The 72,089-nt window shown below is 32.3% G+C and overlaps 4 protein-coding genes and 1 pseudogene across 7 annotated transcripts; 2 read left to right on the plus strand and 3 right to left on the minus strand.

The window, feature by feature from the left end:
* Positions 1-11,370: 11,370 nt before the first annotated feature.
* BDCG_16461 (uncharacterized protein) lies at positions 11,371-11,764 on the minus strand (the record flags this gene model as incomplete). Its single annotated transcript, XM_045425691.1, has 2 exons — positions 11,371-11,519; positions 11,707-11,764. 2 exons carry the CDS (start codon positions 11,762-11,764, stop codon positions 11,371-11,373), a joined length of 207 nt encoding a protein of 68 aa, XP_045279813.1.
* Positions 11,765-27,440: 15,676 nt separating this feature from the next.
* On the plus strand, positions 27,441-36,454 carry BDCG_01885 (cAMP-dependent protein kinase pathway protein). Of its 3 annotated transcripts, XM_045417430.1 has the most exons (7): positions 27,492-28,001; positions 28,065-29,034; positions 29,166-30,344; positions 30,414-30,547; positions 30,621-31,926; positions 32,010-32,255; positions 32,334-36,454. In XM_045417430.1, exons 3-7 carry the CDS (start codon positions 29,841-29,843, stop codon positions 32,538-32,540), a joined length of 2,397 nt encoding a protein of 798 aa, XP_045279814.1. In that variant the 5' UTR covers positions 27,492-28,001; positions 28,065-29,034; positions 29,166-29,840; the 3' UTR covers positions 32,541-36,454. The 3 variants fall into 3 exon arrangements, with proteins under 3 accessions (XP_045279816.1, XP_045279814.1, XP_045279815.1); XM_045417432.1 differs by having other exon boundaries at positions 27,441-29,034; positions 32,334-33,993; XM_045417431.1 differs by having other exon boundaries at positions 27,492-28,713; positions 32,334-35,293.
* Positions 33,870-35,714, minus strand: BDCG_16462 (uncharacterized protein; the record flags this gene model as incomplete). The annotated part of the gene is made up of 6 exons (XM_045425692.1): positions 33,870-33,906; positions 34,115-34,315; positions 34,343-34,601; positions 34,746-35,043; positions 35,212-35,409; positions 35,556-35,714. The coding sequence occupies 6 exons, from the start codon at positions 35,712-35,714 to the stop codon at positions 33,870-33,872; spliced, it is 1,152 nt and encodes a 383-aa protein (XP_045279817.1).
* BDCG_16463 (uncharacterized protein) lies at positions 35,749-39,695 on the minus strand (the record flags this gene model as incomplete). Its single annotated transcript, XM_045425693.1, has 9 exons — positions 35,749-36,448; positions 36,523-36,681; positions 37,437-37,523; positions 37,610-38,705; positions 38,765-38,968; positions 39,040-39,051; positions 39,124-39,167; positions 39,240-39,495; positions 39,599-39,695. The coding sequence occupies 9 exons, from the start codon at positions 39,693-39,695 to the stop codon at positions 35,749-35,751; spliced, it is 2,655 nt and encodes an 884-aa protein (XP_045279818.1).
* A 13,612-nt stretch (positions 39,696-53,307) lies between these two features.
* BDCG_16464 lies at positions 53,308-53,396 on the plus strand (annotated as a pseudogene). The gene has a single exon. The product of its transcript is annotated as a tRNA-OTHER (tRNA).
* Positions 53,397-72,089: the final 18,693 nt, after the last annotated feature.

Below are 72,089 nucleotides of genomic sequence, written 5' to 3' on the forward strand. Positions count from 1 at the left end.
TGTACAATACAACTGTTCAAATGATGAGAGATGAATCTCATAGACATATTACTGTAAATATCAAATGAAAATCAATGAATAATCACTGTTATTGATTATGCTACTGACTAGCCAGTCATGAAAGCAGTTTCAGTGATGACAGAGAAGATGATAATGAAGTTTCTACATGATAAGATCTATATTAACTATGAAATACTGTGTGAGATTCTAACTGATAACAGTGTGAATCTTGTAGAAGAAGTAGTGAGACATTTCATGAGCTAGTTACAGACAAGATATCATAGAACAATATCATATTATTGACAGATGAACAGGAAGATGAAATACTTGAATAAAATCTTAATCAACATACTGATGAAATATTTAGTAAGCAAGTCTATAAGACTATGAGATGAATATCTTGAGCAGATGCTATTAATCATACAGATTCAACAGCATGCAGTCACCTGTATAACTGAATTCAATAGAGTTCAGACAAAGCAGAAGAAATGCCTCTGTTCTAATATATACAAACATACTTGAACAGTCAAAGATCTCTGAAGTAAGAGTAGCAGATTTGAAAATGAGAGTTTATGAATACAAAGACTCAAGAATGAATCTCAAAGCTAAAACACAGTGTTCAAACTGTCAAAGATATGAACACTTTGCAATCTCCTGTTTCAGGGACTCAAAATGTGCATTCTGTGCCAGAGATCACAAAACTAGTGAGCATAAATGTGAAATATGCTTAAAAAGAGGTGAAATATGTCAACACACTCTGCTTAAATGCTCTAATTGCAAAGAAAAACATGCATTTAGCTCAAAAGAATGTATGTTTGCTTCAAGAACTCAAAAGAACTGAAGAAAAGATGAAGCTCAAAGCAAATCTAGAACTAAAGAGAAGAGTTAAGTCAGTAAACTTACAACTGTAAACTTAAAAAGACAAAACTCTTAACTATCTAAATCTTCAAACTTCAATTCTTCAGCTAAATGTAAATAGAATTTGAATTCTCAAACTTCTGTTAAGATTAGAGAATTAAGAAATGACTCTGATGATAAACTAGATATAATATAAGCAGTTGAGATTCCTACTTTTCAAAATAGTTATAATCTACTATCTGAGAATAGTGATTAAATTCTACTCTATTTCTACTCTCTTTTAGTATGAATATACAACAAAAATAAGAAAAAAAGTTTCAAAACTCTTCAAAAATTACATTTATTCAAAATAATGTGAATAGAAACTCAAATTGTATTTATTCTTGTCTTCAAATTGTATTTGAATAAAAAGTTGATTTTATACTGCTTCAGAAACTGGATTTTGATGCTGATTAAAAACATATTATTTCTTATTCAAGCTACTACTGTTTTCTATCTTAAAAGTCTGAGATAAAGTCAAGAGTAGTGATCTATGAAAGAAAGAGATTCAGATATCAATTTAATCTAAGATTTAATATCATGTCTGACTCTGATATTCTGATGAATGATATTATAGATAAAGAGAATAAGTTTGATACTATACAGCTCATAAATACCTATAATGAAAAGTCATTGAAGAAAAATAACAATATCTGAACAATTAACAGAGAATTTCTAAACATAACTTCATTAAGAAACTCTATAATTGCAGAAGATTTCAATGCATATCATCTCTAGTGAAATTCAGAATGCAAGAGAGCAGTAAGAGCTGATAATCTAATTGAATAAATCTTTGAGCATTTAATAGATTTAGTTAATAAGTCTGATTAATAAACATTCTTTAGAAAAGGCATGAAACAGAAATCTATTATAGATCTAATCTTCATGTCATAAAATCTAGTGAAAAAAAGACTTGTAAACTGATTTATTAATTCAAATGAGACATTGAAATCAGATCATCAGATTATTCAATTTAATATTGAACTGAGTGAAAAATAAATGAGTGAAAATTCTCTTCTCTCTAATCAGTTTAACTTTGAAAAAGCTGATTGAAAAGTAGTTAAAGAAAGTATAAAACTGTTAAAATCTGAAAGACAGAGTAAGCTATATTGAAATTCTGATCAAGATATCTCAAATGAAATGCTTGAGAATAGAGTGAAGCTTATTACATCTATTATTCTAACAAGTGTTAGAGATAATATTTCAAAGAGAAAATCTTCTAAGTATTCAAAATCTTGATGAAATGAGAATATCTCATCTAAAAGAAAAGAATTAGTTATTACTAGAATAGATTGAAAGAATAATGTAATATCTGATAAAGAGTTCAAAACTGTCAGAAATGAATATTTTTCAGATGTTAAAAGAGTTAAAATAGACTGCTGAAATAAATTTCTTAAAGCAGTAAAAGAAAAGAAAGTTTTTAAAGCTTTTAACTATACTAAAATAAGAAGTGTGATAAGACTATCAGTCTTAGAATATGAGTTTCAGAATGAATTATATACAGCAAACTCTTTTAAGAAAAGATGTCAAACTTTTATAAGAATTCTCTTTCAAAACTCATCAGATTCAAATTCAGAGAAAGAGAATATATCAGTTCTTAACTATATTAATGAAAATAACTGAGAATAATCTAATCTTACATAAGATAAATTAGAGTCAGCTATCTTCTCAAGTTGTGTTAAAACTGCTGCAGAGCCTGATTCAATTAATCACTTAATTATTTAAAATACATATTCTTACTTAAAGAATGAATATTTTGAGCTCTTTTTTAATCTCTTGAAAAATGAATATCATTCTGAATGCTGAAAAGAAGCTACTGAAGTGATTCTTATAAAATTTAATAGAAAGATTTAATTTCTAAGTTATGTAGAGTAATATCTCTATTAAACTGTCTAGAAAAGGTTTTGAAAAAGATAATAGCTACTTAACTATCTTTTATAAGCTCTATTAATAACTCTCTTTTATTCAGTGAATAAATAAAAGATAGAAAACAGTGTTCTGCAATTGACACTGTTCTCTCAGTTATTCATAATATTCAAATAGCAAAGTATGAAGCTCTGGTCTCAACTGCAGTTTTTATTGATATAAAAGAAGCATTTAATCATGTTTCAAAGTCAAAGTTAATTCAGACTTTGAAGATATTAAAACTGTCACTTTCTCTAATAAAATAAGTTAACTGTTTTATATCTAAAAAAAACATACAACTTTTCTTTGATGAAATACAATAGACAAGACTGAGATAAAAATAAAAGTACTGTAAAAATGTTTAATCTCACTCATTTTATTTGTAATATACACTGTGTGTGGCGGGCTGCGCCCGATCAATCATATAGACTATTCCATTACACTCCACAGATTCCAACCACTTCATTCTCAAACGCGTACACTCCGATTCTCGGCCATTCTCGATCGCCGATCCTCGGCCGCCACAAATGCATATAGATTCTTCCGCCCCGAAGCTCCACCGCGTATATCATCACATACACATATAAATATTCATCTCAATCATCAATTCTTGCACTTTCTCTTTCTTTTCTTCTCTAATGTTTTTCTCTTTGTCATATAAGATCTATTAATATAATACTGATCTATTCAGTGTAGGTCTCTTATATTAGAAAAACATTCATTATCTTCTTATTAGAAAATAATTATTCATGCATTATCTTCTCATTAGAAACAATTTTTCACTGAGATATTTGAACATATAAATAATGTGTAAGAAATAGAGAAACAGTCAAACAGTTAAGCAGACACTGAGTTCTCAGATAGAAGCTTACTCATCAGTCACTCTGACTCTGTAATAAGATCTTATAAAGAGAATATCAGTAAAAGATCTGAGAGTTCTGACACTTAGATATATGAGATATTCATACAATTATACTTCTTCAGATTTCACAGATATCACACATTTAATAAACAATATAACTATGTCTAATAATAATATGAGAGAATCTCTGAATACAAGTATAGACACAGTATCACAGTGACTCTGAGTAACATTGAAACTACAATAATAATAAATAGCTGATATGCATGCAACTTAACAATGTCAATATGAAGAGATTCAATGATTATTACAATAAGAAACTCATGCAATTTCAACATCTACAGAATTAAATATAAAAGTATTAAAGAAACACTTAAATGCTCTTACATATTTTAATACTTCTGATCTCACTCTCTACTCATCATGAAGAATGAAAATGCTTATAAAACTGAGTGTAGATGAAGATATCATCAGTTCATCAATCAATCAAGATTGATATATCAATGAACAATTGAAGAATCACATGAAACAGAAGTTTCATTCATGAATAAAAGCATGTAAATCAGTATTACAAATGCCTGATAATATCATGAAATATCTTGATACTCTGTTCTAAGACACTGCTATGCAATAGAAAGTATTAGATTGATTACAGAGTATCTGACAGAGAAACACTGCTCTTACAACATTCATCTCTGATTTCAACATTAAAATTCTACAAGCAGATAGTCAATCTTGAGAGAATTGAATGAAGATTAGTATGCTTAAGAAGACATTAACTTTCAAACTCTTTCAGACTCTTATAAGTGTAGATAAAGATCAGACTTATGAAGACTTCTGCACACAGCTTCAGACATTGAATAATTATCTTATCAAGCTCAAGAGTATATAGAACAGTAGCAGAAGATATTACATCTCAGTAACTCATACACTTATACTGAAGAATAACAATGATGCAGATGTCATGAATTGAGTAGACTTGAATATCTATACATAAGCAAGAGTCTTCACTGTCTGAACAGACTTTCAAGTTTCTGAGATTACTTCTGAAGAAGTCATCAATCAACATCAATGAGAAGTATGCATCAACTGTAACTGATCAGAGTACATTGCTTTCAACTGCTGATTGATCTATATATCTTCTCAATCAAGAGAAAGATCAGTATCTTCTCATTTGAAAGATAGATTAGTATCTGTTCATATCAATCACATTGCAGTGAAGACAGATTCAGAAGATAACTATAAAAATATCTCAGTGAAACAGGGAAAAGATTAGCTTCTGTTTAAATTTGTAAACAGAAGCTTGAAGAGATCAGATGATAATAATTTGAAGAGAAAATAACAATGAATACAATTCTTGTATCTACTGTCATTAATAATATGTATAATATGAAAGTCATGATAGACAGCAGTCTATGTTACTATACAATGATTAAATCTTCAGTTGTAAGATATCATAACCTTCAGTAAATTCTCTTATTAAAATCTCAACTTCTTGTAGAATTCAATGATTCAAAAGATGTTTGCATCTGTTATATAATAAAACTAAATATAGATATCAGATAATATCAGTGTGAAGATGTCTACACATATGAAGTTAATAATCTTGATTATAATCTTATATTAGAACTTATCTAACTATCTGAACAAGGCATTTTATTGAATGCTTGAAACAGGAGTTTAATATTTCTTAACAATAACAGAGTTCATGAGAATAACATTCATAAGACTATGAATCTGACACAGATCTCTGTCAACATCTATGAAATACTTAGAAAAAGAAGTCACTGAAAGAATTGCTGATAGCAGAATTATATATCAATCTATTTCATCAGTCTGACTGATATCAAAAAGACTTTAGAAAAGTTATCTCACATTACAATAACAGATTCTCATACAAAACTCTCTTAATAATATTATGAATATTTATATGTCTTTCAACAAGATAATACTATGAATATACCTCTCTTACAAGACTCAGAAGTAGATCACAGTATCAAGTTAGAAAAGAAGAATGATAAGAACTCTGAGTCATCATGAGACTCTCTTTATAACATGTCTCAAGATGAACTTCTTCTTCTTCAGAAGACACTTAATGATCTGTTGAATAAGAAATTTATATATATTAGCAACTCTTTCACTGCAGCTTCTATTCTATTTGCAAAGAAATCAGGTGAAGAACTTCAATTCTGTGTGAACTATTGAGAATTGAACAGATTAATCAAGAATAACTACTATTCTTTATCTCTTATCAATGAAACTCTAGCTCACATTGAATAAGCTCAATGATTTATAAAACTAGATGTCATCACTGCATTTCATAAAATCTGTATCACTGAAGAAGATGAATAGCTTACAGCATTCTGAACACATTATAATCTCTTTGAATGAATAGTTACACTCTTTGAACTGATCAATGTCTTCAGTACATTTTAGAAGTATATCAATTAAGTACTTCAGAATTTTCTTGATGAATTTATATCTGTATATCTTGATAACATTCTCATCTTCACTGATGAGTTCAGAAAAGAATATCAAGAACATGTACAAAGAGTATTACAATAATTATAAGAAGCAGAACTATTAATAGATATTGACAAGTGTAACTTCAAAGTCAAGAGTATTAAATATCTAGGTTTTATCATAGAAGCTGATAAGAGAACTCAAATGAATTCTGAGAAAGTCTTCATCATTCTTGCATGAGAAGCTTCATGTACTGTGAAAGATATACAAAGCTTCATCAGATTTGCTAACTTCTATCAGTAATTTATACAAAACTTCTCAGATATCACAAGATCACTTACAGAACTTATCAAGAAGAACTCAGTATTTCAGTGATCAGCAGACACTGAAGCTGCATTTATATAGATAAAGAAGATGTTCATTAATATCTCTCTGCTAATAATATTTAACTCTGATTATGAAACAGTTATTGAAGCTGACTTCTCTAACTATGTTACAGAAGAAGCTATATTGTAATATAATAATAAAGATGTCTTACAATCATGTGTCTTCATGTTTAAGAAATTAAGTCCTGCTGAATGTAACTATGAGATCTATGATAAAAAACTTCTTACAATTGTATACTGTCTAGAAGAATAAGACTCTGAACTCTGAAGTGTCTCTGAATTTAAGATAATCACAGATTATAAGAATTTCAAGCACTTTCTCACTATCTATATACTCACTGAATAACAGATGTTATGATCTGAGTTCTTAAGCTGCTTTTATTTTACAATAGACTATCATTTCAGCAGTCAGAACTTGATAATAGATACTCTCTTATAAGTTATAATAAGAGCAAGATATATCTTCTGATGTAACAGACATCTGTTGAATGAACTGAGAACATCAGCTTCTAGATCTGAAGATATTAGTTAATCAAGATGAAATAACTCATGACACTATACATACTTCTTTGATTAGAACACACTCTCTTCAGACTGATACTGATACTGATACTGATACTGATATCTTAACTTCTTCTGAATCTACATTGAATGAATTATAGCATGTAATAGTTCAAACTGATGAACTTCTTCAAGTACTCACTATAGCAGTATATCAAGAAGCACTCTGATTTCTCTCAAAACTATGTATAAGAACTGACATCTCAGAATACTTAATTAATGACAATAACAGTCTACAGTTTTATAAGTGACATTGAGTCCTCTACTCTGAACTCTTACATACTCAGATAATGCAAGAGATACATGATTTATATATAACTGACTATTTAGGTTGTAAATAACTGTATTGAATAATCTCTCAGAAGTTCTACTGATCTGAGATATTAAACAGTATCAGATGTTTTATTCAAAACTGTAATCATTGTTTCTCTATTATCTTATGAAAGAACTGTAGAAAAGATCTGCTGAAACTGCTTGATATCTCTGATGAAATCTGATGAGATGTGATAATTAACTTCACTATTAATCTTTCTGAGAGTAAGAACTGTAAGAACATTCTGATCATTATAAACCAATTGAGTAAGAGTGTTATATTGAAACTCTGTAACAAGATGAATACTGAACAAGTCACTGAAGCTTTTCTAAGAAGCTCATTCTATCAGATACACAGATTATCAAGATCTATAGTATCAGATTAAGACTGTCAATTTATAAGCAATCTCTGAACAAGAATCTATCAAGTTCTTAAGATTATATACTATTTGTCAACTATCTATCACTCTGAGACTGATAATGCATCAGAACAGACAATTCAGACTGTAAAGAATTATCTTTATAAGTTCTGCAATCACTTATAAGATAATTGACATGATCTTCTTCTACATGCAGAGATTACTATCAATGATTAAGTCACTGTTTCAACAGATATAAGTCTGTTCTTTCTTATACATAGATATTATATGAAAGTGTTGAATCTTCTAGAGATTACACAGTTCACACTGAATTCTCACAGTCTGATTCAGATCACTGATAATATAGTAACAAAGCTCTGAGATGCCTGCAATTGAGCAGAGGTCTTCATGACAGCTGTAAAACAAGATTAAGAGAATTATATCAATGTTTATCAAGATCTCACTGAACAATATAAGATAGAAGATCTGATATGATTGAATCTTAAGAATATATGAATCACACATTCATCTTGTACACTAGATTACCATCATATCAGATATAAAGTGATAGAAGTTCTAGATAGTCACAACTACTATCTTAACACATCATCAGAAATTCATGATGTATTTCACACAAGCTTACTCTATCATACTATCACTGATTCATTCTCTTCTTAGCTAATCTCTGACTGACAGTTATCAGACATTATAGAAGAAGATAATGAGCTTGAGTAAGAGATTGAGAATATTCTTGATAAGAGACTCTGCAGCTGCAGCTAATAATATCTCATGAAATGAATTAACTATGATTAACTGACCTGAACTCTGAGTTCTGTATTATCTGAAATAGCAGCTCTTGATCAATGAGAACTACTTCTGAAAAGAAGGAACTAATGTGACAGGCTGTGCCTGATCAATTATATAGACTATTCTGTTACACTTCACAGATTTCAACTACTTCATTCTCAAACATGTACACTTCAATTCTCAGTCATTCTCAATCACTGATTCTCAGCTGTCATAAACACATATAGATTCTTCCACTCCGAAGCTTCACTGTATACACCATCACATACATGTGTAAATATTCATCTTGATTGCTGATTCTCGCACTTTCTCATTCTTTCCTTCTCTAATGTTTTTCTCTTTGTCATATAAGACCTATCAATATAATATCAATCTATTCAGTGTAGGCCTCATACACTGTGTATCTATTCAAAGATAGTAATATGAAAATAGTACAATCTTTAAGTTATATAAATGATATTAATGTAGTCTACAGCTTAAAAACTATTAAAGAGAATTTGAAAGTGATTGAAAAAGCTGTCAAAAAAATCTTTGTCAGAGCAGATATTAATTAAATTCAATTTAATATGAATAAAGCGGAGTTAATTCATTTCTTTTCTAGATTCAATGAGAAAGAACTATCTCTAACACTTTTAAATAGAGAGATTAAACCCAGTTTAAATGTCAAATGATTAGAAGTATGATTAAACTCTAAGTTCAATTTTAAATATTATATTCAACAAAGAACTGTTAAGGTAGAAAGACTATTAAATAATATTATCAGACTATTAAATACTGAAAGAGATCTATTCTTTCATACTATGAGACAGTTATATATAGTCTGTATTATCTCAGTAGCTGATTATGAAGTTCAAGTTTGATGAAATAATCAAGAAAATTTCACTGAACTCTTTCAAAGTCTGTAAAACAGAGCTTTGAGAAGAATTCTAAAAGCATTTAAATCATCTTCTATTTAAACAATAAAAATTGAAGCTTCAATTCTCTCTTCTACTCTTAGATTTAAAAAGACCTGTATGAACTATACTCTGAGAGTTATAAAGATAACCTTAAATTATATAATCAGAGAAAGAGTCTTGTCTTCATTTTTATTAATTAACTCTGAAAATAAACTGGATTGAAATAGATTTCTTGATTGAAATGAAAATAATTCTTTAAAGAAAATGCCTTCTCAACTGTACAGACTACACTCACTGATTAAAAATTAATTTTCTTCTTTAAATATTGAAAAAGTTGATCATGAGAAGTTATCTCTCTGAAGAGAAAAGCTTGAATCTCTTATAGACTTATAAATAAGTAAACTATCTAAAGAGAAAGAATATGAACAGTATTTGAAGAGAATTTCTATAATTAATATAAAAGACTCTATTCTGATTTATTCAGATGACTTAAAAAACAAGAATTTAAATAGATTAGACACAGACATTGCTTATACTGAAGATAACATTAATTTTATCTCAGATTTCTGAAATTTAGACTGTGAATCTGAAGTCTTTGACACTGAACTATTTATAATAGTGAAAGCTTTCAAACTTATTAAAATAAAATCTTATAAAAGTGAAAATAGTTTGAAAGAGATATAAATATTCTCTGATAGTTAAACTGCTTTAAAAAGACTTAGAAATAGTCAGATTTATAATGATTAAATGAATCTTGAACTAATCTTAAACTCTGTTTTAAAAATTCAAAAGAGAAGAATATCAAAGCTGATAATTCATCTACACTAAGTTCCTGCTTATATGAATATTCATGACAATGAATTAACTGATTCAGCTGTAAAAAAGAGTTCAGAATTAAGCAGATTTATTCAAAAAATTATGTTCTGATCTTTTATAAAGAGAAAAATAAAAGAATCTTGTTTAGATAAGTGAAATGAAAGCTGATAGAAATAAAAAAACAGTATACAATATTCAAGATTTGAAATAAAACTCAAGTGAAAATATTGTGAAATTAATTATAAAAAGAAAATATTCTCCTCTATAATTAGACTGACCGTGTGACCGTGTCTGAGATCAGAATCAGAATATTTAATGATTTCATTATCAATTTAACTGATCTCATTACACTGTTTTAACATTAAATAGTAGTCTCATACTGTCTCAGTAAGACTTACTGTCTACTCTTATCACATTTTTCAAATGAGATTATGATTTTCACTTCTCAATTTAAATTATTTTTATTGTTTTAAATGACCTTAAATCTCATTTAAGTGTTATCAAAAATCATTACTTTTTAAAAAATTAAAAATAGTCTAAAAGAAACCTTAAAATGTCTAAAAATAGTAACTTTATGTCAAGAATGAGACTAAATGAAATTAAATGAGACTACTTTCTTATTTTTTTCAAGTCATGATCTCATTTTAAAATCTGATATATAACTGTGTCATACTTACTCACTCTCTGTAGTGAGTGCGCCACAGCGTTTGAAAAACCACACTGTAAAGAAAATATTTTGAATATAGTAATCTTCAAAAATTAATTAATAATCATCATCACATCTATCTATAATATAAAGATTATCTATATACTCATTAGAAGGTGTAGAATTCACTGTAAGTTGAGATTCTATAGAATTATCTTATTGTGATTAAATGACTGTAGATTTTATAGATTTGATTTCAATTGATTGAAGAGTCTTATTGAACATCTTTTTCATCTCATCTGCTCTACAGATTGTGATCTTGTGATTGACATTCTTAATAGTGAGAACTTCACCTACTTACATCTGCCTGCGGGAGGATTTGATGACCTGATATCTATTTACTTGATAATGATCTGCAAGTTCACTCTCACAGTGCACATTCAATTCCGCCTGAACCATGCTACTTCTGAAGATCTTGTTCAACCTGAATCATGCTACTCTTGAAGATCTTGTTCAACCGCCTTGTCAAACCAGGTGTAAGGGTATTCTTCACATCTTCTAAGACCTCGACTGCTGTATTGATTTGATGATGTAGTTTTGCAACTATCTCTGAGAAGGTTAATTGTGAGAAGGCAGTTGACAGTCAATCTGCAGGTGGTGGAGTAAAGTGATTGTATATATCATCATCATCATTGTATATGTTGAGATTCAGAGCATCATTTTAAATTCATGAGTTTTTGCTTGACTCATTTGTACTCTGACAGGCATTTGATGAATTAATATATTCATATCTTACTTACTGTGAGAGGTGCAGTCTCTGAATCTGTATAATACTGTCTTAACATGCGGTTCATGACAGCTTCAATATACTCAATGATGAATGAGTAAAAATTAATGTTTAACTGATGAATTCATATCTTAATTATCTCTTTCTGACTGTCATTCAATGCTTGATTCAGTGAAGCTCTCATAGTTCTTAATTTCTTCTCATTGATTCTCTCATACAAGATGATATATGAGACTTTGAATTCTCATGACAGAGATGTGATTTTTAATTTTGAATTGTTTTTGTACATGTCAACAGCTCTTTGCAACTGCTTCTCAGTGTAATTAGAAGATTTAGACATGATTATAATTAATAATGATTATTTGAAGATGAAGAATAAAGATATTGAAAATATTTTCTTTACAGTGTGATTTTCTGTACACTGTGATGCACTCACTACAGAGAGTGAGTAAGCATGGCACGGTTAGTCACTTTGCATGTTTTTTTAATGATTAGTCTTAGTGAGATTCACATCAAGAAATATATGAGATCAGATTAAATGAGATCAAATATGAAATTTATAATCCCGGCGGCCAGTAGACTGGCCGCTGAAACCATGAATTTCACATTTGATCTCATTTGATCTGGTTCTATACATTTCTTGGCGTGAATTCCGCTGGGACTAATCATTAAATAAACATGCAAAGTGACTATATATCAGATCTCAAAATGAAATCATAACTTGAAAAAAATGAGAAAGTGGTTTCATTTGATTTCATTTAGTCTCATTCTTGGCATAAAGTTACTATTTTTAGACATTTTAAGGTTTTTTTTAGACTATTTTTAATTTTTTAAAAAGTAACACTTTTTGATAATGCTCAAATGAGATTTAAAGTCATTTAAAGCAATAAAAATAATTTAAATTGAGAAGTGAAAATCATGATCTCATTTGAAAAATGTGACAAGAGTAGACAGTAAGTCTCACTGAGACAGTATGAAACTACTATCTAATGTTAGAACTGTGTAATAGAATCTGTTGAATTGATAATAGAACTATCAAAAATTCTGATCCTAGTCTCAGACACAGTTACACAGTCAGTCTAGCAGCCAGTCTATCTATAATACAGCTGAAACTAGACCATGACTATTTCAAATCTTATATACAAAGATTTGATAATAGATTTGATTCAAAGAATACTTATTCTATAATACAAATGAGAATTCTGAGTCTATTCTAATACACTGTACATTATACAATAGTCTCAGAGTCAGATTGAAAGAGAAGTATAATCTAAATTAATTAAATATAAGATTCTTATTCTCAACTAAGATAGAAATTTAAATACTTAATAAACTTTCTATCAGAAACTCAAGCAGCTATACGAAAATGACTGAATTCAGAAATATCTGAATATGAAGAGAAGAAAATTGATCAGATATAGTCTATTAAAACAGCTATATACTATCTTTTAATAATTTGTTTTTTTACAGTCTCTCTTTATTTTACTTTACTTTTTTCTTTCTATTCTTTTCTATCTATCTATTTAATATGTCTATCTTTAAGACTGTGTTCTCTTTTCTTTTATCATGATTAGACTGGCCGCTGGGATCATGAATTTCACATTTAATCTCATTTGATCTGATTTCATACATTTCTTGACATGAATCTCACTGAGACTAATGATTAAATAAACATGCAAAGTGACTATATATCAGATCTCAAAATGAAATCATGACTTGAAAAAAATGAGAAAGTGATCTCATTTGATCACATTTAGTCTCATTCTTGATATAAAGTTACTATTTTTAGACATTTTAAGTTTTTTTTTAGACAATTTTTAATTTTTTAAAAAGTAATACTTTTTGATAACACTTAAATGAGATTTAAAGTCATTTAAAGCAATAAAAATAATTTAAATTGAGAAGTAGAAATCATAATCTCATTTGAAAAATGTGATAAGAGTAGACAGTAAGTCTCACTGAGACAGTATAAGACTACTATCTAATGTTAGAACTGTGTAATGAGATCTGTTGAATTGGCAATGAAACTATCAAAAATTCTGATCCTGGTCTCACACACGGTCACACGTTCAGTCTAGTCATGATATTATCAAATGATTTCAAAGTATCAGAAGATGTTAAAATACTGTAATTTGTAAACAGTTTTTGTATTCTAAGCTGAAATTTTCTGATTTTACATATCTGAAATTGATGAATATATAATAGTTAACTGTATAGATATAGAAAAAACCCTGAGAACCTTTATTTCTCAGATAGATATCATAGTCTCTGACTGTATACATCTATAATTGAAGAATAATAATAATAATAAAGGTCTCATAACCTGTGAAAGATGTAAAGCTTGTGTGATTGAAAGATTACTAGCTTGTGAAAAGTTATATAATGGAAGGATTAGTAAGCCATATCACGTGACCTGACATGATCTTGAAGATTAATGTTGTTGTGTTATATTATAATCTAACTACGCGAGTTACACTAAATAAATAGATTGAGATGATATGTAACTAGAGTAGATGTAGTAATCATCAACACTCTCTCTTGCTACACTGTGACCTATAATAAGCTGCCACTCAGAGCCTTCTTCATCCTCAAATCTTTCAAAAATGCAATAATAATTAATTACATGAATCAGACTCTGATTTTCTCATTAGAAAAGACATCTGTACAGCAATAACTGTAAAAATCAAGAAATATATGTAAAATTCATTGATTCACTGTATCATCATTATCATTCAATCATTCCTTCTTCTCAATTTCCTGAATGTCAATTCTCTTGATAAATTCTTCAAATGCAGGCTTTATCAGTGACTTGATGAGCTCATCAGCTATGTTCACTGTAGAATCAACATATTTCATCATGATTTTCCCTTTTTCAATCAAATTACAGAGAATATGATATCTAATCTCAATGTGACACAACCTTCATGTTAAGGATTCCTCTTTTGCTAGATCAATTGCTCTCTTATTATCAACTCATAGATGTGAGCATATTTTCACTTTTTCATCATTCATCAACTCAGTATTATATAACATATCATTCAATCAGATTATCTTACAAGCTGTCTCACTAGCTGTAATATATTCAGCTTCTGTGATTGATTTGATGATAGATGTCTGTCTCTGTAATCATCATGAGATCAGTGACTCATTAATCAATATAATGTAGTCAGTAGTTGATTTGTATTGAGAATTCACTCTCACTCAGTCTGAATTGCAGTATATTACAGAACTCAGACTTACATCATCAATCTTCTTTCTGTATAGTATATCATGGTTTTTTGTCTTCTTGACATAATATAGAACATGCTTCAATACTGCTCAACATGCTTTGTATGAACATGAGTTAAAATGTGAGAGATAATTGACCGCGAATGCCAGGTCTGACCAGCTGCTTAAGATCAAATATTGCAATAATTTCAATTCTTGATAATATCTTATAGCTGTAAAGTCATCATTTAATCCTCTTCTCTCATCAGGTGAGAATTTCAGTTGTATATCAGTCATCATCAGAGTGCCAGCTGAATTTATCTTATTCATGCTGAAATCTTCAAGAATCTCCTCAATATAACAGCTCTGTGTAACTGCTAGATCATCATTTCTCTGATGTTTGATCTCTATTCTAAGATATAGCTTGATCTCTTCAACATTCTTTATCTCAAATCTCTTTATAATCTCTCTTAATACTCAGTCTAATTGCTGTTCTTGAGATTCTGTCACCTGATAATTATTAACATGCAATGTCAGATAGATCTTATGAACAGAGTGATATAGAAATGCATCATTATAAGATGATATCTTGAATCTCAATGTAGTCAGATACTCTGTTGTAAGGAAATATCATACTCTTGCAGCTTGCTTCATTTCATATAAACTCTGACAGAGTAATCTTATCAAGCTCTCTCTATCATGCTTAACATCTGTGAGCAGTTGCATATAGATCATCTCATTCTGTGATAGTATGTCATTCAAAAACGCGGATACATAGTCAATCAATTTAATCTTTCATTCTTTAGCAGTCAATATAGTGAATAGACTGTGTGATATAGACTCTGATACCACTGTAGTATATAATCTTGTATAATGAATACCCTGCTGTTGCAAGAACTCTCTAATCACTCAGCAAGCTCTAAAACAGATGATTTTCTCCTTATTATTGAATTTTTAATCATATACTTATTTATCTGTAAGAATATTCATTTCCAGAGTCTTCTCAATAATAATATATATCTTCTTCTATTCAAATATCTTAATCTTCTTTTTCATTGCCTTATGTCAATAGTCTCAGTCTGAGCTTCTCTTGACTTCTGTCAGCATAGTTGATCAGTCTATCAGAACACTTAGAACAGAATCATTCTCATTAACAGAGTCTTCAGACTCTTCATTCATGATAAGCTGTGTCTCATTATCTAGAAGATAGATTGAATTAATTACACTCTTTAAGTTCTTATTTACAATCATCTTCAAAACATCTGACTTTTTCTTCACTAGGTGTTATAGTAAGCAGTGCTGCTATCTCTCTCAGACATTCAGAATGTTCAATTTATTAGACAATTCATTGAATTCTCTCACTGTATTTACAGGTGTATTTACATCCATGTCAAGAGCTTTATCAAATATAACATCTCATGCAATCTCAAGACAATATGCAACAGAATCTCACACACAATATTGATATAATTCTTGATATTCAATCAGCTGTCATTCCCTGCTGTCAGTTCTATCTGCAAGCTTATTTGACACTTTCAAATTCTTCTTATAGATCTTGCACTCTCATCTCTGTATTCAATGAATAGAAGGTTGCATCTCAGTTCACACTTTAAAAGATGTAAGTAGTGTTTCTTTCTTACATTCAAATATCTTTATTGATGTTGAAGATGTGTTGATTATCATGATTATAGCTTGTATTACTTCATCTCAAAGTTCTCTTTCTAATTCACTATTAAATAGTAGGCTTTACATCTTTTCTGTAACTATTTAATTCATGTGTTTCACTGAGTCATTTGATTGTGATGTATCAGATGTAGTCATTTCATATACTATTTCTTTACTCTGACAGTAGGTCTTAAGTTCTTGACTTTTAAACTCTTCTTCATCATCCCAGTATAGAGTTTCAACTTAATATTATGTAGTTATCTCAATATCTGTGATGAAATTCATTAATCTTGCAGTAGATTCTTTCTTTCTTATCATAAGAATTACTCATCTATAACAGATTATATTGTTCATTATACTCAATCAGTAGCTTACATTCTCTCTAGTAAGAGTGTCATTCTCATTGAAAAGTGTTTTTTCATCTTCTATCAGATTGATGAAGAATCTCATTACTGACTTAACAGCTCATATTATAGATGTGAAGATTGAATGTGTCATTTTTATCTGAACACAGACTTTGCAGAATGATAAAGCTTGTTAATTAATAATTCTCATCTCTAGACATGAATCTGTCATTATTTTTATGATATTCATGAGATTCAGATATTCTAGCTTTTAATGTCATTGCATCATTGTAAGTTCTATAATCTTTATATCATTTCTTTCAGATAGTGTTAATATTGTATCATCTTTCATCTGTAATATGTTCACAGGTTCAAAATCATCATTGAGTATAGTAAACTGAATCAAGTCTCTGTATATAATCAGTCTTTTCATCTCATAGATATCATTCTCATTTAATCTTGCTGTAAATGAGAATATACAGTCAGAAGATATAATCAACATAGTATGATTATTCTCATATATCAACTGCTTATAGGTATAACTCTGATATACAAGCTTATTCATACTCATGAGATTTACTTCTAACTTCAGAACATAGCAGACATTATTTAACAGCATATTCATTTCTTTCACTGAAATCTTTATATCTTCTATAGCTGCAGCAGAGATCACTGTTCTGTCTGCTATTTTCAACATCACTTTCATCTTCTGTGATTTTGTCATAACAAGATCTCTGTGAAGTGAGACATGAGTATCTGATTCAGAGTCTAGAATTCAGATATCTTTTTCTATCTGATCACTTATATAGATCTTTTCTTTGATATAAAATACTTACTTCATAATATTATAAATAGAAGTAGTATCTGTATTCTCTGCATTCTTGTCTTTATTCTTGTTTCTATTTGTATTGAAGTTTGAAGAATGTTTCTCAGAGTATTTCTTTCAACAGTCAGTCTGAATATGATCAATCTTTTGATAATAATAGCAGGTTCTCACATCATTACTTCTATATTCAGGTTTGAATTCAGTGTTCTTATTCTTATTATTATCTTTCTCTTTATTCTTATCTTTCTTATTCTTATCTTGTGTGTTGTTGATAGAATTTCTAGATATATCAGTATTTACTTCATTTACAGTAGAGAGTTGTAAAAGAATATTATAACACAGGCTTATAAAATCATTCTCTAAGAGTTAAGTATTATCTTTATTAATTTGATTCATTTAGTTTCTTATGAATGAGACTCAATCTCTGTTGACTTCTGTAAGCAGTCTGTTAAAAAATATGACATCTGAGATCTTATATTCTAGATAAATATAATCAGTTCTTATAATAATCAGATATTTAATAAAAGCATAATCTGAGTCTTTTGACTTAGTAGTCATACTAATCAGTTTCTTAAACAGACAGATTCTACAGATAGCAAATCTCTCAGAAAAGTTATTCTCTATAATAGTTCATAGAGTATAAGCAGATAACTTGAATTTCTTAAGTATAGTGAAATGAGTCTTAGTCTGTGAGATAATTACAGATTATATGTAATTGTATAATCAAAGATTGTATTCTTTTCAGAAATGTTATATATTTATGATAATATTCTTATCAAGATTATTATTTTTAAGAATATTATTAGTTTCAGACTGTTCTGCATAGACTGGCTGCTGAGACTATGAATTTCACATTTAATCTCATTTAATCTAGTCTCATACATTTCTTGGCGTGAATTCTGCTGAGACTGGCTATCAAAAAAACCTGCAAAGTAACTATATATCAGATTTTAAAATGAGACCATGACTTGAAAAAAATGAGAAAGTGATTTCATTTGATCTCATTTAGTCTCATTCTTAGCATAAAGTTACTATTTTTAGACATTTTAAGGTTTTTTTTAGACTATTTTTAATTTTTTAAAAAGTAATGCTTTTTGGTAACACTTAAATGAGATTTAAAGTCATTTAAAGCAATAAAAATAATTTAAATTGAGAAGTGAAAATCATGGTCTCATTTGAAAAATGTGATAAGAGTAGACAGTAAGTCTTACTAGAACAGTATGAAACTACTATCTAATATTGGTCGACAACCGCTCCACCACGAACTCGCTCGATTTTTCGAATAAGAACCCGCCGATAGATCCATTGAAAAGCCCTCGATCATACGAGCATTCTGACCCCATCGCCGACCGCATACCCTGTGTGGTGGTGGAGTTATCCAGCCAAACATGAACCAGACGTCGTTCGAAACTCCTGCGTGGGATTATCCCCCCGTTCTCCCCTACCACACCACAACCCCGGGCCAAATCGCCATACAAATTGTAAGGTGAAGAGACCTAGCCGCATGCACCAATCTTCTCGATTTTGGAAGATCCCTGATCTGTAGTTGTGGAGATATCTGAGGAGTGACCTCCGTGAAAACCCTGTCCATCTTTGATGTTCCAAAACATCAACGCCAAGTCCCACCCTCGTACCGCCCTTCCCAATCTGGCCCATCCCCGGCAGAAAAATACAAAAAGATACCTCGGCGATAATATCAAGTACATAATCAACGGACAATGAGTCAACAGCACATCAACAACTATAAAATCAGTATACTTCAAGGTCTGACTGAGCCTTTGATCCCTGCACAGTGAGATATATTAAATCTAGTTTTAATATCTCAATATTCAATAGATTCTGCAAGGGATTGAGAACAGCAACACTAGGTTTCTATTGAATTTGAGAATTAACTCTATATTGATATAATCATTGACAAAGTCTTCTATTTTGAGATATAAATAACCAGTTCCTCTACATCCCGCTGGCAATATTTATATTATCATATAGAAACAGACTTATATTCTCTATAATATCAAGACTCTGAAGAGGGAAAGTCTTGATAGAGAGTATACAGTAGTGCATATCTTAGCAGTTTCTATCTCATTCTTCTGCAGCAGTTAATGCAAAAAAAAAAGATCTTAGAAATAGTTTTTTACTTCTCTTGAAAAAGTAAGGTGTTTTTCTCTGGGTTTTACACAATATTCTTACAAAGAATTAAAAACAGAGTTGTTTTCTATCATAATTTCATATTCTTTTAAGTAAGAATTACTTTTTCAGTGGCTGAAGAGCTTTCATTAATACTTAATTCTTTTTTACACTCTTTATTAACTGATTTGAGTTGCACACTTGTTGTGTGAGGAGAATTGAATGATTTAGAATAAAATTGAATAGTTTTAATCAATTTCTCTGCAAAAAATTGATTTATTTTTTGTCAGTTTTTCTCTCAAAAACTGTCATATCATCTGATTTATTATCAATTGATATCATACTTTTCCTCACTGTATCCCAAGAAAGAGATTGTAAAGATTTTATTGATTTATCTTAAAAATCAATTTTAGTTTATTAGATTCTCTTCAAAAATCTAACCTAGTTACTGAACTAGTGTGAAAAAAATCAGGTGTTTTATACACAAAAGTCTTTTATTTTTCTTTTGAAACAGTCTGATCAACTTTTCAATTGAAAACAGACTTAGAAATATCTCAATTGAAACAGTCTGATCAACTTTTCATTGAGTGAAAACAATGAGTTCAAAAATACACTCAGTTGATGTGGAAAAAGATGCTTTTTCAAATGCTATTTCTGAGATTGAAGTTCTGAAGAGAAGAAAGAAAGAAGAAATAGAGAAATAATGAGTTCTTGAAATACAGGAACTTGAAAAAGCAAGCAAGATTCTTGAAAAGCAGTGTCTGAGTGAGATGAATGAAGAAGTTCTGTTAATTCTTCATGCTCAGACTAGACAACTACAGGAGGTGATCAAGTTCAAACTTGGAATCTCAAACACAGTTCAAAAAACCTTGAAAATCCTCAGTACAATCACTGACTCTTCATCTTACTCTTCTTCTTTCTTTCTTTCTACTTCTTCTTCTTCTTTGAATTAGAAGAAAACATATGCTCAAGCAGCTGAATCTGCTGTCTCTAAACCTGCTGTCTCAAAACCTGCTTAAAATCCTGAGAAAACTGAGAAGAATACTGCTCATGCCTCTATTCATAGAAAAGTGAAAAAGAAAATGCAAAAAGAGAAAAACTTCCAAATCTTCAGAAATAGAAGACTTATTCTCAAAGTCTCAAACCAGGACATTCTGCAAAGAAACAAGCTAAACTCAAATCTCATTTTCAGAATCAGAAATGAAATTAATCAGCAGTTCTTTTCTCAGTTGATGACTGATATTGAAGTTCAAAAATCAGTTATAGCTTTAATTGAGTCATCATTCTTTGAAAACTCCATCATTCTGACTACAATGCCTGAATTCAGTGCTGAATACCTTATTCAGAATGAGAATCTCTGAAAGTCAGCAGTAGAATCTTTGTTAAACACAACAATTCTATCTGAAAGAGATGAAAAGTGAGATAAATTCATTCTTCATGACATTTCAGTTGAAATTTTTGACTGTGAAGAAGGAATGCTACTTCTCAAAAATGAATTGAAAGAATACAACTTCATTCAACTGAGAAAGGAGCCTGTATGACTAAATTCAATTGAGTTCAGACAAAGCAGGAGAAATGCCTCTGTTCTAGTATATACAAAAACACTTGAACAGTCAAAGATCTCTGAAGTAAGAGTAGCAGGTTTGAAAATGAGAGTTCATGAATACAAAGACTCAAGAATGAATCTCAAAGCTCAAACACAGTGTTCAAACTGTCAAAGATATGAACACTTTGCAATCTCATGTTTTAGAGACTCAAAATGTGCATTCTGTGCCAGAGATCACAAAACTAGTGAGCATAAATGTGAAACATGCTCAAAAAGAGGTGAAATTTGTCAACATACTCTGCTTAAGTGCTCTAACTGCAAAGAAAAACATGCATCTAGCTCAAAAGAATGTATGTTTACTCCTAGAACTCAAAAGAACTGAAGAAAAGATGAAGCTCAAAGTCAATCTAGAACTGAAGAGAAGAGTCAAGCCAGTAAACTCACAACTGCAAGCTTAAAAAGAAGAAACTCTCAATTATCTAAGTCTTCAAACTTCAATTCTCCAGTGAAATGTAAACAGAATTTGAATCCTCAAACTTCTGTTAAGATTAGAGAATTGAGAAATGACTCTGATGATAAACTAGATATAATGCAAGCAGTTAAGATTCCTACTTTTCAGAACAGTTATAATCTACTATCTGATGATAGTGATTAGATTCTACTCTACTCTCTTTTGATATGAATATACAACAAAAATAAGAAAAAAAGTTTAAAAACTCTTCAAAAATCACATTTATTTAAAATAATGTGGATAGAAACTCAAATTGCATTTACTCTTGTCTTCAAATTGCATTTGAACAAAAAGTTGATTTTATACTGCTTCAGGAGCCGAATTTTGATGCTGAGCAAAAATATGTCATTTTTCATTCAAGCTACTACTGCTTTTTACCTCAAAAGTCTGAGATAAAGTCAAGAGTAGTGATCTATGGAAGAAAGAGATCAAGATATTAATTTAATCTAAGATTTAATATCATGTCTGACCCTGATATTCTGATGGGTGATATTATAGATAAAGAAAATGAGTTTGATACTATACAGCTCATAAATATCTATAATGAAAAGTCATTGAAGAAAAACAACAATATCTGAATAATTGATAGAGAATTTCTGAACATAACTTCATCAAGAAACTCTATAATTGCAGGAGATTTCAATGCACATCATCCCTGATGAAATTCAGAATGCAAGAGAGCAGTGAGAGCTGATAATCTGATTGAATGAACCTTTGAGCATTCAATAGATTTGGTTAATAAGTCTGATCAACAAACATTCTTTAGAAAAGACATGAAACAGAAGTCTATTATAGATCTAACATTCATGTTACAAAATCTAATGAAAAGAAGACTTGTAAACTGGTTTATTAATTCAAATGAGACATCAGGATCAGGTCATGAGATTATTCAATTTGATATTGAACTGAGTGAAAAACAAATGAGTGAAAATCCTCTTCTCTCTAATCAGTATAACTTTGAAAAAGCTGATTGAAAAGCAGTTGAAGAGAGCATAAAACTGTTAAAATCTGAAAGACAGAAGGAGCTATATTGGAATTCTGATCAAGATATCTCAAATGAAATGCTTGAGAATAGAGTGAAGCTTATTACATCTATTATTCTAACAAGTGTTAGAGATAATATTTCAAAAAGAAAATCTTCTGAGTATTCAAAACCTTGATGAAATGAGAATATCTCATCTAAAAGAAAAGAATTAGCTACTGCTAGAAGAGATTGAAAGAATGATGTAATATCTGAAGAAGAGTTCAAAGCTGTCAGAAATGAATATTTTTCAGATATTAAAAGAGCTAAAACAGACTGCTGGAATAAATTTCTTGAAGAAGCACAAGGAAAGGAAGTTTTTAAAGCTTTTAACTATACTAAAACAAGAAGTGTAGCAAAACTTCCAGCTCTAGAGTATGAGTTTCAGAATGAATCATATACAGCAAACTCTTTTGAGAAAAAGTGTCAAGCTTTCATGAGAATTCTCTTTCAGAACTCACCAGATTCAGATTCAGATTCAGAGGAAGAGAATATATCACTTCTCAACTACATTAATGAAAATGACTGGGAATGGCCTGATCTTACACAAGATGAATTAGAGTCAGCTATCTTCTCAAGTTCTGTTAAAACTGCTGCAGATCCTGATTCAATTAATCACTTGATTATTCAAAATACATATTCCTACTTAAAGAATGAATATTTTGAGCTCTTTTTTAATCTCTTGAAAAATGAATATCATTCTGAATACTGGAGAGAAGCCACTGGAGTGATTCTTGCAAAACCTAATAGAAAAACTTCAATTTCTAAGTCATATAGAGTAATATCTCTATTGAACTGTCTAGGAAAGGTTTTAGAAAAGATAATAGCTACTTGACTATCTTTTATAAGCTCTATAGATGATTCTCTTTTATTCAGTGAATAAATGAGAGATAGAAAACAGTGTTCTGCAATTGACACTGTTCTCTCAGTTGTTCATGATATTCAAATAGCAAAGCATGAGGGTCTGGTCTCAACTGCAGTTTTTATTGATATAAAGGAAGTATTTGATCATGTTTCAAAGTCAAAGTTAATTCAGACATTGAAGATATTAAAACTGTCACTTTCTCTAATAAAATGAGTTAACTGTTTTATGTCTAAAAGAATTATACAACTCTTCTTTGATGGAATGAAATAAGACAAGACTGAGATAAAAATAGAAGTATCACAGAAGTCTTCAATCTCACTCATTTTATTTGCAATATACACTGCATATCTATTCAAAAATAGAAATATGAGAATAGTGTGATCTCTGAGTTATGTGAATGATATTGATCTAGTCTACAGCTCAAAAACTATCAAAGAGAATTTGAAAGTAATTGAAGAAGCTGCAAAGAAAATCTTTGTTAGAGCAGATATTAATCAAATTCAATTTGATATGAATAAAACTGAGTTAATTCACTTCTTTCCCAGATTCAATGAGAAAGAACTATCTCTAACTCTTTTAAATAAAGAGATTAAATCCAGTGTAAATGTCAAATGATTAGAAGTATGGTTAAACTCCAAGTTGAATTTTAAATATTACATTCAACAAAGAACTGTCAAGGCAGAAAGACTATTGAATAACATAATCAGACTATTAAATACAGAGAGAGGTCTATTCTTCCAGGCTATGAGACAGTTATATATAGCCTGTATTACATCAGTAGCTGATTATGAAGTTCAAGTTTGATGGAATAATCAAGAGAATTTCACTGAACTCTTTCAAAGTTTGTAAAACAGAGCCTTGAGAAGAATTCTGAGAGCATTCAAATCATCTTCTATTAAAGCAATGAAAATTGAAGCTTCAATTCCTCCTCCTGCTATTAGATTTGAAAAGGCCTGTATGAACTATGCTCTGAGAGTTGTGAAGATGAGCTTGAATCATATAATCAGAGAAAGAGTCTCTTCTTCATTTCCATCAATTAACTCTGAAAATGAACTGGATTGGAATAGATTTCTTGATTGAAATGAAAATAATTCTTCAAAGAAAATGCCTTCTCAACTGTACAGACTATGCTCTCTGATTAAAAATCAATTTTCTTCTTTAAATGTTGAAAAGATTGATCATGAGAAGTTATCTCTCTGGAGAAAAAAGCTTGAATCTCTTATAGACTTACAAATAAGTGAACTATCAAAAGAGAAAGAATATGAACAGCATTTGAAGAGAATTTCTACAATCAATGTAAAAGACTCTATTCTGATTTATTCAGATGACTCAAAAAATGAGAACTTGAATAGATTAGGCGCAGGCATTGCTTTTACTGAAGATAATATTAATTTTATCTCAGATTTCTGAAATCTAGGCTCTGAATGTGAAGTCTTTGATGCTGAACTATTTGTGATAGTGAAAGCTTTCAAACTCATTGAAATAAAATCTCATAAAAGAGGAAATTGTTTGAAAGAGATATGAATATTCTCTGATAGTCAAGCTGCTTTAAAAAGACTTAGAAATAGTCAGATTCATAATGATCAAATGAATCTTGAACTGATCTTAAACTCTGTTTTAAAAATTTAAAAGAGAAGAATATCAAAGCTAAGAATTCATCTACACTGGGTTCCTGCTCATATGAATATTTATGGCAATGAATTGGCTGATTCAGCTGCAAAAAAGAGTGCAGAATTAAGCAGATCTATTCAAAAAATTATGTTCTGGTCTTTTATAAGAAGAAAAATAAAAGAATCTTGTTTAAACAAGTGAAATAAAAGCTGGCAGAAACAAAAGAAGAGTATACATTACTCAAGATTTGAAACAAAACCCAAGTGGAAATCTTGTTCAATTAAATGTAAAAAGAAAATATTCTCATCTATAATACAGCTGAAACTAGGACATGGCTATTTTAAATCTTATATACAAAGATTTGATGATAGATTTGACTTAATAGAATGCTCATTCTGCAATACAAATGAGAATCCTGAGTATATTATAATACACTGTGCATTATACAATAGTCTCAGAGCCAGATTGAAAGAGAAGTATGATCTAAATCAATTAAATATGAGATTCTTATTCTCAACTGAGACAGGAATTAAATACTTAATAGACTTTCTATCAGAAACTCAAGCAGCTATAAGAAAATGACTAAATTCAGAATTATCTGAATATGAAGAGGAGGAAATTAATCAGATATAGTCTGTTAAAACAGCTATACACTCTCTTTTAATAATTTATTTTGTTATAGTCTCTCTTTACTTTATCTTTTTCTGTATCTTTTTCTTTCAATTTCTTTCTATCTATCTATTTAATGTGTCTATCTTTGAGACTGTGTTCTTTCTCTCTTTTCTTTTGTCATGATATTGTCAAATGGTTTCAAAGTATCAAAAGATGTTAAAACATCACAATTTGTAAACAGTTTTTGTATTCTGGGCTGGAATTTTCTGATTTTACATATCTGAAATTGATGAATGTACAATAGTTAACTTTACAGATATAGAAAAAACCCTCAGAACTAAAGTTCTCAGATAGATGTCATAGTCTCTGACTGCATATATCTATAATTGAAGAATAATAATAATAATAACTATCTAATATTAAAACTGTGTAATGAAATCAGTTGAATTGATAATGAAACTATTAAAAAATCTGATTCTGATCTCAGATATAATTACATAATCAGTCTAGTTCTGCAGTCAAAAGAATTTCCTCTCTTTATATTAAGTAGTTAATAAATTCAGTGAGAACTATTAATCTTTTAATAAGTCTTACTTAGCTTCTGAATTCTTCAAGAACTTTTATTATAATAGATATCTTTTCTTTTTATTAAAGATATTCTGTCAGATCTGCTCTTATTTTATTATCTATAGAGTCACTTCTACTGATCTTCATTCACTCAATCTTATACTGAAGTCTTGTAATTTTAAGTCTTATATAAGTCTTCTCACTTACTGAGCTATTGTCATTTCAGTTACTTAAGTTCTCTACATTATCTGACATCTCACTGATACCTTCAATCAGATCTTTATATATATTAAACTTATCAGACTATTCTTCTATAATAATTTCATTCAGCTTAAATATCTCTGAGACAGTCACTTTTTAATTTATTATAGATATTGATAAACTCACACTTAATTCTTCTTATACTTCAGATATTTATGAATTTCTTCTTCTACATGTTAATATGTAATTCTTTATTAAGTCAGACTTTCTATCTGATCTCAGGTTTATCATAAGTTTAATTAATTAATAAAAGACATCTAGGCATGTGTAATGATACATGGAGATGTAGTTGGCATGTTATTTCAGCAGTTTTCATTGCTTGTGAAGGGCTTCATAACCTCTTGAAGAATAACATTGTTGTGTTGTGTTGTAATCTAACTACATGAGTTACACTAAATGAATAGGTTGGGGTGGCATGTGACTAGGGTAGATGTAGTAATCACCAACACATGATTCTGATAGGACTCACCCCAAGAAATGTATGAAATTCATGGTCCCGCCGGCCAGTCTAGTCAAAATCCCCCTAAACTCAATTCAGAGGCAGGAGCAAATCGCGAGCCAAGAAGTTCTACTAACTAGGCAAGAATTTTACTATGACGGACAACAACCAATAAGAGCGGGATTCATGGGGGGATCCTGGAGTCGATCATGCCCTTCCCTCCCCGTTGAATGAATCTTCTGAACATTATTAAAAAGGCGCTGTCCGATGCCTTTCCTTCCCTCCAACCACAGCAGAACCCCGAGCGGCGACTTAATGTAGACGGGGAGAGATCCAAAAGATAAGCTACTAGAAGTTTCTGCCGGATAGTATAACTATAGGCGATAGGGAAATGAAGAAAGAAAGGAAGGCGGAAAGAAAGAAGAAAGGCAAGGGATATAAATAAATGAACAAATAAACAACATGGGGAAAGCAAAAGCGAGAAGGAGTGAGTGTATGTAGTAGTAGTAGCAATCTATTTATATACCCACCGCGACAACGACACGCCAGAAGTCGTGGATATTTTTTATTTGTTCCTTTTCCCCCCACAAAGCACGGATTGTTGATGATTGTCTTTTTCTTCTTCTTCTTCTTCTTCTTCTTCTTCTTCCTCTTTGGCTTCCTATTTTAACTTCTTTCTCCCCCCCCATCTGTCCATTCTGTGTACGTTATATTATTATTGTGAATAATTGTATAAATAAACGTCCAAATAACAATCCCCCTTAGTTACCGTTGGTCATCATCATCATCCCCACCAAAAGAGCCCACCAGCAACCTATGAACGATTAACTTTCCCTCACAAGCCATCCCCAATAAAAATAACCTCTCCATCATCACTTTACAAACCCTATATACCACCTACTTTATTCTCCTCTCCCTCGCTTCAACCAAAAATCTTGCCAAGCCCCCCGTGACGAGGAGTTCTGCGGCCGCGGGTTGATCTGGGACCGGGAGAATCGATAATCCGACCCGGCCGCCCAGCCATTGCGCACTGTGTGCCGCCCGCCTATCACCACTACCTCCACGCCCTCTGCCACGCTCATCGCACCTCCTTAACCACCGTCTGGCCTTCCTCCCACCGCTTATCTCCACTGCCTCCACCACGCCAAACCGCCCTTCTCCTCCTCCACCAACCTTCGACACACCCAACCTCGCTCCCTCTCCATCACCACCGCCATCGCCATCGCCATCGCCATCGCCATCGCCATCGCCATCGCCATCGCCAGTCTCCCTCCCCCTCAGCTACCTACCCGCCCGCTGCTGGAGCTGGAAATAGAAAATACCATCGCGGATGTGACTCGCAGTACGCGGGGTCCGCTGCTTCTCTGGTCGTCCGTCCGTCTGTCTGTCTGACTGACTGCTACTGTTCTAGCAAGTAGGGCTTCTTTTTGACTTCTGACTTCTTTTCGCCTTCCCTCCCTCTCCGCCCACAGCGCCAGGAAGATCTCCCTCTTCCCGCTTTCCCTCGCCTCTGCCAGCCATATCCACGTCTTCTCCACCCCCCACAAACTTTCTCCTGCCGTCTACTCTTCTTCTCACCTCCTCCTCTCCTCCTCCGCCTGCTTCATCTCCTCACACCACGCTCCTCTTTCTTTGTCCAGGCTTTTCGCCCCGGGAGGCTCAAACTAGACCTTAGACTACGCTCCCGACATACACACCACTCTTATTCCCTTGCTCCCTCCCTCTATCCTCCCAGGTACACCCTTCACTCACTCTCCACTCCATATCGCACTACACCACACTACACCAATCCGCACATTATCCTCTTTTTCCCACATTATTCTATGCCGTTTATCCAACTAACTCGCGCTTGCTCTCGTTTTAAAGGGTTCTCCTCCTTATCTCCAGCCCTGCCTGCCGTAAAGCGCACGCAGACCAACCGCAACCGCGCCGCTGCCCTTCACTGTCTTCCAACCTCACCAACCCTCTCGCGCAAAAGTCGGTCGTGCACTGTAATAATATCCCGTCTTAGCTATTCCGTTGACTATACCAGGACTCAAAAGTCATCGCATTTTGCCATACCCGTTGCTTCTCTTTCGCTTTCTTTTCCTTTCCCCCCCTGGACTCCCCACCCAACCAACGCTTTGGAATTGATGCTCCAAATCTGAAAAGGAACGCCTCTCTGAAATCGCGTCGTCGCATCCAACCCCATTCGTTCGTGGTGATCATCGTGCAATTCACCTCTACAGTCTAGTTTAACAGTTCTGAAATATTTTCGTACAAAATTCTTCGCTGTCGTCTCCGAAAGCGTCTTTGTTCGCTCAGTCGATCCTTCTCTATCCTCCACATTACGACACACCGACTGGTGCTGCTACTACTATTACTCTCTCCGATCGCCCTACTTATTTTCCTCAAATCCCGTGCCTTTTTCATCGTCTCTTCTCCTATTACTCACAGTCCCTGTTTTGGGGAGCGCTACCAAACAAAGACGTCGATTGGGAGAGGTTTTACCTCACGCTCTGGACAAGAGTGCCAAGTTGGCTGGCCTAACTCGCTCCAACTATGAATCAGATGAACGTCGCTGGGATGAACCCGGGAGCAGGCGGTCCCGTCGGTGGCATCCCCATGATGAACAACGGCTCGTCAGCCCCGCGCAGTGATCCCAACGGCCAGAGTCTTCAGGGAGACAATATTGTGCAATTAAACACCTATATCTACGACTATTTCCTCAAACGCGGTTATCATGATTGTGCAAGAGCCCTAATACAAGATGAATCGTTTACCATGAGCACTTCTCCCGCCTCCAAGTTGACTCCATCACACCGCCGCGATGGAGAAATGAATGGCGTTGACGGTGATGCAATGGCCACGGAGTCCAAGGACGATGTGAATAAACAAAGAATACCTGACGACCTTCCACGACCAAATATACCTCCAGGCCCTGGTGGAGACTTACAACAAACCCCTTTTCTCCTCGACTGGTTTAACCTTTTCTGGGATATTTTTTTGGCCCAACGGAAACGAAGTAAAAACCCGGACGCGATGCATTATGTCCAACAGACCCAGGTATGTCTTTACATATATATATTTACTTTTCTTTGATAATACTAATTGAAATAATGCGCTGCTTTTCAGCAATTGCTGCGCATGCAAAACCAGCAAATGTTGCGCCAGTCGCAAATGATGCCTGCGCAATATAACATGCGCACAGCCCGTACTGGCATGATTCCTGCCAATATTCAAAAGACCATGATGCAGAACCCAAATATGTACGTTGATAATATTTTTTATACGGGTAATGTCAAAAATTTCTCTCCTCTCGTGAGACTAACTGTCGGACAGGACGCCCCAACACATGGCGCAGCTGCAGAAAAATCAACAAATGCTGCATCATCAGATGCAACGTGAACCTTCTGAGATGGAAATGAACGGCCATAGACCTCAATCGCCGTCGTCTGCCGAAAACGCTCCATCACCTTCGAAGCGTCCTCGTTTAGACGGCTCGCAGGTAAATGGAATGCAGATGGCACCAAATGGGCGTGGGCAGGGCCAAATGCCTGGCCGTCCAGCCCACCAGGCCAACGCGATGTTGATGCAGCACGGGATCAACCCGAACAACTTGACTCCTGCACAGTTCAGTTCGTTCCAGGCGCAAAATCCTTCTGTACAAGCAAAATCTCTCCAGGTATATAATCAAAGCATGGCTCTACATAACAATCGCTCAGCAATGAACAACCAGGGTATGCCGAATGGCTTAATGAATCCCGGAGTCATGCCAAACCAAGGTGACACCATGCCCATGCATGATGGTCAGCTCTTGCCAATGCAAGAATATTATGGCGCAAACGGCCAAATGGCGCAAGTTCCGCGACCACAAATGCAAACGCCTGGCTCCGGGAATCATGCCCTCCAAGATTATCAAATGCAGCTGATGCTTCTGGAGCAGCAGAATAAACGTCGCCTGCTCATGGCTCGTCAGGAGCAAGACAGCATTACCCGAGGCGATGGTCAACCAGGCATGCCTGGGCAGCCTAACCTACCTCCCGGCACATCCCCGCAGGGCAGTCGGGCCGGCGCATCCCCGAACCCGAATGATCAGATGAAGAGAGGCACCCCGAAGATGCCTCAGTCTGGTCTACCTGGCTCTCCTTCTGTTGGTGATGCGATGGCCCAGGGTCGCAGCTCTCCTGCGTCAATGAACTTTGGTGGCCAGATGCCGCAAGAAATGGGCGGGGCATTTTTCATGAACAAGAATATGCCAGAAGGTGTCGTTCAGAATGGAATGAGACCGCCAAGTTCGAACCCGGCATTCAGCGGCCCTCAAATGGCCCAACCTATGGATGCCATGTCGCGACCGCAAGGGCCTGGCGCTGCTGGCAATCGAATGCCAAGCGGCAACTGGCAGGGCCAAGGACCCCAAGGGCAACCCATGATCCAACAGCAGCAAGTGGGTCAGCCGCCCCAGCCTGCGGGAACCCCACAAGAGCGCAACGCTATGCCACCTCCTCAAGCGCCCCCAGCCGGCGTCGCTGGTGCAGGCCGGGCACAACCTTCCTCTCCCCAATCTGGGGCGGCTCCTCCAACTCCACAGCAGTCCAATAAGCCAGCTCCCAAGGGGAAGAAGGAACCAAAGGAAAATCCAAGAAAGGTGAGGAATACATGATGTGATATTTTAAGGTTTTAATTGAAGCTAAGCTAATAAGCTATTTTTTTTTTTTTTCTTTTTACCAGCGGCCTCCAAAGAAACCGTCTACAGCCAACGCGTCGAATACCGCCGCGACTCCATCGTCGGAAGCCGAACCACCCCCAACTCCCACGCCACCTACTCCTATCACCCCTGTCCATCCGAACTCATTCAACAAGAACACGACGAACCCAACTACAAACGCTCCCCAACCCACCTCCGCACCCGCTGCGCAAAATCTTATTCAACAACAACAAGATCCTAACCAGACATTCGACATGAATCTTTCAGATGTAAGCCTTGAATCTCTTCCCTTATCCCCCTTCACCTTTGGACTTCCTTACCTTGCTAAATCTGGACAAATTCAATAGACCAACAATTACAACCTCGACTTCACCGCTTTGGACAATCCGGATATCCTAGAGAACTTCGACTTTGACTCGTTCCTAAACACAGATGATCCGAATGGATTCGGTTTCGACCCGAATATCCCATACCCGGCCGATGGTGTTGGAGCGGGTGCGGAGAATGGCTGTAAACTTCTCTTTCTTTCTTCTCTCTCTATTTCTTCTCTCTAGGCTGGGGTGCGGTTCTTTTTGATTGATGACTGATGACTAAATTTTTCTTTATTATTTTCCGCTTAATTTTCTTCTAATCCTTGGGTTATTCCTCTGGTTACCTTACTCTTTCCGTTCTGGCTTCTGCAATTTTTTTCTCCATTTTTTTTTACCCATCATTTAATCATTCTCCTTCTCTTATTGTTCATGTATGTGTGTGCTTGTGTTGTTGTGTATGTTCGTCTGTGTGACTTCTCTTCCTTATACTTCGTTACATTTCCTTTCTGTTTTTGTTATATCTTTAAAAGAGAACGAGTTGGAAACCTATACTACCTACAACAAGAACTACTGCAGCTGCAGCTACTACAAGTAAAACGAGGAGAGAAAAGAGGCAAGCAAAAACCCCCGGCGATTCTCGATCCTTCTTTTTTTTCTTTTTTTCTTTTTTCTTTTTTTCTTTTAACTTCTTTGATGGTTGAAATGTGGAAAAAGAATCTTGATTTCCCCCTCCCTGCATTAGTATTATCACCCCATGTTCTGCTTTTTTTAATGGCTTTGTTTTTGGATTCTTTTTTCTACGTGTGTTCTCAACAAATTCATACCCTGGATTTTTGCAATTCCTTTTCCTTTTCCTATCGTTTTAATTCCATTATTATCTTTTGTCTTTCCTGTTTGACTCGTTCCTTTTCATGTCTTAATTGTGTCATGCTATACTCTTTCCTTATTTTTCCTACTTTCTTTTTTTTTCCGTTTTCTTCCATAATTTAAATCATCTGTTTAATCATATCTCTCTCTCTCTCATACTTGGTTTTAAAATAATTTCTTCTCTTGTCTTGGATTCTTGCTCTTCTTCTATTACTTTGCTACTTACTCCTGAGGACCGCTTCTCTTATTTTGCCTCCATTCACATAACTATCTTCACTTTAACAAACTCCACTTTTCGTCTCCTACTTCTTTTTTTTTAATGAAACTTTTTTTCATCATTGTTACTGATATTATTACAAGCCATACCATAAGAACCTTGCTTTTGACATTCCCCCCTCATTCTGTCTCTACCTTTTAAAATTATGTTCTTATAACAAGTGCATTGCCTGTTTTACTATTATCATGATCATTACATTGTACATCTACTTTGAAAAATGTACGTGATCAAACTCAGACTCCATCTCAATCAAACTGTTTCCATTATTATTTTCTTGCTCTCTCTCTTTCTCTCTGTCTGTCTCTCTCATTTATACCTCTCTCCTCCTTTCCTCCTTCCGTTTACCAAGTCGCCCGCCCGCCACTTTCCACGCCGGCGTTATGTCATTTGTAAACCGCCGATCCCCTGAAATATCATCCATCTCAGTTTTACTCTGCTCGATCATTATTCTCATTCTTTTTGCTTCTGTATTGTTATTAGTACTATAAGAACTCACGCAAAGAGTGATTATCCAAAGAAAAAAAAAAAAAAAAAAAAAAAAAAAAAACTCGTAGGACAGAAACTAGTCGAAAAAGCCCTGAAGGGAAAGATAGAAGGGGTCAGTCATTCACTCATTCTCTCGTAAAAAAGCAAGTCCCTTCCAAGCGCTCCTAGCCCCCCTCCCCATCCTCACCTAACCTCGCCCGTCCACATAATCCCACCCTCCTCCTCATCCTCCTCCTTGATTTTCACAGACCCTTCCAACTCCAAGGGAATGAAATCACACCTAGCATCCGAACCAAACCGATCAACCGCAGCACCACCCTTTCCAAAATCCACATTAACCCCCAAATCTAACATACCTGCAGCAGCTGAAGCAGCCATTCCCTCCCACCTGCTAATATTTTCCCCAACCTTCTACCCCGGATCCTCCTGCTCCCAATCCTCATCCTCCCTAACCATCCTCATCAGATACCCAAGCACCTGCACAGCACACTTCTCCTTAGCCATCTGCGTCGATTCAACATACTTGGTCCACCCAATATTACCAACCCGCGCAAGGAATGGATCATTTGGGAACCGCGCCGCCGCGCTGAAAAGCAGAGCAGTCCCGTCCGCCTGTCCTTCCAACGGGGTTATGTGATATTCTGGCAGTTCCATGGATAAAAGAAAGCATATCTCTATTGCAAAAAAAGAAAATTGTGCGTGAGGGGGTGACAGCTACCGGAGAACACCCCGTCAGGGACGATCCGGCGGCAGACACATCGTAAAGCAAAAAGTCAGTAGACGGGCTAAAGGCTGTAATGGGGTTTGGAAGGGTTTACTTTCAACACGCTCGCACGGATTCGAATATTTCTTCGTCATCAACTCAAGGTCTCCAGGCCATATTTTGTGGCTTTTCGTCTCAGATGACGGGAGTACTACGGTTGGCAACCGCCGACTCGTCGTAGGAATCGGCAACAAGTTGGCGTTCTTTCCGTTATCCTTCTTCTTGCCCTTTCTAGCCATCTTACCCACTTGCTTTGTTGGCCCAGGTGGCAGCAGAACAGCCCTGGGCGCAGTAGGCACACCTGGGTCGCCAGATAACAGTCGGTTTCTGCCCACATGTCGTTTCCGCATAGCCTGGGTAATCTGTTTTGTCATGTTAGCTATGGAATCGGATGGAAACCTCCCGCTGCGAAAAATAGAATAGTGTGGTTCTTCCCTGTGATTGAAGTGATGGTTTCTGAACATGTGTAGTAATAGTTCCACCCTGAAGCTGTTCGCAAGTAAACCACCTGCAAGACCAACCCCTTGAAACAATGGCATAATCTCGGGGCCGGTGATTAAAAGACAATAAAGAGCTGCATGAGCAGAAGCATGTATAGCCTCAGTTGCAGTTTTATAGAACTTATTGGCCCCGAAGCAAGATACCCCTCCAACCTCTACTTCATACCAGAACCCTTCCTCGTGCGCATATTTCGTATAAATAGGACGGTCCAGTTTGTTCTGTTGGCAATATTCTATGTCAGGGACATAACGCAGTTAGTTTCCATGCTGCGTATCAGAGTGGAGGTAACATTTTCCAGAAGAAAGGGACCAAATATTATGACGATTATTATTATACCCTGAAGCAAAGCCGTCCAAATCCATACCCCAAGCGTCACCTTTGGGCCCGGAAGCTCAGGCAAAATCCAACCGGAATACTTCTCCTTCAAGCTCTCCAGAGCATCACGGCACGTCTCAGCCTTAGCAACAAATTTATCCTCAGAAGCCTCATCCTTCGAAGCCGCCGTCGCTGTGTCCCAGTACATGAGGAATGCTCTCCAATTTCCCCCAGCAATTCTCTCATAGCTGAAATGCGGGAGCAGGCTGGCCACGACGGATAGAACACCAAAAGTAAAAGACAGCCGCGTTGAGATCAATAAAGTCAACATCCAAGTCCCCAAATTTTAGGTTCTGAGGCTGGGGCTCCTCGACAGCTGCTGCCGCAGCGGCAGCCAGCACGTCATCAGCAAGGTCAGATTCCAGCCTTCCCCTGGATTCAGAGTCATTATGGCGGCCGCCATCAACGCTGCTGCTCCCGGACATCCCAGGAACGGCGTTGTGGTCTTGGGATGTCTGAGATTGGGGGCAAGTGCACCCCGATAGCATATGTGTTGGACGAGCTATTATCCCTGCACATCCTTCTATGTTTCCAAAGGAGCTGATCACGTCAGCCGGGGAATATGTCTGCATCGAGGCCAGCCCAGGAAACCCAGTACTGCTGGCCTTGGGAAATGTAGGACTAGGTGCAAAGCTAGCAAACCCAACCTCTGCCAGGGGCGAATGGGTTGTAGGTCCGACATTTTCCTGGCAAGCAACCCAGCCAACAATCCCCAAGGGCTGTGGTGGTAGGGGGGGAGGAGGTGCTGACCCTCGTGAGCTATCGCGGGGGATAACACACTCGAGTGCCGGGTTGTGCGGCATCGAGGTCGAGGTCGCGGTATGAGGTTTTGAGGTATTGTTCATTTGGCAGGATAGGACGCAAGGTTTAGCCGGGACAAGCCTTGGGATTTGAGAAGCTTATCCAGCAATGGAGCCTTTTCTTCTAGAGATTGATGTTGGTCCCTGACCACTGACACTGATGACGCATTGTTTAGGGATCTATGAATTTCATTAGTCGCATCTTGTTTAAGGGCATTTTCTGCACTATCATTGGTCTGGATATTTCGAAGATCGCCTAAGGGAGCGGCATATTGAGAGCCCATGTTAGAAGGTGGAATTGAGCCAGAGGCTAAGCTGTGAATCATGCAATATAACTGTTGGTATCAAAAGAAATGAAAGGGAAAAAGTATAAAGAGGCAATGGTTATTACTTAGAACATTGACAAGTTGAAGAGAGAAAGGCAGCAGGTCTGGTGACGGGATCTCCCTGGCATAATTCAGGTGAAGAGGCAATTGATATAGGACGCGACCAATTCGCCCGCAGCAGCAAAACAAACAATAAGGGACTAAAAAAAGCAGCAGCAACATCCGCACGCTAGACATCTCCCGGAGAAACAGCAATGCGATATCAAGCGAACGAGATGATCTGATATGGGCGGCAAGCACATTCCATATTTCTAAGGATTGGTTGCTGGGAGACGAATGGCCAAGGGGCTCGGCGGAAAAAAGCGTCCCTTATTCCCTCCAGGCGAATAAACAGGAAGACAGGAAGCCAGCACAGGGAAGAGGGGAAGGAGATACCAGGAGTCTCTTCTGTAGGAGACTCAATTACCTGGATTGCGGCACAATAACAAAAGGAACCGCCAAAAACATACGAGAAACCACGCCCGCATTACACCCCACCTGCTAAGTGTTAAAAGCCCTCAACGAGGGATAGAGCTCTGTAACTGCTGCTTTACATTTCCCCAACGGATAGCTGTTCCGATACGGCCCTAGCTAGACCATAAGACTAGAAGTGGGAAAGAGAGGGAAAACAAATAAACAGAATAAAGGGAAAACGAAACCACAAAAAATACTGGCAAACATGAATTCTGCTAACTTGGTCAATACCTAGAATGGTCTTTCCGTTTTGAGGTGTGCTGCTGATATCGAGTAGTGTAAGAGTGACGCTGTATCAGTAATCCTATACCCCTCCATCTGGTATAGTCTTATATTGCTAGCTAGACTTGTAAAAGTTCCAGGGGATTGTTAGCTAACAATTACAACCAACTAGAACCATTTACCCCGACGCCTCTGTTTCTCGTCTTGTGGCAGTGACTCTTGTTCTTGCCTCCAGAGCTTCTTCGAGTGTCGACCGGGGGCTCAAGTCTTTGGCCTCCAGGCGGGATATTTTTTTGGTAGGTGAAGGGCTGCCGGATTCGGTGTCTTCTGCAATTTCTACTTGTTCTGAAGTACCCAACCTTTTGCGTTTCGATTCAGCGGATGCAGTAATGTTACTCTGTGATCTTCTGACCGTTTTCGCGCTATTCGTGAGTACTCTATTAGAGCCATAGAGCGGCGTGTCTACCTCGCTCCCAGTACCCTCCTTCTTCCCTTTCACCTTTGGGTTTGGGCTGAGCAGATTTGACGGAAGCGGTGCATTTTCGCTCCCAAGACCTTCATCGCTATCTGATCGGGGACTCGATCCCGAAACAGCCCGTACTCCTGGCTGGGACAGTTCTTTTAAAGCTCCAGGGCGACTTGGATGTTTCGAATGGGACCGACGAGCTCGAGATTCTTTAGCCGCACACTGCTTGGACGCCATGGGATGAGCTGAAGATGGTGTGTTTGTCGGTGCATGAGTTCCACTGGTCAATTTCCCTGGACTCAGTGCCTCGATCAGCTGGTTATACTGTTCATCATCAATCGGTGCAATAGCACTAGGCTCTTTACTGTGCTGTCCGAAACTGATGCCTGTCATGTTAGATATTGCTCGGCTGCTATTGGAGCTTGATGCAGCATAGTCTGGCATTGACACGTCGTCCAAGGTTGAGCGGGAACGCCGACTGAGACCCGGCTCCCTGAAAGAATCAATGAAGGGGTCCTGGACTACAGGTTGCAAAGGCCATCTAGAGTCCCTCGCCGGTAATGCGGGCCGTGCCCAAGACGTCTGAGGAGTAGGATAAAGCCGCTGGGGCCAGGTTGTGTATTGCGAGGAGCGACTAGCGTCCGAGATACCAATTCCACGAGGCTCTGGGCGAGTTGGAGAGTGGGAGTGAGCATCTTCATTTTCCCTAATACCACCATAGTCGACCCCAAGATGGTATTTGAAACTGGGGCGTGAGGCCTGATGCCACATTCCCGGGTTTGGCCAGGCTAAATTCGAGCCTTCCAAAATATCTGTGGTGCCATGATAAGTTTATGTCCAAGTGTAGTGGCTGGGTACGGACACGGCTTACTCAACGGAGCATGTTGGAAAGAGAAGAAAACGAGATTCCTAACTCTTTCGAATGGGGGATTTCGATTGGGTCGAGAAAACCCTTCCGCAACAACAATTTTGATACGGCCAAACTCTTCCCCGGCTTCCCAGTGGCTCTGTTGAAGCATCTCTTCATGGAACGCCGGGAAGTGTAAACAATCCTGGTCGCCATTTTTGTCGACATCTGGTACATAAAGTGTTTAGCTATGAGCAAGCTTCGCAAACTGGCGTATATCATATTATTGATCGACTTACGAGAATTGGAATCTATATTTGCCATTAACAAGGCCATAATCAGAACAAAAAACATAATAACACATAACACAGGATATAACGTACCGATAACTTGAGGCCACCCAGTCCTCTGGTTGGTCAGACTCCCACTTAAGGGGGTTAAAGAAGTAAAATTAGTACAAGATGCCTGGTGGATTTTGAAATCATCAGATTTTACACACGCAATAAATATTCCATCAATAAACACCCGCATCTCAAACATGACAGAGTCATCCGGCTGCATGAGGCTCTCCATCATCCTCGTGGGAGCCGGCTTCTTCCAACTATGGATAGAAATCCTAAACGGACTGTTGCGAGACATGCTAGGGACAAAGGTCGTCAAGATAGGAGTGTAGCCAATGATGCCCTGGGCATAACTTGGCTGAAGAGGGTGGGAGGAAGCAGTGACCAAAGATTCGATATGCATGTAGGGAGATTCTACAGAAGGGGTTTACCCCCAGAGGAAAATTCGCTCAGTTTTCAGTCGTATAGACGCCATGCAGAGAAGAAAATATAAAAGAGACGGAGGACGGTAACTAACCACTGTCCCTAGTCACGAAGCATTGCGTCTTGAATTCTTGAATGGGCACCTTCGAACCGTCAGGGAAAAGGAGGACGTCCCAGTTCTCAAAACGCATGGTTAGAGGCTTTAATAGGCGGACCAACTGATCTTTCTTTTGCTGTTTCTGCGACTGGGGAGGAATGGACACAAAGTTGCTAGGAACTGATACAAACAAACAGACGCTGAGCAAAAGCGGAGCTCCCTCAAAAAGCCAGACTCCTATCCGTAGGCTATCAGATAGTGGTGAACGGTGGGATGGGGAGATAATGGGGAGGAATTGGAAGAAAAAAGAGAAGAGAAGAGAAGAAGCAAAACAGTAAACAGAGCAAATTCCTCCTTTCTTTATGTGGAAGTCCCCCATGTGTCGGCGCCGTGCAAGACGAGGAAGGCATCCTCGTCGCCCAGTGTCAACTCTGGCAGTTGCTTCCCCATACCGGGCTGCTCCTGTGTTCCATTTCCAGTATACTCCAACCCAGGGAGGGAGGCGGTATAGTCACTCCCGAATAAACAGGGAGACGGGGAAGACGGGGAAGACGGGAAAGGGAGGACATGCTGGACATAGTAGCAAGCTACTCCCATGTAGCATCCTTCCTTAGCCTCAGTCATAACCAAGCCATCACTCACTATAACTATCTCTAACGTAAAACCTCCATCCAGGTTAGCTATGCTCAAATCAGATCGATATTCACTGCAACACACGCGCTTAACCTGCGACTCTATAGCCAGGGATAACGTGACTCACCACCCAACGAACTCATCCACCCAACGAACTGCTATTTTTTCCATGAATCTCTGCAACTCTTCAACTTCAATCACCCACCATGCCACTCAATGAAGTGATTATAGAGCAAGCAATCACTCAATTGAATCAATAATTGATTTCTAAATATGCTGTGATTATAAAGGAATTCAGAATTAATTGTATTATCTTGATACAGTAGTTCAAAGATCAACAGATCTCTAGAATAGAGATAACATTAACTTACTATTAGAATCTCACAAATACTGAAGAATAATGTCTTCTATTTTATATTAATCTGTTATTTAATTACAGCTTCTCTATGATATCTTAAATACTATACAATTTTGTATTTAAGATTATTAAGATATAAGTAGAAATCAACTGAGTATCTCAGTTTTATAAGTAGTATAAAATAAAGATTAAGAGTATCTATTTTCATATTCTGAATTAAAAGAGAAAATAGATAGATAATAACTATTATTTTAAATAATTCTTTATTCTTATAATTACAGTTTTTTTACTTCTTTTTATATACAATTTTATGAGCTTTTTACTAACTTTTATTAAATAGTTACAGAAGAAGATTAAGCAGTATAATATTCTATCTCAGAATATCTATAATTTTAATGAAAAAGACTTTCTTCTTGATCTTCTTTATACTCTTAAGTGAATTATTTCTATAGAATTGTAATGTGACAGAACTGAAGCAGTGACTAGTTAATAATATCATGTAAAAGTAGTTGTTTAAAAAGCTGTATAGATGAGCTTGACTATCTTACTTAAATAGTAAGCTCATAGACTACAGAGTTATTGTAAGAATATCACAGATATGATACTTAATATACTAAGAAAATTATATAAGATACATAGTAACTCTTATATATATTTCAGTAGAAGAAAAATGAATCACTGACTTCTTTCATAAGAAGTCAGTATCTAGCTATTTTATATAGGTAATAAGCAGATACTCTTCTCTCATTTCATAAGTGAGAATAGCTGAAGTGATACCTCAGTAGTATCTTACTATTAAGAAAAAGTAATCTGCTAATCTTATATAGAAGTAAAATTCTTATATTTATTAATCAGATCTTTCTATAATATATCTGAATAATATTATAGAGTAATTAAAAATCAGTTCAGATAGAATGAAATCATCTATATAAAAGTAATAAGCTGTGTGAAACTGTAACAGAGTCTTGATATAATTGAGAGTATAATAATATTCTTCTCTTTAAGAGTATAGTCTCTATACTTTTAAGATTATCAGATTAGAAGTTATCTTTGTTATATAGCAATAGTTATTAACTGATTGACAGTGCATGTGCTGTGTATAATATAAAGAAATAGATAAGTTTTTCTGCTGACTATATAGATCTTTCTTTACTTATCTTCATTTAAATCAAATACATGATAAGTGAGTTTCTTATATAGTAATTTAAAATGTGAAAAATGTAGTTAATAAGTGACTTACAGATCTCTCATTATATTCTATTTTATATATGAAATTCTCTGCAAAAGTAATATATTTTAGAAACAAAGTTAACAGTAGTAACAGGATTTTTTGAAAAGATTTTCTCTCTTATAAAACATTTTTCTTTCTTCTCTCTCAATTGTAATAGTAAGTGTATAAGAGTATCATTCTTGAAGAATAATAAAGAATATATTCTGATATTTTCTAGTGAATAAATATCTTTATGATGCAGCTGCAGTCTCTGTGACTGTCAAGAAAGCTTAATTAAAGATGAAGATAACAGTATTGATAAACTGTGAAAGTATCACTTTCATTATTACATCTTCTTCTTCTTCTTCTTCTTCTACTTCTCTTACAGTTATAATAATAGTTACTGTATCTTGTAGTGAGATATTGTCTCTTCTGCTGATTAATTTATCTATATTCAGTTCTTTCTCTGTCTCTCTCACTGCTGTTATAATACTACTCTTCTTCTCAGTTAACACAGTGATGTATGACTCTGTGTGATCATTCAGAGAGAATCTCAGAGAGAGCTTGATTCTGAAGACAGTGACTCTGAGAAGCTTAATCTGTAGTTTCTCTTCTGTGACATATCTGAGCCCTGCTTGAAATACTGCTGAGTTAAGTTCACAGAGTTCTGTAATTTCTTTGTCTTCTCTCTGTGAGAAGACTTCAGTACAGTCTCTGACTAACACTGTCACTTGTCTATACTATACTAAGCAGCTGAAGAAGAGAGAAATTTTATACATCTGCTTCTTCTTTCACTCTTATTATTTCTATTATATCTGTAACAATAACTTCTATCTCTCTGTAAGTATTATCTCACAGAAAGATGTCATGTTGACTCTGATAAAAAGCTTAGATATTCAAGCAGTACAGAGTGAGAGTCTCAGAGCTTTAAGTGTTAATGAATTCTATTAAGACTGAGAAGATTCTTCTTACTCATCTGTAAAAGAAGATAAAAGTATGAATCTCTGAGATAAAAAAACATCTCAGAATAACTGACTCTAAGAAGAGATCAGCTGATGATACTATTAAAAGCACTGTGAAGATTAATTACTGATTAGAGAGAATCTTACTTCAATTAAATAACTGAGATACTTTATAAGTTAATAAGTTGATATTTTATACATTTCTTATGCTCTTCTGCAGTGCTACAGCACTAACTTCTCAGTAGATAAAGATACTGATACTGAAGACTTCAATCATGAAGAATGAGTTTGATAAGAATGTAATTATTGATAAGTAGACTCTGATTTCTCTTTTTACTTTTTCAGCAAACTGCAGCTCTATTAGAATAGCAGCAGCTTATAAGTTAATAATATTAATCTTTTTTATTAATTTCAAGTATCTCTTTTCTCTAACTGCTTCAGGAATTTTACACTTATATAGTCTCATTAAACTTCTAAAAAACTCTTTGAGAGAAAATAGAAGAAGAGTACTATAGAGCTTATAAGACACTGACTTATCACTGTGAGATTATCTCTAGAAAAACTCTTTAAGAAAAATAAGAAGTCTTAAACAGTATTTCTTACTCAATGTCTCTGATATATAATAGAGTAGTCTCTACTAATTATCTTATAACTTGCAATCTCTTTCTCAGTATTTTTCAAATACTTAAGTAATTCTTATAAATTCTCTGATAATAAATAATCTTCTTATTTATAAGATATTAAAGCTTACTGTAATATATTTACTTATTTAATATTTTCTTCATAAGATATTCAGTATCACTCTTAATTTTGATATTATTCAGCTGAGACAGCTCTACTCTGAGACATTGCTTATAAAGCTTTAAATAGAAAATATGAAAAATAGAATGAATTAATTTCAATTCTGTGAGTAATTTCAACTTATATATCTACTTACTTATCACTCTTATTACTGAGAAAGATTCTAGTCACTGCTTACTAAGCTTCTTATATAATCTTGTTATCTTAATATTCTTTGCTGAAAGTAGTACTTAATTCTCTATTAAAAACTTTATTGAAAGATATTTTCAATTATAGTATTTTATCTACTACTTCTAAGTATAATGAATACTTTTTATCATCTTCTTATAGATTTTATTCAAAAGTTTCAATCTTACTTTTACTTCTGATACTGAGAGATACTCTGTTCTCTGTATTTATTTAATATTCTGACTGTCTATTCTTCTCTTTAAAATATTGTTCATGATATCACTGAGTAATGAAGAATTATATTTATAATAAGTATAGAAAGAAGATATCTTTAAGATTGCATTCTTTGTATTATTATATATGAATTCAGTAATTAGAAGATGTTTAAATTAATTATTCTGATAATATGAATAGAATGCTTAAAGATACTGTTCTAGTATCTGATTCTAGTATTCAGTCTGATTATCTGTCTGCAGATAAAATGTGATACTGAGAAGATGTCTTATTATAAGATAATAGTAAAAAGCTGATCAGTATTTCCTGATGAAGAGAGATTCTTGATCTGTTATCAATGATTTCAGAGTACTGTGATTATGAATAATAATATTCAAAAACAGGTCAGTCAATTCAGAGACTTTAATCTTTTTATAAGTAGAGATATATCTGATTATCTTTGTAAAGCAGTCAATAATAATCAAAAGTGAGTTATATTCTTTGACTCTTGTTAACTTTAGCAGATTAACTATGAAATTCATTGATAAATTCTGTTATAAGCTCTTTGAAATAGACAGTGATATTAACTCACTGTATTACTTATACTACAGAATCTTTATTCTTTGATAGATATTGTAAGTCTTAATATACTCTTTAACATCTGCTCAGAGCTTGTCTTAAATATATTTATATTTTAGAAGTTTCTCAGTCTTCTCTAACCTGAAGTGTTCTGTATGAAAATTATTATAATGAATTCTCAATAACTTCTGATGCACTGTTCTACTATAATGAATAAAGACTGAATTATTCAGCAGTAGAAGTTCATATTCTTCTAGTTATCAGTGACTTGATTTCTTAGTGATATCACTCTACTCAGAGTCTGTCTCTTTCAAGTTTAAACTGAATTCTTTCTTCTTCAACTTCTGAATTCAAGCTGCAGTAGAGATGTCTCTCTTTTATAACTTATTAATAAATTTTAAAAGTAGTCAGATTGAAAGATTGTAGACTGTTTTATTCTTTACTAATTCAATGATTGTAAGATATAATATGAGAAGCTTATGATCTTCAGTGTCAGTTCTCTGCAGAAACTCAGGTTTTCTTTCATCTTCTATACTGAGTCATGCAGCTGCCTTATCAGCACTGTTTTCAAGCTTCAGAGAATCTCAATTCTCTGCAGTCAGCTTCTTCTGCAGTGATGATAGAGATTCTTTTATAGAATTCTTCTCTGCATTAATAATATTATAATCAGACTGTCTAAACAGTGTGTTAGTGAGATTAAGTCAATCTGAATAATATTGAATATAGAAATTCTACTCTGAAAGCAGCTCTGCTTATCTTACTTAACATTCTATCAAGCTCTTTATTATTAAGAAGTAATGCAGATTTGCATGATCAGTGAGAACTTACACTGAGTACTTACTACTCTGAAGATAATATTATCAGATCTTAAAGAATTTGATAATTACTAATATCTTCTAATCATGAGTATCATATCTTCTCTATATAAGTAATAACTTCTTGAAGAAGAAAGTTACTGATCTTTATTCACAGTATCTTATAAACTCTATAAAAAAGTCTTCTCTCACAGACAATTCATTATCTGTATTCTTAGAAGTGATTATTCTGTAATTCTTTTAATATTGAAAGATCTTCAGTGTTAACTGTGAAAAGATTTCACAGATCTCATTCTCAGATGTATCAGTCTCACACTGACTGAGTAAGTCAGAGTTAAAGTGATTCAGTATTATGATATCTGTAAAAGCTTATTTCAATTCTGCAAACATCTGTACAGTGTCTTGAGTGAGAATAAATGATTCTGTTTTTCTGTCTTTCACACTTCACTTTAACAGATCTGTAAGAGAGACAGTAATCTGTGAATATGTATAGATAAATTATCTGTAGAAATTTGTAAATTCTAGAAACATCTGTATCTCATGATATGTCTGCAGTGCTGATCAGTTCTCAATAGCAGAGACTCAGCTTCTATTCATTGAAATGTTATTCATCTCAATAATATAATCTAAGAAATCAATCTTCTGTATGTAGAACAAGCATTTTTGAGTATTTATATAGAGTTGATACTGTCTCAAGTGACTCAATACTTCTTGAACAGGAGTATTATATTCTTTCTCTATTTTCAAGAAGATTAGAATGTTGTCCAGATATACTATATAGAAGATATTGACAAGACCTCACAGTATCTCATTTATATAGATCTGAAAGATGACTGAAGTATTATAAAAATTAAAAGATAAAACAAGATATTCAAAATTACTGTACTTGATATAAAAAGCTGTTTTTCAAACATCATCTTTATTAACTCTGATTCTATGATAGATATCTTATATATCAATTTTTAAGAACATCTTTGCTTCAGATAATCAATTAATTATCTTGTTAATTAATAGTAATGAATAGTGATTCTTAACTGTCATCTTATTAAAATCTCTGTAGTCTACACATAGATGTAGTCTATCATTCTTCTTGAGTATAAAGAGTATAGACATCTCTACTGAACTCTTTGATAAGTATATTCAGTTCTTTAATTATACTTCTTCAAGATATTTGTGCAGAATATTCAATTTCTTTACAGATAAGTTATAAAGAGATCTGAACAGTGCTGTTACATCATCTTTAAGACAAATCTTATATCATATCTTGATATCAGGAAACTTCACTGCTTTTCTTTTCAAAAAGACATTCTTATAATCTGTAAAGAGATGTTATATATATTCATCTTCAATGATGAATACTGCTACTAATCTTGCAGTGAGAGTGATGACTTCTTCATCTGTTCTCAAGTTTTAGTCATCTGCTATACAGTATATTGACTTTATCTTTTTCTCAAGATTCTTCTAATGAAACTCTTCAGATTTCTCTATCACTGTCTCTTCATCAGTGAGATGATATCATTATATCTGAGAGACTCAGTCAATAAGAGAATTGTTATCTCTTAATTATAGAAGATCTAGAATGATATTCTTATTTATAATATTAACTGTATAAAGAAGCAGACTGCTCTTCTTAAAGATTTCTTCTAAGTCTGTAATTATATACTTCACTTGAATTATACTAAAACAGTGATATTTCATTTTATCAGTAAATTTTATATAATCTGATAGATCTATCTTCTTTCAACTCTTCATCAAAGAAAAGAAATAGAAGATGAAGTTGATATTTATTCTGAAGTTAAGTAGATATCTCACTAATATCTTCTCATTCAGAGTATGTATTATGATTGTAATATAAATTCAGAGATATGAGAATTATTATTTCTTCATTTCTTTCTCTTCTTTATCTTTCACAGATATGTTTGTCAGAAGAGAAGTTAACTTTAAGAAGATATCTTTTCAGTTTCTTCTCTTCTTCAGCTTTTTACAATCACTGATATAGTGATTACTAGCTTCACAGTTGAAACAGAGATCTTTGTTAAATCTTTTTTAATATTTCTTCACAGTGAGTGAAGAATCAGAATACTTAAAATTCTTCTTTACTTTCTCTGCACTGAAGCTGTCACAGTATTATTTAGATTTCATCATTGATTACTTAAAAGAGATCTTATTAGTCTTTTTCTCAGAGAATTGATTATTCAAATAGATTCAGAAAGCCAGGTTGACAAGCTCAGTATAATTAATTAGTGAACTCTGATATTATAATATTATTATTCACATCTTGTGAGTCAGCTTTATAAGATAAAGCTGTGTTTTTAATTGATTCAAATCATCAGTTAATTTCTCTTAATATTCTTCAAATCTTGTATTGAAATTGAAAGAATTCTCATCATCTTATTAATATAATAAGTTAAATCACTGTACTACTATGAAGCTGCAGTTACAGTGATCTTTGATTTAATTTAGTAGAAAGTTCTTGAATTCTTCTTAAGTTATTGTAGTATTAGTACACTCAAGCTCTCTCTTCTAAATAACTCAAGTAGTTGCAGAGATGTCTTCAAGAAGATTGACAGTGTATATTACTTATATCTCATGAGTATTACACTGACTCAGATTAAGGTGGAATTTTCATTCAAGAGTATGAGTAAAGCTGTGAAATTCAGATAATGTATTTCTCTTATATCTTAAAGAATCTCTGATCTTAATCTCTCTATCTTTATAATAGATGTAGATGTGTAGAGACTGCAGTAATGACAGAGTAATTAAAGAGCTTATATCAAAATATACAGTGAGTTCAGAAATCTCAGATTTCTGCTGAGATAGAGATGTACACACTCTAGAGAATAATGTAGTATTTCTCTCAGAGAGTGAGATCAGATCAGTCTTAGTATAGATATATAAGATTATATCAGTCTGTTAGAGCTTGCCTGATTCAAACTTATAATCAGATTGAGTGATTTAAATTGTAATATAATAGAACTGAAGCAGTGACTAGTTAGCAGTATTATATAGAGATAGTTATTTAAGAAGCTGTATAGATGAGCTTAACTATCTTACTTAAATAGTGAGCTTATAGACTACAGAGTTATTGCAAGAATATCACAGATATGATACTTAGTATACTAAGAAGATTGTATAAGATATGTAGTAACTCTTATATATATTTCAGTAGAAGAAAAATGAATCACTGACTTCTTTTATAAGAAGTCAGTATCTAGCTATTCTATATAAACAATAAATAAATACTCTTCTCTCATTTCATGAGTGAGAATAGCTGAAGTGATACCTCAGTGATGTCTCACTATCAAGGAAAAGTAATCTGCTGACCTTGTATAGAAGTGAGATTCTTATATTCATCAATCAGATCTTTCTATGATATATCTGAATGATGTTATAGAGTGGTTGAAAACTGGTTCAGACAGAATGAAATCATCCGCATGGAAGTGATGAGCCGTGTGAAACCGCAACGGGGCCTTGACGCGGCCGGGAGCGTGACAAGAAGCTCTTAAATAGAAGTATATAATTAAAGCAGTGTAGAATGATAGTAAAGAATTTATTTCTCTACTTACTGATATTTATATAGATGAAACTATAATTTCATCTATACTTATTTATTACAGAGAATCAAGAGATATATAAGATATATAATTTAAAGATTTTAATTCTAAAAAGAATTAGATATACTTTACTACTTCAGAAAATAAATAAAGTAATAATAAATATAAATTAATCTAACTAAAACAGATGTTTAATTCTTATATAAAGTAAAAAGTAATAAATCATTACTATCTACTTATATTAGATGATTATTTATCTTATATAAATATAACATTTATTGATTATACAGATCAGAATTAAATTTTACTTATTATTCTTTCTTCTCACTCTATACACTGTTTACAGTCACTAGATGTTGAAATATTTAACTTACTTATAAAGATATATTCAAATTAACTAGATTTCTATACATATTCTAACTATGACTTTATTTAGATTATAAAACAAGATTTATAATAATTATTTCATACTGTATAAGAAATCTCTACAACTGTAGAAAATATTAAATCTATCTTTATAATTACTAATATACATTCTATAGATTCTACTCACATTCTTAAAAAGATTTTATTATATTCACTTATATCTTCAGAACTGCTTCAGCAGTATATATTTATATCTATATAAGCTTTATAAGATCTGATAAAGTAGATAAATTAATATTATTAGTAACTTTCAGTTAATATTAAAAAAATTCTCTATACTGAAGAGAATATTACTCTGAATAGAGAGGTTCTCTTAATAGAGAATAGAAATCTTCAGACTTCTTTAAATAATAAGAGAAAACAATGCAAATAGAGTAAATATATAAGATTACTTAATTTATCAAATCTCTTACTTACTTAATTCTTTTCTCTTATTAAGATACAGACTGTGAGAAAGTAAGCGGATATTAACAAAGCTGTAAAAATCAATGATCAGATATATAAGAAGAATATAAAGCTTCAATAAATGATTCTTCATGAGTAAAAGTAGATAGAGCTTATAAAGTGAAAGAAATAATATAAGAAGTAATAATTAGAAGCTACTTAATATTATAAGAAGATCAAAGCTGCAGCTACAGTTAAATATCTTATAGAGAAGTAATAGCAAGATAAATAGAAGCTTTAACTGTAAAAAGAGAAGAAAGAATATACTGTTAAATATTATGAAGCACAGTTAGTAAAATAGACATTCACAGAGATTTCAAAGAGATATATAAGAAGATTAACAGTGAGTTTAAAACACTATAGAAGCTCTATACAATCTTCTGAAAGCAGTAATAAGTATTATATATAGATCTCTCTGATGAAATTAAATGATATTTCTTCTCTGACATCTTCTACATCATAATCTGATTCAATCATTTCAAAATCATGAGTTTTACATTTCAGGTGAATTATTAGGCTAAGTAACTGTTCTCTGAATTAATTATATATATTTATATAATGTATTCTGTATATAGTTTTAATCTTCAATAAATAATATTAATATCTTATTATATTGTTATACTATGATTGAAAATTAACAGCTCTATAGAGTGCTTTTTGAAGTTCATTGAGTGAATGAGTTTATTAAGTGATGAGTTATATTACTACTTACTGTTAATTTTTACAGTGACTATCAATGTTTTAACTTATAAAATGTTTTTATAGCACACAAGTAACAAGTCTTGATGTGGTAATTATTACAGAGCTAATTTATATTAGTAAACAGCAATTCTACAGACAGATAACAATATATTAGAATTGAATATTTTCATCATCATTCTGCTCTGTAATAACTTAAAAACGAAAAAAAAACACTTATATAACTTATAAACTATTCAATCATTTTTAATAAATTTAATAGTTATTTTTAACAGACTGTAAACATAATTTAAGTTTCTTTAAAAAGAAATATTCTCACAGTGTAAGTATTTAATCTCAAGGTTTTTAATATTAAATAACTTAATACTATCATCTCTAATCTGATATTTGAAAAAATAGATTGAAATTAAAATTATAATAATAGTAGTAAATTTTTTATAAAGAGGAAAATTCTATTTAATAATTATAATAATTTTTTTTTTCTTTTTTTTCTTCTTCTTCTCTTTTATTTTCTTTTTCAATTTTATTTTCATCTTTTTTTTTGTTTTCTTCTTTTTCTTCTTCTTTTTCTTGAAATTGATGATTAAGTTGTTTAATTATATATTAACTTATTATTAATTTATGCTTGAATTCATAGTATAAACTTACTCAAATAATGAAAATAATAATTTTTTATATTATTATAATAACAGCTGATATATATAATTTTAAAAATTAATATAATTTATAAATAAGTTTTCACTTTAAATATACAATTATAATATTTTTTAATAATTATTTTTTATAAATATAGTAGAGCTCTGTGCAGTGTTCTAATTAATAAAATAATTTAAATTAATTATAAAAACTGTATAAATCTGCAGCTATATTTATACAGAATATAAAAAAGAAAAAAAAATTGCAATGAATTTTTTAATTATAAAAGCTATATAAATCTATAATTGTATTTATATAGAAGAAAACAGAATATTTATAAAATTAATATAAATTATAAATAAAGAAGAATTAAATCTTCGCAGAGATAAATTATATTACACTTTTATAAAAAGTATTTTATTATATTATAGAAGCAGTAATTACAGTTATAAGAAATTGTAAGAGGTCTATGCTGAATAGATTGATATAATATTTATAAGTCTTATATAATAAAGAGAAAAACATTAGAGAAGAAAAAGAAAGAGAAAGTGTTAGAATCAGTAATTAAAGTGAATATTTATACACATATATAATGATATATGTAATGAGGGTTCAGAGCAGAAGAATTTATACATGTTTATAATAATCAAGAATCAGTGATTAAGAATGACTGAGAATCAGAGTGTATATATTTGAGAGTGATAGAAATCTGTGAAGTATAATAAAATAGTCTATATAATTGATCAGGTGCAGCCTGTCATATTAGCTTCTTCTTTTCAAAAGCAGTTTTCATTGATCAAGAACTGCTGTTTCAGATAATACAGAACTCAAAGTTCAGATTAAATAATTATATCTGACTCATTTCATGAGATATTATTAGTCACAGCTGTGAGATCTCTTATTGAGATTATTCTCAATCTCTCACTCAAGCTTATTATCTTCTTCTATGATGCCTGGCAGCTGTCAGTCAGAAGTCAGTTGAGAAGAAAACAGATTAGTGATGACATGATAAAGCAAGCTTGTATGAAAGACATCATGAATTTCTGATGATGAGTCAAGACAGTAGTTATAACTATCTAGAACTTCTATCACTTTATACTTGATATGATGATAATTCAGTGTATAAGATAAATGTGTGATCTGTATATTCTTAAGATTTAACTATATCAGATCTTCTATCTTATATTATTTAATAAGATCTTGATGAACATTGATTTGATCTTCTTGATTCTGTTTAGTACTTATCATGAAGGCTTCTGCTCAATCACAGGTATTTCAGAGTTTTATTACTATATTATCAGTGATCTGAATTGAACTGCAGAGGTTCAATGTGAAATATATAATCTCTAAAAGATTCAGTACTTTCATATGATATCTATATGTGAGAAAGAATGAGCTTACATCTGTTGAAACAGCATCTCAGTCATTGATAGTGACTTCAGTGTGTAGAAGAAGATTATATCAATCATTTTATAAGTAATTGTAGAACTTATAAAGATAATTCTTTACAGTCTGAATTGTCTGTTCTGATGCATTATCAGTCTCAGAGTAATAGACAGTTAACAAATGATATATAATCTTGAGAACTTGACAGATTCTTGTTCAGAGAGTGCTCATGAATTAACAGCTCTGATCTGATACTATAGATCTTGACAATTCATATATCTAATAGAATGAGCTTCTCAGAAAAGCTTTAGTGACTTATTCAGTATTTATCTTATTACAGAGTTTCAATATTACACTCTTACTTAATGAGTTTATAATGATCAGAATGTTTCTACAGCTCTTACTCTTAGAGAGATCAACAGTGAAGTCAATTATCACATCTTGTCAGATTCTATCAGAATTATCAAGTAGTTTTAGCAGATCTTTTCTACAGTTCTTTTATAAGATGATGAAGAAACAATGATTACAGTTTCAGATGAAATGTCTGATACTATTTAATATCTCAGATCAGTAGAACTCTCAAAAGATTATTTAATATAGTTGTTTATGACCTGAATAACTGATTATACAAGAGTTATATATCTCTTGCATTATCTGAGTGTGTAAGAGTTTGAAGTGAGAGACTCGGCATTGTTTGTGAAATCATAGAGTGTTTTTATCATTGATTGAATATTCTGAGATGTCAGTTCTTATATATAGTTCTGAAAGGAATCAGAGTGCTTCTTGATGTACTACTTTAATAAGCACTTAAAGAAGTTTGTTGCCCCGGTGGCCGAATGGTTAATGCGGCCACCTGGTAGCGCCTTGGCGTGGGAAACCAAGGTGTGTGGGTTCGAAACCCGCAGGGGATACATTAAATCCGGAACTCAAGCACCTCAGGTTCCTAATAAATACAGAGGTGTACAAATCGCTTCAATAAAATTGCTCTATGTTCCTGGGCTGGGAAGTTATTATCGCATGTATTTAATTGTCACTCCTTTGTATTTCCTATGTTCTTGTTATCTTGGCATGGTCTCAACACCTGTATTTCCTCCTGTATAATCAACACTTGGCCTGTATTTAACATCACGCAAGGACTCATCATAAGCTCCGCTTGCATATGAGTATAATGGAAGAATAATAATAATAATAATAATAACTTAAAGAAGTTCATCAGTTTGAGCTGTTACATGTCATAATTCATTCAGTGTAGATTCAGAAGAAGTTAAGATATCAGTATCAGTATCAGTGTCAGTGTCAGTGACAGTTCAGAGAGAAGATTTTCTAATTGAAGAAGTGTGTATAGTATCATAAGTTGTTTTATCTTGATCAACTAATATCTTCAGATCTAGAAGTCAGTGTTCTCAGTTTATTCAACAGATGTCTGTTATATTGAAAGATATATCTTACTCTTGTTATGAAAGAGTATCTGTCATTGAGTTCTGACTGCTGAGATGATAGTGTATTATAAAATGAAAGTGGCTTAACAACTCAGATTATCATATCAGTCATTCAGTGAATCTATAAGTAGTTGTGAAGTACTTGAGATTCTTATAATCTGTGATTATTAAAAATTTGAAGATACTTTGAAGTTCAGAGTCTCATTCTTCTAGACAGTGTACAATCATAAGAAGTTTCTTATCATAGATCTCATAGTTGCATTTAACAGAACTCAGTTTCTTAGATATGAAGATGCATGATTGTAAGACATCTTTATTATTATATTATAATATAGCTCTCTCTGTAACATAGTCAGAGAAGTCAGCTTCAACAACTGTTTCATAATTGAAACTAAATGTTATTAGTAGAAAGATGTTAATGAATATCTTCTTCATCTGTATAACTATAGCTTTAATATTCACTGATCACTGAAATACTGAGTTCTTTCTGATGAGTTCTGTAAGTGATCTCATAATATCTGAGAAGTTTTATATAAATCACTGATAGAAGTTAGCAAATCTGATGAAGCTTTGTACATCTTTCACAGTACATGAAGCTTCTCATTCAAGAATGATGAAGACTTTCTTGAGATTCATTTGAATCTCCTTGTCAGCTTCTATGATAAAATCTAGATATTTAGTACTCTTGACTTCAAAGTTATACTTGTTAATATCTATTGATAGTTCTGCTTCTTGTAATCATTGTAATACTCTTTATACATGTTCTTGATATTCTTTCTTGAACTCATCAGTGAAGATGAGAATATCATCAAGATATGCAGATGTGAATTCATTAAGAAAATTTCAGAGTGCTCAGTTGATATACTTCTGAAATGTGCTGAGAGCATTAGTCAGTTCAAAGAGTGTGACTATCTATTCAAAGAGATCATATCATGTTCAGAATGCTGTAAGCTACTTATCTTCTTCAGTGATGTGAATCTTATGAAACATGATAATAATATCTAACTCTATAAATCATTGAGCTTGTTTAATACAAGCTAGAGTTTCATTGATAAGAGATAAAGAATAACAGTTCTTCTTTATTAATCTCTTCAGTTCTTAATAGTTCATACAGAATTGAAGTTCTTTATCTGATTTCTTTGCAAAGAGAATAGAGACTGTGATGAAAGAGTTACTAATATGTATAAATTCTTTATTCCACAGATCATTGAGTGTCTTTCAAAGAAGAAGAAGTTCATCACAGAATATGTTATAAAGAGAGTCTTATGATGTTTCAGAGTTTTTATCATTCTTCTTTTCTAACTTAATACTGTGATTCACTTCTGAGTCTTGTAAGAGAAGTATATTGATAATATTATCTTGTCAGAAGACATCTAGATATTCATAATATTATTGAGAAAGTTTCATATAAGAATCTGTTATTATAATATGAGATAACTTTTCTAGAGTCTTTTTAATATCAGTCAGACTGGTAGAATAGATTGATACATAATTCTGTCATCAGTGACTTTATCAGTGACTCTGTCAGCAGTTTTGATGATGACTTCTTTTTCAGAGCATTTTGTAAGTGTTGGCAGAGATTTGTGTAAGGTTCATAGTCTTGTAAATATCATCTTTGTGAATTCTATCATTATTAGAAAATATTAAGCCTCTGTTTTAAGCATTCAACAAGATGTCTTATTCAGATAGTCAGACAAGTTCTAGCATGAGATTACAGTCAAGATTCTCAACTTCATATACATAGACATCTTCATATTGATGTTCTTCAACATCTATGTTTAGTTTTATTATATAACAAGTGTGAATATCTTTTGAATCATCAAATTCTACAAGAAGTCAAGGTCTTGATAAGAGGATACACTGAAGATTATAACATCTTATGATTGAAGATTTAATCATTGCATAATAACATAGACTGCTGTCTATCATGACTTTCATATTATACATGTTATCTATCACAGTAGATATAAGAATCACATTCATTGCTATTTTCTCTTTAAATTGTTATTATCTCATCTCTTTAACCTTCTGCTTGTGAATTTGAACAGAAGCTAATCTTTTCTCTGTTTCATCAGAGTATTCTCATAGTTATCTTCTGAATCCTCTTCTAATATAATGTGATTGATGTGAACAGACACTGATTCATTCTTTGAACAAGAAGATATATAGGCTGATTAAAAGTTGAAAGTAATATTCTCTGATCAGTTACAGTTAATACACACTTCTTATTAACATTGATCAGCAACTTCTTCAGAAGTGATTTCAGAGAACTCAGAAGTGTATTCAGACAGCAAAGACTCTTGCTTATATATAGACATTTAAGTCTACTCAGTTCATAGCATCTGCATCATTGTTGTTATTTCTCAGCACAGATGTGTGAGTGACTGAGTTATTTCTCAGCACAGATGTGTAAGTATAATATCTTCTATCACTGTTCTGTATACTCTTGAGCTTGGTATAACAGTCATTCAATGTTCAGAGCTGTGTGTAGAAATCTTTATAAGTCTGGTCTTTATCTACACTTACAAGAGTCTGTAAGAGTTTGAAAGTTAATGTCTTCTTGAGCATACTAATCTTCATTCAATTCTTTCAAGATTGATCACCTGCTTCTAGAATCTTGATATCAAAGTTAGAGATAAATGTTGTAAGAGAAGTGTTTCTCTATCAGACACTCTGTAATCAATCTAACACTTTCTGTTACATAACAGTGTCTTGAAACAGAATAACAAGATATTTGATAATATTATCAGATGTTTGCAATGCTGATTCACATGCTTTTATTCATGAATGAAACTTCTGTTTCATGTGATTCTTCAATTGTTCATTGATATATTAACCTTGATTGATTAACAGACTGATGACATCTTCATCTACACTCAGTTTTATGAGCATCTCCATTCTTCATGATGAGTAGAGAGTGAGATTGAAAGTATTGAAATATATGAAAGCATCTAAGCATTCTTTCAGTGCTTTTGTATTTGATTCTCTCAGTATTGAAATTGTCTGTGCAGGGGTTTCTTGTTAAGATAATCATTGAATTTCTTCATATTGATGTTGTTGAGTTGCATGCATATGAGCTATTTATTATTATTGTAATTTCAACATTGCTTGAAGTCACTGTGATATTGTGTCTATGCTTGTGTTTGACAGTTCTCTCATATTATTGTTAGACATGGTTATATTGATTGTTGAATGTGTGATATCTGTGAAATTAAAAGAAGTGTAATTGTATGAATATCTCATACATCTGAGTGTCAGAACTCTCAAGTCTTTCACTGATATTTTCTTATAAGATCTTATTATAATATCAGAGTAACAAGCTTCTATCTGAGAACTCAGTGTCTGCTTAACTGTTTCTCTTTCTTATACATTGTTACATGTTCAAATATCTCTTGATGAATAATCACTTCTAATGAGAAGACAATTTATGAATAATTGTTTCTAATAAGAAGATAATGAACATTTTTCTAGTATAAGAGACCTATACTGAATAGATCAGTATAATATTTATAGGTCTTATATAACAAAGAGAAAAATGTTAGAGAAGAAAAAGAAAGAGAAAGTGTGAGAATCAGTGATTGAAGTGAATATTTATATATGTATGTGATGATGTATACAGTGAGAGTTCAGAGTGAAAGAATCTATACATGTTCATAGCAGTTGAGAATCAGTGATTGAGAATGACTGAGAATTGAAGTGTACGCGTTTGAGAATGAAGTGATAGAAATCTGTGAAGTGTAATGAAATAGTCTATATAATTGATCAGGCACAGCCTGTCACAGAAATCTTACTTTTTACAGATTTGTTACTTTTATTTCTATCTCTTATATAACTAATAGAGTAAGCAGCTCTTGATTATATATAATTATATAAACTGAAATATAATGAAAGTTCAAGATTAATTAATTATATACTAATTTAACCGCGTAGCATTCTATAGATGTGTGAGATATATAATCTTATATGAAGTATTCAGTTAACACTCTCTCTGATTACAAGCACTCAACTTTCAAGTATGTATTAGCTGATATAAATATTACATACAAATCTTATCTACTTATTTTATTAATTCTTTCTCTTCAAAGATCTCTTATATTATGTTAATTAATCTCTAACTTCTAGCTGTAATATCTCTTATTCTTACTTCTTTTCTCTTTGAAATTTCTTCATAATAATATTCTGTGTATATAGTCTAAAACATCTTTCTTATCTTATAAGTTCTGACTCTGACTCTAGCTCTGACTCTTCTGACTCTGATATTAATATAGCTTCTAACTCTGATAAGCAGTCTTAGTTAATTATTAAAGAATTGATTGAATATTGATATAGAGTAGATCTTAAGCATTTAATAGAATGAATTTGTAAGAGGTCTACGCCGAATAGATCGGTATAATATTGATAGGTCTTATATAACAAAGATAAAAATGTTAAAGAAGAAAAGAAAGAGAAAGTGTGAGAATTGATGATCAAGGTGAATATTTATACGTGTATGTGATGATGTACGCGGTGGAGCTTCAGAGCAGAAGAATATACGTGTGTTTGTAGCAGTTAAGAATCAGTGATCAGAAGTGACTGAGAATTGAAGTATATATTACACGCGTTCATAGCAGCTGAGAATCAGTAATTGAGAATAAAAGAATCTATGAAGTGTAATGAAATAGTCTATATAATTGATCAGGTGCAGCCTGTCACATTAGCTTCTCTCTTTCAGAAGCAGTTCTCATCAGTCAAGAGTCACTGTTTCAGATAATACAGAACTCAGAGTTCAGGTCAGTTAATTATAGCTGACTCATTTCATAAGATATTACTGACTGCGGCTGTGAGGTCTCTCATTGAGAATATTCTCAATCTCTTACTCAAGCTCATTATCTTCTTCTATGATATCTGATGACTGTCAGTCAGAAGTCAGCTGAGAAGAGAATAGATCAGTGACAGTGTAATAGAGCAAGCTTGTATAAAATATATTATAAATCTCTGATGATGTGTTAAGACAGTAGTTATAACTATCTAGAACTTCTATCACTTTATACCTGATATGACAGTAATCTAGTGTACAAGATGAACATGTGATTCATATATTCTTAAGATTCAATTATATCAGATCTTCTATCTTATATTATTCAGTGAGATCTCAGTGAATATTGATTTGATTCTCTTAATCTTGTTTTACAGTTGTCATGAAGGTCTCTGCTCAATCACAGACATCTCAGAGCTTTATTACTATATTATCAGTGATCTGAATCAGACTGCAGAGGTTCAGTGTGAACTGTGTAATCTCTAGAAGATTCAACACTTTTATGTAATATCTGTATGTAAGAAAGAATGAGCTTACATCTATTAAAATAGTATCTGAACTGTTGATAGCAATCTCTGCATGTAGAAGAAGATTAAGAAGATTATATCAATCATTTTATAAGTAGTTATAGAACTTATAAAGATAATTCTTTACAGTCTGAATTATCTGTTCTGATGCATTATCAGTCTCAGAGTGATAGACAGTTGACAGACAGTGTATAATCTTGAGAATGTAACAGATTCTAGTTCAGAGAGTACTTACAAATTAACAGTCTTAATTCAATACTATGAATCTCAGTAATTCATGCATTTAATAGAACAGGCTTTATAGAAAAGCTTCAGTGACTTATTTAGTATTCATCTTATTACAAGATTTTAATATTATATCTTTACTTAATTGATTCATAATAATCAGAATATTTCTATAACTCTTACTCTCAGATAGATTAATAGTGAAGTCACTTACTACATCTCATCAGATTCTATCAGAAATATTAAGTGATTTCAGTAGATCTTTTCTACAGTTCTTTTATGAGATAACAGAAGAACAGTAGTTACAGTTTTAAATAAAGTGTCTGATACTGTTTAATATCTCAGGTCAATAGAACTCTCAGAAGATTATTCTATACAGTTGTTCACAGTCTGAATAATCAGTTATATATGAATTATGCATCTCTTGTATTATCTGAGTGTGTAAGAGTTCAGAGTGAGAGACTCAGTATCATTTATAAAATTGTAGAGTGTTATTATCATTAATTGAATATTCTGAGATATCAGTTCTTACATGTGATTCTGAGAGAAATCAGAGTACTTCTTATTATACTGCTTCAGCGAGTGCTTGAAGAAGTTCATTGATTTGAGCTGCTGTATATTATAGCTCATCTAATATAGATTCAGAAGAAGTTGAGATATCAGTGATAGTTCTAATTAGAGAAGTATATATAGCGCTGTAAGCTGTTTTATCTTGATTAACTAGTATCTTCAGATTCAAGAGTCAGTGCTCTCAGTTCATTCAGTAAGTATTTATTATATCAGATGATATATTCTACTTTTGTTATAAGAGAGCACCTGTCATCAAGTTCTAGCTGTCAGAATAATAGTGTATTGTAAAATGAAAGCAGCTTAAGAACTCAGATCATTGTATTTATTATTTGATAAGTTTACAGATAGTTATAAAGTATTTGAGATTCTTATGATCTATAACTATCTTAAATTCAGAGATACTTTAGAGTTCAGAGACTTATTCTTCTAAACAGTGTATAATTGTAAGAAGTTTCTTATCATAGATCTTATAATTACATTCAGTGAGACTCAGTTTCTTAGATATGAAGATACATAATTGTAGAACATCTTCATTATTATATTATAATATTGCTTCTTCTGTCATATAGTCAGAGAAATCAGCTTCAACAACTATCTCATGATCAGAATTAAATGTTATCAGCAGAGAGATATTAATAAATATCTTCTTTATCTGTGTAAATGCAGCTTCAGAGTCTGCTGATCATTGAAATACTGAGTCTTTCTTAGTGAGATCTGTAAGTAATCTTGTGATATCTGAGAAGTTTTATATAAATTACTGATAGAAGTTAGCAAATCTGATGAAGCTTTATACATCTTTCACAGTACATGAAGCTTTTCATTTAAGAATGACAGAGACTTTCTCAGAATTCATTCAAATTCTCTTATCAGCTTCTATAATAAAACTCAGATACTTGGTACTCTTGACTTCAAAATCACACTTATCAATATCTATCAGTAGTTCTGCTTCTCATAGCTTTTGTAATATCTTTCACACATGTTCTTAATATTCTTTTCTAAATTTATTGATGAAGATGAGAATGTTATCTAGATAAGTAGATACAAACTTATCAAGAAAATCTTGAAGTACTCAGTTAATATACTTCTGAAATGTACTGAAAGTATTAATCAGCTCAAAGAGTGTGACTATTCATTCAAAGAGGCTATAGCATGTTTAAAATGCTGTAAGTCATTCATCTTCTTCAGTGATATGAATCTTATGAAATGCAGTGATAATATCTAGCTTTGTAAATCATTGAGCTCACTCAATCTGTGCTAGAGTTTCATTGATGAGAGATAAGAAATATCAATCTTTCTTTATCAATCTGTTCAGATCTCAGTAGTTCACACAGAATCAGAGTTCTTCATCTAGTTTCTTTGCAAAGAGAATAGAGGCTGCAGTGAAAGAGTTGCTAATGTATATGAATTTCTTATTCAACAGATCATTGAGTGTCTTTTAAAGAAGAAGAAGTTCATCTCAGAATATGTTATAAAGAGAGTCTCATAATAGTTTAAGATTCTTATCATTCTTTTTCTCTAACTTGATACTGTGATTCACTTCAGAACCTCATAAGAGAGATATATTTATAATATTATCTTATCAGAAGTCATCTAGATATTCATGATATTATTAAGAGAGTTTTGTACAAGAATCTGTTATTATAACACAGAATAACTTTTCTAGAGTCTTTTTAATATCAGCTAGACTGACAGAATAGATTGATACATAGTTCTGCTGTCAGTGAACTTATCAGTGACTCTGTCAGTGATTTTGATGATGACTTCTTTTTCAGAGTATTTTATAAGTGTTGACAGAGATCTGTGTAAGATTCATAGTCTTATGAATATCATCTTCATGAATTCTATCATTATTAGAGAATATCAAGCTTCTGTTTCAAGCATTCAGTAAGATGCCTTGTTCAGATAGTCAGACAAGTTCTAATATAAGATTATAATCAAGATTATCAACTTCATATGTGTAGACATCTTCATGTTAATATTCTCTCACATCTATGTTTAGTTTTATCATGTAATGAATACAAACATCTTTTAGATCATTAAATTCTGCAAGAAGTCAGAGTTTTGATAAAGAGATACACTGAAGATTATGATATCTTACAACTGAAGATTTTATCATTGCATAGTAGTATAGATCACTGTCTATCATGACTTTTATATTATACATGTTATCAATCACAGTAGATACAAGAATCACATTTATTATCATCTTCTCTTTAAATTATTATCATCTGACCTCTTCAAGCTTCTGTTTATAAATTTGAACAGAAGTTAATCTTTTCTCTGTTTCACTGAGACATTCTCATAGTTATTCTCTGAATCTTTCTCTAATGTAATGTGACTGATGTGAACAGACACTGATCTTTCTCTCAAGTGTGAAGATACATAGGTTAATCAGCAGTTGAAAGTAATATGTTCTGATCAGTTACAGTTAATGCACACTTTATATTGATATTGATCAGTGACTTCTTCAGAAGTGATCTCAGAGACTCAGAAGCCTGTTTAAATGATGAAAACTCTTACTTATGTATAGATATTTGAATCTATTCAGTTCATAACCTCTGCATCATTATTCTTCAGTGTGAATGTATAAGTAACTGAAATGTAACATCTTCTGTCACTGTTCTGTATACTCTTAAGCTTGATAAGACAGTCATTCAATGTTCAGAGCTATGTGTAGAAGTCTTCATAAGTCTGATCTTCATCTACACTTACAAGAGTCTGTAAGAGTTTGAAAGTTAATGTCTTCTTAAGCATGCTAATCTTCATTCAATTCTCTCAAGATTGATCATCTACTTCTAGAATCTTGATATTGAAGTCAGAGATGAATGTTATAAGAGAAGTGTTTCTCTGTCAGATATTCTGTAATCAATCTAATACTTTCTATTATATAGCAGTGTCTCAGAACAGAATATCAAGATGTCTTATAATATTATCAGATATTCACAATGCTGATTCACATACTTTTATTTATGAATGAAACTTCTGTTTCACATGATCTTTCAATTGTTCATTGATATATCAATCTTGATTAATTAGTGAACTGATAGCATCTTCATCTATACTCAGTTTCACAAGCATTTTCATTCTCCATGATGAGTAGAGAATGAGATTAAAAGTATTGAAGTATGTAGAAGCATCTAAGTGTTCTTTCAGTGCTTTTATATTTAATTCTGTAGATGTTGAAATTACATGAGTTAATTATTGAATCTCTTCATATTGAAGTTATTGAGTTACATGCATATTCACTATCTGTTACTGTTGTAATTTCAATATTACTCAGAGTCACTGTAACATCATATTTATACTTATATTTAAAAGTTTCATATTATTATTAGACATAATTATATTAATTATCAGATATATGATATCTGTGAAATCTGAAGAAGTGTAATCATATTCTTATACATCTGAGTATCAGAACTCTCAGATCTTTCACTGATATTCTCTTATAAGATCTTATTACAGAGTCAGAGTAACTGATGAGTAAGCTTCTATCTGAAAACTCAGTGTTTACTTAACTATTTGACTGTTTCTCTATTTCTTACATATTATTATGTGTTTGAATATCTTTCAATGAATAATCATTTCTAATGAGAAGACAATGAATGTTTTTATAGTATAAGAGACCTATACTGAATAGATCAGTATAATATTGATAGGTCTTATATAACAAAGATAAAAATGTTAAAGAAAGAAAGAAAGAGAAAGTGCAAGAATCAGCAATCAAGATAGATATTTATATGTGTATGTAGTGATGTACGCGGTGGAGCTTCGGGGTGAAAGAATATACACGCGTTCGTAGCGGCCGAGGATCGGCGATCGGGAGTGGCCGAGAATCTGAGCATATGTTACGCGCGTTCGTAGCGGCCGAGGATCGGCGATCGGGAATGGAAGAATCTATGAAGTGTAATGGAATAGTCTATATAATTGATCGGGCGCAGCCCGCCACAGAATTGCTTAATTAAAGTTGAGAATGAAACTGATTTAATTATATATAAAGAAGATTGAGATATATTATATTCTTTACAAAGAGCTTTTTCATATCTCTTATTAAGATTATTATTATTATTATTATTATTCAATTATAGATATATACAGTCAGAGACTATAATATCTATCTGAGAACTTTTAGTTCTCAGAGTTTTTCAAATATCTATAAAGTCAACTATTATACATTTATTCATTTCAGATATATAAAATCAGAAAAATTCTAGCTCAGAATATAAAAACTCTTTATAAATTACAGTATTTTAACAGTTTCTGATACTTTGAAATCATTTGAAATTATCATGAAAAAAAAAGAGAATAAAGTCTTAAAGATAGATATATTAAATAAGAAGATAGAAAAGAATAGAAAAGAAAAAGTAAAGTAAAGAAAGACTATAATAAAATAAAAGTATTAAAAAATAGTATATAAATGTTTTAACAGACTATATCTGATTAATTTTCATCTCTTCATATTCAGATATTTCTGAATTCAGTTATTTTCTTATGGCTGCTTGAGTTTCTGATAGAAAGTTTATTAAGTATTTAATTCCTGACTCAGTTGAGAATAAGAACCTTATATTTAATTAATTTAAATTATACTTCTCTTTCAATCTAACTCTGAGACTATTGTATAATACACAATGTATGACAATATACTCAGAAATTTCATATGTATTACAGAATGAGTATCTCATTGAATCAAATCTATTATGAAATCTTTGTATATAAGATTTGAAATAATCATGTTCTAGTTTCAGCTGAATTATAGATGAGAATATTTTCTTTTTATATTTAATTAAACAAGATTTTCACTTGAGTTTTATCTTAAATCTTGAATAATATATACTCTTCTTTTGTTTCTGTCAGCTTTTATTTCACTTATTTGTAGAAGATTCTTTTATCTTTCTCTTTATAAAAGTTCAGAATACTGGTTTTCAAATAGATCTGCTTAATTCTGAACCTTTTTTTACTACTGAATCAGTCAATTCATTATCATGAATATTCATATAAGTAGAAACTTAGTGCAGATGAATTATCAGTTTTAATATTCTTCTCTTTTGAATTTTTATAATAGAATTTCAAATCAGTTCAAGATTTATTTAATTATTATAAATCTGATCATTTCTAAGTCTTTTCAAAGCAGCTTGACTATCAGAAAATATTCATATCTCTTTTAAACTATTTTCTCTTTTATAGAATTTTATTTCAATAAGTTTGAAACCTTTCACTATTATAAATAGTTCAGTATCAAAGACTTCAGATTCACAGTCTAAATTTCACAAATCTGAGATAAAATTCATATTATCTTCAGTATAAGTAATGTCTGCATCTAATCTGTTCAAACTCTTATTTTTTAAGTTATTTAAGTAAATCAGAATAGAGTCTTTTATATTAATTATAGAGATCTTCTTTAAATACTATTGATAGTCTCTCTTTTTAGATAGTTCACTTATTTATATATCTATGAGAGATTTCAGCTTTTATCTTTAGAAAGATATCTTCTCATAATCAATTTTCTTAATATTTAATAAAGAAAATTGATTTTTAATCAGTGAATATAGTCTGTATAGTTGAGAGAGCATTTTCTTTGAAGAATTATTTTTATTTCAATTAAGAAATCTAGTCTAATTCAGTTTATTTCCTGAGTTAATTGATGAAAAGGAAGAAGAAACTCTCTCTTTAATTATATGATTTATGCTCATCTTTATAACTCTTAGAGTATAGTTTAAACAGGTCTTTTCAAATTAAATATCAGAAGAAGGAATTAAAGCTTTAATTTTCATCATTTTAATAGAAGATGATTTGAATGCTTTCAGAATTCTTCTCAAAGCTCTGTTTTACAGACTTTGAAAGAGTTCAGTGAAATTTTCTTAATTATTTCATTAAACTTAAACTTTATAATCAGCTACTGAGATAATACAGACTATATATAACTATCTCATAGTCTGAAAGAATAGATCTCTCTCTGTATTTAATAGTCTGATTATACTATTCAGTAGTCTCTTTATCTTAATAGTTCTCTATTGAATATGATATTTAAAATTCAACTTGAAGTTTAATTATACTTCTAGTCATTTGATATTCAAACTGAGTTTAATCTCTTTATTCAAAAGAGTTAGCCTTAGTTTTATCTTATTAAATCTCAGAAAAAAGTGAATTAACTCAGTTTTATTCATATTAAATTAAATTAGATTGATATCTACTATAACAAAGATTTTATTTACTACTTTTTCAATTACTTCTAAATTCTCTTTGATTATTTTTAAACTGTAGACTAGACTAATATTATCTATATAACTTAGAGATCTCACTATTTTCATCTCTCTATTCTTGAATAGATATGCAGTGTATATTATAAATAAAACAGATAAGATTGAAGATTCTTACAGTACTTCTATTTTTTATCTCAGTCTTATCTTATCTCATTTTATCAAAGAATAGTTATATAATTCTTTTAGATATAAAATGATTAACTCATTTTATTAGAGAAAGTGACAGTTTTAATATCTTTAAAGTTTGAATTATTATAGACTTTGAAACATGATTAAATGCATCTTTTATATTAATAAAAACTGTAGTTGAGACCAGGTCTTTATACTTTACTACTTGAATATAATGAATAACTGAAAGAACATTGTTAATTATGAAACATTATTTTCTATCTCTTATTTATTCATTAAATAGAAGAGAATTACTAATAGAGCTTATAAAAGATAGTCTAGTAGCTATTATCTTTGTGATTCAAAGATTGCTTTAGCCAGTGTATGATTACAGGCGTACGCCGGATTCTTATATATTGTACGCTAAATTAATTAGTGGCCGCTATGACCCCTTTACATTTGTAAGCAAGTTCGGAAGTGACTGTGTTATTATCTGACAGTTGTATGTTCTTCTGAATCACATCCTTTCTCACCAGATTCAGTCACGCTCACGTGACCATTACACTGCCCTAGCTTCATGCGGATTAGCATGCCACTAGTGTTCGCGATTATGTGACCTATTCCTGATTCGGGCACTCTTTTTTACAGCTGAATCAGCCAATTCATTGCCATGAATATTCATATGAGCAGGAACTCAGTGCAGATAAATTATCAGCTTTGATATTCTTCTCTTTTGAATTTTCAAAACAGAGTTTAAGATCAGTTCAAGATTCATTTGATCATTATAAATCTGACTATTTCTAAGTCTTTTTAAAGCAGCTTGACTATCAGAGAATATTCATATCTCTTTCAAACAATTTCCTCTTTTATAAGATTTTATTTCAATGAGTTTGAAAGCTTTCACTATTACAAATAGTTCAGCATCAAAGACTTCAGATTCACAGTCTAGATTCTAGAAATCTGAGATAAAATTAATATTATCTTCAGTATAAGCAATGTCTGTATCTAATCTATTCAAATTCTCATTTTTTGAGTCATCTGAATAAATCAGAATAGAGTCTTTTATATTAATTGTAGAGATTCTCTTTAAATGCTGTTCATATTCTTTCTCTTTTAATAGTTCACTTATTTGTAAGTCTATAAGAGATTCAAGCTTTTCTCTTCAGAGAGATAACTTCTCATGATTAACTTTTTCAACATTTAAAGAAGAGAATTGATTTTTAATCAGAGAGCATAGTCTGTACAGTTGAGAAGACATTTTCTTTGAAGAATTATTTTCATTCCAATCAAGAAATCTATTTCAATTCAGTTCATTTCCAGAGTTAATTGATGAAAATGAAGAAGAGACTCTTTCTCTGATTATATGATTTGAGCTTATCTTTACAACTCTCAGAGTATAGTTCATACAGGCCTTTTCAAATCTAATAGAAGGAGAAGAAATTGAAGCTTCAATTTCCATTGCTTTAATAGAAGATGATTTGAATGCTTTCAGAATTCTTCTCAAGACTCTGTTTTGCAGACTTTAAAAGAGTTCAGTGAAATTCCCTTGATTATTTCATCAAACTTGAACTTCATAATCAGCTACTGATGTAATACAGGCTATATATAACTGTCTCATAGCCTAGAAGAATAGATCTCTCTCTGTATTTGATAGTCTGATTATGTTGTTCAATAGTCTTTCTGCCTTGACAGTTCTTTGTTGAATGTGATATTTAAAATTCAACTTGGAGTTTAATCATACTTCTAATCATTTGACATTTACACTGGGTTTAATCTCTCTATTTAAAAGAGTTAGAGATAGTTCTTTCTCATTGAATCTAGAAAAGAAATGAATTAACTCAGTTTTATTCATATTAAATTAAATTTGATTGATACCTGCTTTAACAAAGATTTTCTTTGCAGCTTCTTCAATCACTTTGAAATTCTCTTTAATAGTTTTTGAGCTGTAGACTAGACCAATATTATTCATATAACTCAGAGATCACACTATTCTCATATTTCTATTTTTGAATAGATATGCAGTGTATATTGCAAATAAAATAGATGAGATTGAAGATTCTTGTGATACTTCTATTTTTATCTCAGTCTTGTCTTATTTTATTCCATTAAAGAAGAGTTGTATAATTCTTTTAGATATAAAACAGCTAACTTATTTTATTAGAGAAAGTGACAGTTTTAATATCTTTAATATCTGAATTAACTTTGACTTTGAAACATGATCAAATGCTTCTTTTATATCAATAAAAACTGCAGTTGAGACCAGACTCTCATGCTTTGCTATTTGAATATCATGAACAACTGAGAGAACAGTATCAATTGCAGAGCACTGTTTTCTATCTCTCATTTATTCACTGAATAAAAGAGAATCACTTATAAAGCTTATAAAAGATAGTTGAGTAGCTATTATCTTTTCTAAAATCTTTCCTAGACAGTTCAATAGAGATATTACTCTATATGACTTAGAAATTGAAGTTTTTCTATTAGATTTTATAAGAATCACTTTAGTGACTTCTCTCCAGCATTCAGAATGATATTCATTTTTCAAGAGATTGAAAAAGAGCTCAAAATATTCATTTCTTAAGTAGAAGTATGTATTTTGAATAATCAAGTGATTAATTGAATCAGGTCCTGCAGCAGTCTTAACTGAACTTGAGAAGATAGCTGACTCTAGTTCATCTTAAGTAAGATCAGGCCATTCTCAGTCATTTTCATTAATATAGTTGAGACATGATATATTCTCTTTCTCTGAATCTGAATCTGATGAGTTTTGAAAGAGAGTTCTTATAAAAGCTTGACATTTTTTCTCAAAAGAGTTTGCTGTATATGATTCATTCTGAAACTCATATTTTAAGATTGGAAGTTTTGCTACACTTCTTGTTTTAGTATAGTTAAAAGCTTTAAAAACTTCTTTTTCTTATACTTCTTCAAGAAATTTATTCCAGCAGTCTGTTTTAGTTTTTTTAATATCTGAAAAATATTCATTTCTGACAGCTTTAAACTCTTTATCAGAAATTATATCATTCTTTCAATCTCTTCTAGCAGTAGTCAATTGTTTCCTTTTAGATGTGATATTCTCATTTCACTAAGATTTTGAATACTCAGAAGACTTTCTCTTTGAAATATTATCTTTAACACTTGCTAGAATAATAGATGTAATGAGCTTCACTCTATTCTCAAGCATTTTATTTGAGATATCTTGATCAGGGTTTCAATACAGCTCACTCTGTCTTTCAGATTTTAACAGTTTTATACTTTCTTCAACTGCCTTTCAGTCAGCTTTTTCAAAGTTAAACTGATTAGAGAGAAGAGGATTTTCACTCATTTATTTCTTACTCAGTTCAATATTAAATTGAATGATCTTATGACCTGATTCTGATATCTCATTTGAATTAATACATCAGTTTATAAGTCTTTTTCTATTAGATTTTATAATATGAAGATTAGATCTATAATAGATTTCTGTTTCATGTCTTTTCTAAAGAATGTTTTTTAATCAGACTTATTAACTAAATCTATTAAATGCTCAAAGATTCATTCAATCAGATTATCAGCTCTTACTGCTCTTTTGCATTCTGAATTTTATCAGAGATGATGTGCATTGAAATCTTCTACAATTATAGAGTTTCTTGATGAAGTTATGTTCAGAAATTCTTTATTAATTATTCAGATGTTATTATTTTTCTTCAATGACTTTTTATTATAGATATTTATGAGCTGTATAGTATCAAACTCATTCTCTTTATCTATAATATCACTCACCAGAATATCAGGGTCAGACATGATATCAAATCTTAGATTAAATTAATATCTTGATCTCTTTCTTTCATAGATCACTACTCTCAACTTTATCTCAGACTTTTGAGATAAAAAGCAGCAGTAGCTTGAATGAGAAATAATATATTTTTACTCAGCATCAAAATTTGGCTTCTGAAGCAGTATAAAATCAACTTTTTATTCAAATGCAATTTGAAGATAAGAATAAATACAATTTGAGTTTCTATTCACATTATTTTGAATAAATGTGATTTTTGAAGAGTTTTTAAACTTTTTTTGTTATTTTTGTTGTATATTCATACTAAAAGAGAGTAGAGTAGAATCTAATCACTATTATCAGATAGTAGATTATAACTGTTCTGAAAAGTAGAAATCTTAACTGCTTGTATTATATCTAGTTTATCATTAGAGTCATTTCTCAATTCTCTAATCTTAACAGAAGTTTGAGAATTCAAATTCTGTTTACATTTAGCTGAAGAATTGAAGTTTGAAGATTTAGATAGTTGAGAGTTTCTTCTTTTTAAGCTTACAGTTGTGAGTTTACTAACTTGACTATTCTCTTCAGTTCTAGATTTACTTTGAGCTTCATCTTTTCTTTAGTTCTTTTGAGTTCTTGAAGTAAACATACATTCTTTTAAGCTAGATGCATGTTTTTCTTTGCAATTAGAGTATTTAAGCAGAGTATGTTAACATATTTCATCTCTTTTTAAGCATGTTTTATATTTATGCTCACTAGTTTTGTGATCTCTGACACAGAATGCACATTTTGAGTCTCTGAAACAGGAGATTGCAAAGTGTTCATATCTTTGACAGTTTGAACACTGTGTTTGAGCTTTGAGATTCATTCTTGAGTCTTTGTATTCATGAACTCTCATTTTCAAATCTACTACTCTTACTTCAGAGATCTTTGACTGTTCAAGTGTCTTTATATATACTAGAGCAGAGGCATTTCTTTTGCTTTGTCTGAACTCAATTGAATTTAATCATACAGGCTCTTTTCTCAGTTGAATGAAGTTGTATTCTTCTAATTCATTTTTGAGAAGTAGTATTTCTTCTTCACAGTCAAAAATTTCAACTGAAATATTATAAAGAATGAATTTGTCTCACTTTTCATCTCTCTCAGATAGAATTATTGTGTTTAACAAAGATTCTACTGCTGGTTTTCAGAGATTCTCATTCTGAATAAGAAATTCTGCACTGAATTCAGACATTGTAGTCAGAATGATGAAGTTTTCAAAGAAGAATGACTCAATTGAAGCTATAACTGGTTTTTGAACTTCAATATCAGTTATTAACTGAGAAAAGAACTGCTGATTGATTTCATTTTTAATTCTGAAAATGAGGTTTGAGTTTAGCTTATTTCTCTGCAATATATTCTGATGTGAAACTTTGAGAATAAGTCTTCTATTTCTGAAGATTTGAAGATTTTTCTCTTTTTATATTTTTTTCTTCACTCTTCTATCACTAGAAGTATGAGCAGTATTCTTCTCAGTTTTCTCAGAATTTTAAGCAGGTTTTGAAATAGCAGATTTAGAGACAGTAGGTTTAGAGATAGCAGATTCAGCTGCTTGAGTATATGTTTTCTTCTGATTTAAAGAAGAAGAAGAAGAAGAAGTAGAAAAGAAAGAAGAGCAAACTGAAGAGTCAGTAATTGTATTAGAAATTTTCAAAGTTTTTTGAACTGTGTTTGAAATTCCAAGTTTGAACTTGATCACTTTCTGTAGTTGTCTAGTCTGAGTATGAAGAATTAACAGAACTTCTTCATTTATCTCACTCAGACACTGCTTTTCAAGAATTTTACTTACTTTTTCAAGTTTCTGTATTTTAAGAACTTGTTATTTCTCTATTTCTTCTTTCTTTCTTCTCTTCAGAATTTCAATCTCAGAAATAGCATTTGAGAAAGCAT

Source organism: Blastomyces dermatitidis, assembly GCF_000003525.1.
Source record: "Blastomyces dermatitidis ER-3 genomic scaffold supercont1.2, whole genome shotgun sequence".
NCBI classification, from domain to species: domain Eukaryota; kingdom Fungi; phylum Ascomycota; class Eurotiomycetes; order Onygenales; family Ajellomycetaceae; genus Blastomyces; species Blastomyces dermatitidis.

Coding starts and splice junctions, on each gene's coding strand:
- BDCG_01885 (XM_045417432.1), top strand. CDS start 29,841: ATGAATCAGATGAACGTCGCTGGGATGAACCCGGGAGCAGGCGGTCCC. Junction 31,927..32,009: donor CAAAGGAAAATCCAAGAAAG/GTGAGGAATACA, acceptor TCTTTTTACCAG/CGGCCTCCAAAGAAACCGTC. Junction 32,256..32,333: donor TCGACATGAATCTTTCAGAT/GTAAGCCTTGAA, acceptor CAAATTCAATAG/ACCAACAATTACAACCTCGA.